Source organism: Hylobates moloch, unplaced genomic scaffold, assembly GCF_009828535.3.
Source record: "Hylobates moloch isolate HMO894 unplaced genomic scaffold, HMol_V3 SCAFFOLD_2, whole genome shotgun sequence".
In the NCBI taxonomy this organism is placed as follows: domain Eukaryota; kingdom Metazoa; phylum Chordata; class Mammalia; order Primates; family Hylobatidae; genus Hylobates; species Hylobates moloch.
In genome coordinates this window covers 130,615,623-130,687,711 of record NW_026652277.1, presented here as the reverse complement: position 1 = coordinate 130,687,711, position 72,089 = coordinate 130,615,623, and positions in this window count along the sequence as shown.

The window sequence follows — 72,089 nt, the reverse complement described above, 5'->3', positions numbered from 1 at the left end:
TAAATAATATTAAGAGCTGCCAGTTTACTGCTTTGACGATAAAAACGAGTCACAAAATAGATTTCTAAAACAGTCTAGAAACATTTTCTGAATGCCTACCATATTCATGCAGTATGCTAAATATATCCAAAAGCATATAAATATACCATGAATCCAGGAGAATCTAGACAGCCCAGGTCTTCCTCCAGATTATTTTGACTCAGAATCCATTGTTGGTGGCATAGACAATCAGTACCTTTTCTCATTCCCAATAATCCATCATACTTGAAGATGGTAATCCAGTGTACATATGTATTTGCAAATTTATGTAAATAAGCCCAGATCATATTGACAAATGGAGACCCCTGCCTATCCTTTACATAGAGTCTTTCTTGGAATCTAATTGAGAACCCCGACGAATCTACTGCCACCATTAGCATCACTACTACACCTGCAGGCCTTCAAAGATTCACCTCAGCTCCAAGCAGAGTAAAAGAGGCTGGCTCACAGGAAAGAGAAATCAATGGAGGAGGCGGGAGAGTGAGGAAAGGAAAACACCTACCATTTCTATATGATAAGCAGAGGATATAAGGAGGTAATTTTTTTAAATGACTTATTTTTTTATCAGAAACAAAAAATAATTTCTTACTTTTTTTTTTTTTTTTGATACAGGGTCTCACTCTGTGGTGCAGGAGGGAGTGCAGTGGTGTGATCACAGCTCACTGCAGCCTTGACTTCCCTGCCCCAAGTGATCCTCCTACCTCAGCCTCCTGAGTAGCTGGGACCACAAGTGAGCCCGACCGTGCCTGACTAAATTTTTTTTTTTTTGGTAGAGGTCTCACTATGTTGCCCAAGCTGGTCTCAAACTCCTGGGCTCAAGTGATCCTCCTGCCTCTGCCCCTCAAATTGCTAGGATTACGGGCATGAACCACCCTGCTGAGCCCCAAATTTTTCACTTTTCTTGAGAGCATCAGTTAAGCAACTTATAAAGTTTTGCATATCTGTATTAAAAGATATAATATCAGTACAAGCAATGATGTCTATTGTGTCTCTATTTTAAACAAAATGGGCTATGAGAGTTACACAGAGCAAGGAGAGGATTTCTACCTAAAATTAATTAAATCATAAAAAGAAAGAGTTTAGAACTAACTACTACCATTTGTATACTCAGCAAATATTTTAGGCCTATTGGCAAAGCTATTTGTAAAACAGAATTTGATGAAACATGAATTATATTTATCTTAAATTTAGAATCTAAAATATTACTAATAAGAATGATTAAGCTGTCTAATATATATTCTGTTTAATAAAAATTAAATTAAAAAATACATATATTAGAAAACCATTTTATTTCCATATGGACCTGAGACTTAATTAACAGAACATCAAAATAGTACTGAGAAATACTTTATCAAGTGCTCTGATCTCAAGTGGATATAGTAATTACCTTTAAAAAATTAAGTACAGTATCAGAACAAGTGGGATTTTAAAGAGGTAAAAATATCTAGGAACTATTATAAGTTTAGAAATTGAATTGAGAATACTTGAGATACAATATGGTGGTTCCTCCATGCAAAATTAAGCAATGTTTGTTACTCATAAAGGGTTATTTCTTGTTTGTCTGCTTGTTTTTTTTCTTCAAAGCCTATAGAATAGGATCTGGCTTTATAATGGATTTAATAGAGAAACAACACATAGTTCGAGGCCTTCCAAAGTTGGGTGTTGGTTTGCTCATTCTAATTATTTTAGTACTGCAGTAGGTCAAAATGGAAGTATGTTGAGTAAGGCTCTGGGAAGTCAGAGTGGAGTGGGCAGAGGACAATCTTCTTGCTGAAGGACATAGCACTTAAAATCAATATATGCCTTAGAAGGGCTAAACCTAGGTATTCACCTTTGACAATGATCTCTCTTAATCAAATAAAAAGATACCTTCCTTCCAGAAAAATCAGAAGCTAAAGTTATTAATCATACTGAGGTGCAGAGAGGGTAATGAGAAAGGAGTGATGGCAGTGCCATATGTAGTTACTTTGCCCCTGGCTAGCTGTGTGACCATGGAAAACTTCTTGTCCTTGTCTAAGTCACAGTCTCCTGTCTGTAATATGATGATTATGAGAGCACTAATTTTGGAACAGTCATGAGGATCAAAGGACAAGCTGAAGAAAACATGTAGCACAGTGCTAGGAGAAGCAGCAGACTCTTTATAAAGGGTAATTGTAATATTTTATGAGTCCCAAGTCAAGGTAGAGGTTACAGAGAATAGAATTACTCTGCTCTAGAAAATAGGAAGAATTTAGCTTTCTATTCCTGAAAAAGAAGAGGCAAAGAAATGCCAAATGCCAAATGAGAAAAAGTGTGTGTGTGTGTGTGTGTGAGAGAGAGACAGAGAGAGAGAGAGAGAGAGAGAACGAGAGCGAGAGAGAGAGGGAGAAGCTGCTCAATGCAAAAACTAAAAACACTGACAAATTTAAAAAATAGACAAATGCAAATAATGAAATGTGCTCTGAGGAAAATATACAATGCTAGAAAGAGCTGGAGGGTGGAGACTTTATCATGGGTAGCCAGGGAAGTTGTGAAAAACCCTCATGGCAAGATGAAACTAATAATTTAAAGATATGGGGGAAGAGCGGTTCAAGCAAAGGGAAGAGAGCTTGTATAAAATGTGCTCAGCATTTCAAAGCAAAAAGAAATCTGTAATTCTGGAAACCAGAAAATGAAGACTGGTAATAGCTGAGACCAGAGTCAGATCACAGTAAGGCTTTAGATTTTATTTTGTAAGATACAGAGAAAAATCATTGAACCTTTTAGTAGAGCTTGATATAATCTATATTATAAAGCAAATATTTTAGCAGTTCTTGGCATGTAGTCTTAAAAGCAACAGTAGAACAGGTCCATTTTAATGGTTTCAGGAATCCATGAAACAGCTCACGGTTGTTTGGTCTAGGATTGAGATGTAGAAATCACGAAAGATTGTCACTTCAGATTCAGAATAGATGTTAAATGTGGGGCTGACAGGATATGAAGAAGAGGAAAAGTGAGAAGTCAACCATGACTGCCAGATTTTTTATCTGAAAAACAGAATAAATAAAAGTTGGGGAGTATTTAGAAATAAACAGGTTGAGGAAGAATGGATTAATGTAGGCAAACTGGTAAATAATTGTTTTTAGACATATTACATTTGAAAGGCTAATTCATCATCTAAGCAAAGATATTGACTGGGAAACTGGATTAAGGAGACTGGAGCTCAGGGGAGAGGTTCAATTTGAAAATACAAATTTGGGAGTTTTCAACCTGTATTCAATTTAATGCCATGGGAACTGATCTGATTCCTCAGGAAGAGAGTAAGTGAATGGTAATACTAAGAGTGGGTCTGAGGTACCAGCATATTCAGATCTCTGGAAGAGGAGAAGGAGTCAGCAGAAGAGACTTGAGAATGTGTGAGGTTCTGGAACCCAAAGACAGAAGCCAAGTTTAAAGTCAAGCTGGGAAGAAGGAGGGAGGGTTTGTCTGTGTCAAATGATGTTAAAAGAGGAAGTTGTGATGAGGACAGAAATTGAATGTTGGCTTTTCCAAGATGGAGTTGATGATCATTACATGAATGAATTCAGTGGTGCAAGGACTATGACAGCCTGTATGGAGCGGATTAAGGGGAAAGTGGGTGGTGAAGATGTGTAGACAGGGATTTTAATAGCCTTGTTTATTTAAACAAAAATGTATGCAGTTCCTCCAAACATAAAATGAATAAAAATAAGTTGCTTTTAGTGGCGATATGTGGGTGGCGGCAGAGAAAAAGCCTCTCTCTTTTTTCATCACACTTGCAGTCATCCTGAGACACCTTCATGCAATAGTTTGTCTCCAGGAATATACTTTGGAAATCGCCAGTCTCTAAGACACTTTCCAAATCTTCATGGAAGAACAGTGATTCCATGGTTCTGTAATAATGCGTGTTCTTTTAATGATGCTGAGGCTTAATGGCAACACACCAGACTCTCCCTATCCTTGAATTTTTCACAAGTTTAGTGAAATCAGATTAAGAAATAATAATGTGGTTTTTGTTTCATAGTGAATAAGGCTGGAAATAGCAACCAAAACATTTAAATTACTGAAGAAAACTAACTCAAACAAAAAAAAAACTTTTTCCCAAAATGATATAAATATTTGATATGGATTTTTGACCATAGGTTCTCAGGCACACTCAGATCTCTATGGCCAAGTCAAATGACTCTGGACAGTCACGCAAAGTAAAACTGATTCAAACAACTCTATATAGTGTGTATCTGTCTCCACCCAAATCTCATGTTGAAATGTAATCCCCAATGATGGAGGTGGGGCCTGGTGGTAAGTGTTTGGCTCATGGGGGCAGATCCCTCACAAATGGCTTGGGCCATCCCCTTGGTGATAAGTGAGCTCTTGCTCTGAGTTCACTTATTTAAAAAAGATCTGGTTATTTAAAAGTGTGTGGGCTGGGCGCGGTGGTTCACGCCTGTAATCCCAGCACTTTGGGAGGCCGAGGAGGGTGGATCACAAGGTCAGGAGTTCAAGACCAGCCCGGCCAAGATGGTGAAACCTCGTCTCTACTAAAAACACAAAAAATTAGCTAGGCATGGTGGCGGGTGCATGTAGTCCCAGTGACTTGGAAGAGGCTGAGGCAGAGAATTGCTTGAATCCAGGAGGTGGAAGTTGCAGTGAGCTGAGATCGCACCACTGCACTCCAGCCTGGGCGACAGAGCAAGACTCCATCTCAAAAAAAAAAAAAAAAAAAAAAGTGTGTGGCACCTCCCCCACAACTCTCTCTCTCTCTTGCTCCTGTTCTCACCATGCAATGTGCCTTCTCCCCCTTTGCCTTCCACCATAATTGGATGCTTCCTGAGGCTTCCCCAGGAGCAAATGACACTGTGCTTCCTGTGCAGCCTGCAGAACTGTAAGCCAATTAAACCTCTTTTCTTACAAATTACCCGGTCCCAGGAATTTCCTTATAGGAGTGCAAGAATAGCCTAACACTATTAGAATTAGAGATAACCAAGAAGAGCCTATCTTTAATTCTGTTCAGTATTAGAACCCATTCTGGACAAAGCTGCTCTTTAATGGCTCCTTTTGAACCATTCCCAGATGTGCTCCTTACACCATGGCTAACATAATGATACCTATTAAATAGCAAAAATATTCTTCTATACATGGGTTTAACTCATCCAAAAAAACTGGGAATCCTTTAGTAATTTCTCCTGTGTATTTTTTCCATATCTAGTTTTAAATGACTAGGACCCACTGCAGTTAGTCTCACCTTTCATTCAATCTTGACATACAGGAAGGTAAGAGTATATTTACTGAAGTGCGATGATGTGGCAGTGCACCACACAATTCAGGGTCTGCAATGACAGATATCCTGGGCTTTAAGAATTTCACATAATTCTTTCATAGTGTTAGGCCGTGGTTGATGGCACTATGCAACGGGTTCCCAAACAAGGCTAATGATCGTAAGAGATAATTAAAGAGGGTAGTTGTGGAACTTCTTTTTCTTCCACTTCTTTTCATTTTTCCAGCACTGGTTGTTTGATGTAAAGATTTCTTCTTTGCTAAAGTATAGATATAGATAGACCTATAATTTAGAAAAGGGGGCCTAAAATTAAAACTTTTGTTACCATTGTAACTATTAAAAATATGTTTATCTGCCTCTTTGTCTGTCTCTGAGAGAGAGAGACAGAGACAGAGAGCAAATATGTGCATCTAAAGAAGAAAAATGAAAAGTTTGGGCTAATTGGACTGATAATATTCCTTTAAGGGAAAGCAGTGTCCTATGTTTTGGAAAACTCTTTGACTTGTCATTTGCCTGTGAAAGATTAGGGCCTCCTGACCTCAATCTAGAGGGATACTATTTCGTAAACATAATTACTTAAATGGCAAAACAGAAAAAAGCAGCAGTACTTTTGGCATTGTTTCTGTCAATTAGAGAAGCTGAATAGACTAGGAAGAGAAAACACAACAGTCTATTTGACTCTAGAATCAAGGGGTTCCTTGTTAGAACTATATTTAAATATAATTGGCTTCCTTTGGAATTCTGTGTATTATTCATTCAAAACTTTATTCTGAGAAAACATTCATGAGCTTCATCAGGCCATCAAAGACATTTAAAAAATTTTTTAGACATACTACTCCAAGGAAAGATGATTCTAAATGGCAGTGCTGAAGAATGGAGTGGTAGAGAAACCCAACAGGAAAGAGATTGCACAGTAAATTTCTAGGAATCACAGAGCAGTTATATTTGAAATAGTTTGTTTCCTGAGCTCTAATTACCTTCCATCACTACCAAATCTCTGATTAAAAAGACTAAAAATTATGAAAATCCCAATATTGATGCTCTTCAGTGGAGAGAAAGAAAGGGTGGTGGTTCTTTTTATTATTATTATTATTATTATTATTATATTTTAAGTTCTAGGGTACATGTGCACAACATGCAGGTTTGATACATAGGTATACATGTGTCATGTTGGTTTGCTGCACCCATCAACTCGTCATTTACATGAGGTATTTCTCCTAATGTTATCCCTCCCCCAACCCCCAACTCCAGACTGGCACTGGTGTGTGATGTTCCCCACCTTGTGTCCACATGTTCTCATTGTTCAACTCCCACTTATGAGTGAAAACATGGGGCGTTTGGTTTTCTGTCCTTGCGATACTTTGTTTAGAATGATGGTGGTTCCAAGGCAACTGGCAGCAAACACAGAGGAGCCTGAGGGATCCCACAAAGACGTCGGGGAAGAGGGCAGCACTGAATGATTTAGGCACAATCGTGTGGCAAATATCTTCATCCAAAATGTGCTAGAGGAAGGGCACCCGCAGGAAGGGTAAGGAGGAAAGGAACTACATCTTGCTGTTGTGGGGCAACATGATCTCAAGAGAAAGACAACTCCAAAAAGACAGAGAACTTGGGGATGACCAGGGAAGAGAGAGTTTACCAATCAAACTTTCTGTTATCTACTTATGTAAAAGAGACCATATAACATATTGTAACTTGCTTTCTCATATTGGAGGACTTCTCATTTTTAATAAATATGTTTCTGTATCATCCTCAATCTTAATGACTGTTGCCTCCATATGTGAATACACTCTAATTTTCCTTATCCTATAACTTATTTTTACACATGTAGGCTGCTTCCTTTCTTTCTTTTAATGTTTATAAATGATAAGTGTCCAATGCCTCATGTATTTGTTGAATAAATACACTGAATGCTACAATTAAGATTCTTTAAATTTTGGACATTTGTTCAATTATCTTATAATAAGTTATTAGAGGTGAAATGTTTAGTCAAACAGTTTGTGTACTTCTTAATTGCAGCAATTACAACAAATGAAAGCCCCTTTATCAATTTGTTCTAAGTTTCCATTTGCATATGGCCATATGGCAATTGAGGTGAGTAGACTAATTAGGAGATAATGAAACATTCATAACATTTGGGATAAGCTCAGTAAATCTGCCTGTTGGAGTTTTGCTTAAAAATTTCATCTGGGCTATGTGTTTAAAGTAAAATATCAGTTGTTATTCTTATTTTATACAGTTACGAATACGGGCGTGAAGTAGATTCATTTTTGTTCATATTTTTGTATGTGGAATATAGGCATAATACCTCCTACATTGAACAGATTAAAAGCTAAATTCATCTGCATAGAAGTGTTAATAGATCTTGCTTCAATGTGGACAAGCTATTCTAGACCTACTGACCAACTGCCATGTTAAGGGGTCCTTTCACTGAAACTTTGAGTTTGTCCTACTTTTTCTTATATCCCATATTTTGCCTGGATATGTCCTTAGTAACAGCTTCAGGAACAATGAATATCAAGTAAAGTTCCTGAGTGCCTGTGTATCTGAAAACATTTTTATCTGGCCCTTTAACTTAATTGTCATTTAGCCTGATACGTAATTGAGAGTTCAAAATAACTTTCTCTTAATACTTTAAGATGTTGCTTTATTATCTTCTACTGTTAAGACACTGTTAATGAGAAGTCCAGTTCCATTCTGATAGTTCTTCCTGTGCAGATAATCTATTTTTTCCCAGCTAGAAACTTTAAAAATATTGTCCTTATATTTAGTGAATTTCTTAAGAATCCATCCAGCTAGGAATCTGTCCTCATTAATCCTACTGATACTTAGCAGCATGAATCTGAAGATTTTCTTAAGTTTTGCTAACTATTCACCCATTCCTTTTTGGTTTGATGTTTTATTCCCTTTATTTCTTTTATTCTGAATTTCCTATTTGTTGAATATTGTGCCTCTTATGTTGATCTTTGATGTCTCGTTTTTTTTGTTGTTGTTGTTGTTAATTATTTCCCTTTCTTTTAAACTATTTGTCTGAGTTGGCTCCTCAGTTTTCTCTTCCTGCCCTTTGAATGTTTTATGCCAACTGCCACAATTTCCATTCTAAAAACTCTTGGAATGATGGATTTATACAGAGCTTCATTTATAGTTGTATGACCAAAATATCTTCTCACTTATTTCTGTGACTGTTAATTAGATTTTTTAAAAATTCTGAATTATGTCTCTAATAGAAATCTACTGAACATCACTGGAACTCTACGTGTGTGGCTCAACTAGAGCAAGTCAGCAAGCTGCCTTTCTTCCTGAGAGAATGAATGAAGAGGGCTTTTGGGTTTGAAGCACTAGTATCAGTAACATCAACAATTGAAATCCACCCATTCTAAAGAGCAGCTTTCCAATTGGATGCACCCAAGATGACACGGTTGTTAAATCAAAGCCATAATTATATCACAGTGATCTCGATTCTAAGACTGGTGCTCTTGCCTTTATACTTTTGGCTGAGTGATTTAACAGACATGATCATGGCCAATTCGATTTTTTATCATAAAATTTTAAGTATTTCACATAAGGCATCAGCCCTTTATAGGTTACCATAGTATATGTAATATAAGTTATATAAAATTGTATCATTTTTGAGGGTATAAGTCATTTACGATAATACATTTGTACACATTTATAGAAGTTTTCATGTGTGCAAATAGTTTATTTAAGACATCTTAGTTTGAGTAAGCTCTACTGTGCCAAGAAGGCTGAGTTTTCCTTGAAATGTCAATGCTTTAAAGTCTAAGGAAAATATTCCACAGCTCCATGGCAGCTGTTTTCAGGGAAAATTATAGTTAGTAGTTTATGGTTGCTGTAGCATCCCAGTTAATACCATAGCAATGAGGTTTAAATTCTGTCAGAAACAAAAAGTCACTGTATTTGTATGGGCATTTCTACTTTGAAAGTTAAGGCTGAGTCAGAGTTTTCAGCTAGTGAGACTCAGATTTCCTACCTTTCAAAATTACTCTCCAGTGGGGTGAGGGGTGTATCACCTGACCTGCCCACAGGGGCACCTAACATAAATGTGCCAGGCAACAGGGGAGTCGGAGGGATACCTGTCATATGGAATCCTTGGCAAGTTTCATGCAGGGCCTTCCTGAATAGCCAAAGGGCTTTAGGGAGAAATCTGAAAAAATGAATTTCTAGTGTAAGTAGCACAAAAAAGAACTAAATTAATACACATTATCTTTGCAGCAGTTGACTTTCTCAGTACAGGCAATTACAGAGAAGGCTTACCCCATACTTTAGCCACACCGCTGTTTCTTCATGAGGACATCTGAGTTTCCCCTAAGAACAACCAAATGCCCACTTCCTCAGAGAAAGAAGTTCATAGTGCCACTGAGAAATTTCGCCTCTAAAGACTTGTCAAACATATTCTGTGGAGGCTGTCAATTCTTGCCATCAGTTGGCAAAGCAGAAAAGCCAACAGCAATAGGGATTTACAGTGCCATAGAATTCTAACTTGTCTTGAGGTCACTGAAGTTTTAGCCTCACTTCTTTTCAGTTAGCTGTTAGTTTATTTGGAAGATTGTATTTTGAAGGAGTAGAGAATACATTTTAATAAACACAGGGTAGTAGACTGGATGATATATTTATGTGGAATGCCTCAGTGGAGTAAGAAATATAAAATTAAGAGCAAGAATGCAGACATCTTTAGAAGAAAAGCGGATAAGAGAATACAGCACAGGAAACATGTTTTAAATAACTCAACAACTTAAGCACAGTCTGAAAAACATTCAATAAGTATATGGTTGTTCAGGGAGGATATTAAAAGACCAAAAGTGTTGATCTGTGATTGGACAATATCAGCATAACTATATTGACCACCCTGGAGGTAGAAATGTTTTCTGATTGGCCATTGTGAATATCCTTTAACATGTGTGTGGATGACAGATGTGTTTAGATGAGTCTCATCAAGAGGGCAATGTTTTCACTGATGCACTGGATTTGTTCCAGCAACAATGCAGGCACACCCATGAATAAAAAGACAGAGGCTTGGGTAGTGACGTAACTTCAAAATAAAAGGAAAGGTTGGGTGACATCAGTTTCTGAAACTTCCAATTAGAAGGAATAAGTGCATCCTTCTGTGCTTTCTATAATGCCATGTGTTGTGATGTGCTGTTGCTCAGTTAAGTTCGATAATACTTTTCCAAGAGTGATGCGGTGACTAGCTTCAGGAGAATTTTAATTCAAATGCAATGACCAATATTGTACAGTGTCTCAAGAGATCAAATTCCATTTGGCAGTTTGGCAGATAGAATAAAAACATCTTGGTCTACTTTAAGACAAAAGTAACATTTTACTAAGTGGCAAAGACTGTAAATATTAATAGCTTAATAATAATAACTAATAATATTTGGAAAGGCAATTTTAAATTGATTTACCAAAAGATATTTAGGGCTGAAGAACTTAATTCTGCATTTGTATACATACTTAACTCCATGATTTATGTATTAATAATCAAAAAATGTATTTAGCCAGGTCAGTTACACAGCCAATATAATTTAAATTTTGCAGCCTTAGATCACTCTTAAAGTATGTTTATTATTTTATTATTAAAATAATCCCTAATCCTATTTCTATGTTATCAGTAAGGACATTCTATAGCAGAATTCTAAGCAAATTCTGATGGCACAGATTTCTTTCTTTCTTTTTTTTTTTTTGAGATGGAGCTTATACCTTACATAGAAAAACAGGAAACAAATTCAAATTTAAGAAATAATAATTTTTAAAAGTTCTGAGAACAATCTCTGCCTCTTGTTTAGCCTAAAGTATGTCAATTGGCAAGTGCTTTTTGGATTACCAATACAAGTGAAAAAATACTAGTCAGCAAGATGCCGCCTGTGAGTCACACCCTGGTCCTTGGCCACCCCGGTGCAGCCACAGGACCTTTATGGATCACTAGAGGCCTTCACTTCCGGAGGAGCCCGAGTCCTCTCCATGGAAACACAGGAGCTGACTCAACCTCCTCGCTGTGCATTTTTTTCATCCTCCACCCTACTCCCCCAACTATTTTTTTGTTTGGCTTGTTCCATACTGAGTAATCTTTTCTATCTTTTGGTTACACTCTTTAAGTCCTGTTCAGAGAGTTAAATGCAAATGCTAGACTCCTAAAAAGCCTATTTTCTAAAGTGAGTAAAAATTATGGGCAAAAATGAACAATATGAAGTAACCTTTTCAGGGGAACCTTGAAAGACATGTTGATATTTTAAAGAGCAAATTTTGCCTTATCAAGCCCTGAATGCCTAAAGGAAAAAAAAAAAATTAGAAAGAAACAAGCTCTATGTCCTTTCCAAACTTTCACCTTCCCCTGACAAATAGACTCTTGCTGTTACCCTTTGTATGAGTTTTCTAGGGCTGCCAAAGCAAAATGCTACAGACTGGATGGTTTAAACAACAGAAGAATTTTCTCACAATTTTGGAGGCTGGGAGTCTGAGTTCAAGGGGTTGGCAGGTTTTGTTTCTTCTGAGGCCTCTCTCCTTGGCTCCCAGGTGGTCGCCTTTTTGCTGTGTCCTCACATGGTCATACTCTTTGTTGCCTGTGTCCTAATCTCCTCTTTTTATAAGGGCACAGTAGTATTGAGTCAGAACCCACCCTAAAACCACATTTTAAGTACCTCTTTTAAGGTTCTATTTCCAAATGCAGTTGATGGCAACAGCTGCTGCCATCACCCCGGCTGCAGCAGGGAGGAGGGCTGAGGCTGCACACTCTCTGTGGAGTCAGTGGGAGCCCCACTCCTGATTTGGGGCAGAAACTTCCCGGGTGCCACTGCAGCCGCCCAAACCTCAAACCTCGGCAGCAGATCCAGGCCCCCTGCTTTACGTAACAGGCAGGAGCCCCACCCTCCTGCAATACGTAGCACGCAGAAGCCCCGCCTAGGAGGGCGGGGCTACATCAGCCCAAACTGCAGCTGTGGATCCGAGCCTCCCTGTGCTCTTGGAAGGGGCTGGGAACAGGCAGGATCTGCCCTCCCTGGTGCAGTTGCAGCCACCCAACCCGCTGCTGCGGACCTGGCCCTCTCGCTCCACGAATAGGCATGAGCCAGGGACAAGCAGGAGCCCCGCCCCTTCCGAGTTGATGGGGCTGGAGCTCCCTGGGTGCAGCTGCAGCGGCCAGACCCATGCATCTCTGCTGCCTGCACCCTGGCGGCTGGGAAGGCCCCCATGTCTCTGCAGGCTCCGGGGTATCTGATCCCGCTGCCTGGTCTCTCTCCTCTCCTGGCACCCACTGGGATCTCAAAGCCGGGTTGGGGCCCAGCCCTTGGGCCATGCATGGCTGCAGGAGGCAGAAAGATTCCTGTGCTGAAGGGGGTTGGTCCCTGGTAAGGCCCCTCCTTCAGGAGCTGCCCCCTGCGGGTCTCCTCTAAGCTGTTAGAACACTCAATAAAGCTTCTATTCATCTTGCTCCCCTCCCACTTGTCTCCATACCTCATTCTTCCTGGATGCAGGACAAGAACTCAGGCAAAGGCACCACCTGCCACAGAGGTTTCCGGCCAGGAAAGTCACACCCTAAATATCCTGTAACGCAGTCACATTCTAAAGTACTGGGGGCCAATACTTCAACATATGAATTTGGTGTGTGGGGAGGGGCACAATCCAGTTAGTAATACCCTTCAACAATATCTTAATGTTTATTATATTTGATGATAATTTTTTATAATTGTGTCATGGTACATAATTGTTGCTACTGTACTGTTTAAAATAAAGCATTGCAAATTTTTAAGACAAAATACCTTTTGTTTTGTTAGTGGACATTTTGCTAAAGAAACATTAGCGATGTCTTTTTGTGTCTACATTATAATTTAGTTCAGATCCTTGATCAATGTCCCTTTAAAAACATAGTATAAGTCTAAACTTTAAATCTTAAGATGTTACCTGTATTATCTAGTATTTTCAAACTGACTGACTTCTTTATTCTGTAGAATACCTTCCAAGATTTTTGTTGTTTATTTTTTATGTGATATATGTAGTTACAATATTAAAGGATATAGAATTTCATAAGAAAGCATAAAAGGGAAAGAAAGGACATGGTAGTTTCTAAAGTGGGAGTAAGAGGAGAAAAAATGAAGAATATAGCCAGAAATGACAAACAAGTCACTGTCAGATGGAGCACTAAACTGTCTAAAGCTTGTGGGAGGCAGTGGAATGGCAGGTATCAAGGTCAGATGCCCACAATCCTATATGACACACGGGCCGTTGCTAACTTTAAATAGATTAATGATTGTGACCTTTCAACATGAGACAGTGAGCTTAATTTTTTTAAATCTATGGCAGGTTACATATTCATTTCATCTAAGGTGGTTTTCTGTTGGTGCGGCCATTTTTAAAAACTGTAGTTCCGTATTATTTTGCTCATGTCCATAGTACAGATATCTAAAAATTAAAAACATATCCAATCTTAACACAAAGTGTGTTTTTCTTTCTTTTCTAAGCAAAAATCAAGAAGATAGTAGTACTTTGATGGTGAATGTTGCCCAGGGCTTAGCCAGAAAAAAACAAGTCTTGTGGCACTAGTTGGAGTTACAGCTCGAAGAACGGAATATGCAGGAGGTGAAAGATATTTCCAGGGGACTGTTTATTAGCCTTGCAATGATGAACATCTTTTTTGAATGGTATTCTAATGTTGCTAGTGTCTAAAAGGTATGTGACCTTTATCCACATTGCTTTGGACTTTCAACATGTGTTATTTTGCTTGGTAAGAATGCTAGAGTTAAAACAAAGAAACAAAATGTGCTAAAGCACAAAAATTTGTTCACAAAGGCATCTATACCTCAACACAGAAGTCTATCCATTCTATCCATAAATGCATCCATGAAGTTCGTTTCTGTGTATGTGAGTGGGTATTTTGTCTTAGCAATAGTATTTGCAATAAAAGACACATAAAATCACAGAATTGCATGTCTTTCTCTTCATGTAATTTTACAAATTTACTTTTAAAATGGTCCCTACATTTTCTGTAAGCTAAGGTGATCTTTGTGAGGTTGATGAATAGTCACCAAATGTATTCACTGGCATCTGTTCCCAGAGTGTGTAAGTGCTTGTGTAAGACATTTGTATAAGACATTTAATTTGACCCACAAAACAATATATGTTACTTTAAAATTGTGTAGGTGTCTTGATTACAAATAGCTCAAGTATAGCTTTCATTTCTGATTTTATCTACATATTATCCTACCAAAGGAAATTACCTCTTGAGGTTTCAGAGGGATATCCATTTATTGCTAAGTTTTCTCTAGAGTTGTCTAATTCCATAGTGCCACCAATAGGTTTCTCATGGTACATTTACTGTACTGGCGGCATTTACATTTGAGATTAGAAATGAGGGTGAATTTCTGATTCTTTTCTACAGTGATTAAATCTATAGTGATTTAAATTTAAATATTGTTGCTCTAAGCAAGACTGAACAAAGTAAAACAAAACAAAATTTACAATTGCTTATTTATACTCCATTTTGCCGAAAGCACTATGAGTGACACAGAGCTATGTAACACAGGACCTCTGAACCCAAGGAAATTCCTCTTAGGCCTGTCGTTCTCAGGAATGTTCTTCCTGGAGACTGTTCAAGAATGCTTTTTTTTTTTTTTTTTTTTTAGATTCCAAGCTCTTAGGAGGAAGCTGGTTGGTGACTACCTTACTGAAGGGAGTACTATTCTCAACTCTCTTCAGTGTTCTCATTTTGGCCCATAAAGCAGGGAAATGCGTCATTTAGAAAAGGAAAGTGAGCATCCATGGCTTGTCTTAACTCTCTCCCAGAAAAAGAAGTAACTTACCTGACTCATGGAGCTAGGCGAAGGAAATGAGCCTGCTCTGCTCTACCCTGAGAGTTCTCTTTTTTCCTGACAGCAAAGTGGTTCTCTGCCCCAGGTGAGCCTTCACAAGACAGATCTGAAAGCCAGCTCACTCTATCCAGCTACCATGGTCTGCTGTGTGAGGCAGGTATTTTCTGAGAGTGTGTGTGCTCTGCAGACACAAATCCTTCCTCAAGTGGGTTAGTCCTCAATCTAGATGAGATGTAGAGGATAAGGTGGGTCACAGGGCCATAAAAGGCAGATTGTATTTCCACATCTAAGCCAGATTCTCCAAGCCAGCCTTGTCAAGAATAAAGCCAATAAATCTGATTACTGCCTCTAATTTTAAAATTTTGTTTGGAATTTAAAGAGTAGAGATAGATAATACGTGTGAATCCTCAAACACTCATGCAACTAAACATCCAGCAATGGAAACTTAGAGTTCTCTACATAATCTACAACTTTTGACAAAGATACATGAACCTGGTAGTTTTTTGTTAATAATAAATTTACACTGGCTTCTCAATGAATAAATATGTCAGAAAACCATGAATTGGTATTCTGAAAGTGCTGAAGAAATAAAATCACTAAGCAAGAACTCTGTCCTGTGAGAACATTCTTCTAAAACAAAGCTGTAGTTAAGGCATTTTAAAACAAAAATATATAAGTTCAGAAAAACTTTATCTCTGGCACATTTTCACTAACAGATATACCTCAGTCTAAAAAATAATAATAATGTCAGAGCAAATGTGGAGATAGCGGAAAGAATAAAGAACAAGTAAAATGGTAAATATATGGGTAGACATAAATAAATATTGACTACACAAGTATAAAACAATATTAACTGCAAATGTTTCTTTTTAGATACATAACTTTCATAATAAGTTGACTCAGAGACACAATTTAGGATGTTTTAGCACATAGAAATAATTCGATAATACTTTTGGAAAAGCAAGGGAAGAAACAAGGATTGGGAAAAGGGAGAAATTAAGCTAGGATCTAGGCCCTACTACAGTCTTGGCAGATCTCACAGAGAGCTTTGCAGCTAGCCTAATGCACATTGAAACAAAATGTCCAAGATTTTGTACTTTTGCATGTCGTTTGCTGTGAACAACCTTAGAAAAGACTAGAACCTTGGTGAGAGGAGCTCTTTCCAGCTGAATCAATTCCTAAAGTGGCTGACACATCTGAAGGCTATGTGCCAACAGCACTCTCAGGGGCTGGGACAAATATCATTAAAGAAAAATCTGGGCAGCATGTCACAGTGTCCACCACTGTCCACCCATTCTGCCACTCATACCCACTTCTTCACATATGTTCTGGAACAGCTCCACCAGGATACAGACATCAAAATGTAAAATGTAGCTGGACATGGTGGTACATACCTGTAGTTCCAGCTACTCGGGAGGCTGAGGTTGGAGGATGGCTTGAGCCCAGGAGGCAGAGGTTGCAGTGAGCCAAGATCACACCACTGCACTCCAGCCTGAGTGACAGACACAGACTCTGCTTCAACTGTCAGGGCTCACCAAGTCATAAGGTCAAACAAATCTAGTAAACATAAAAGAGGTTAAATATAATAGATGAAGGATAGTGAGGAAAAAGAATTATCCTCATCACTTCAGCATGTCAGGGCCATAGTTGAAATTCATCCTATCACTATCCATACTAGACCCCTCACCTTCAGCCAGGATGCCTTCTGGACTCAGGAGTTTATCTGGTGGCATGAACAAGACTGTTAGCACTGACAGTTCTCTTCCCCTGTCTGGGAACTGGGATATCTAAATTAGTAATGCCCAGAGCTGTATGTACAAATTATCTCAGGTGGATCACTTTTGCTTCTAATTGTTGGTTCCCATTCTTATGTATTTTTGGTCGAAACACAATACCATGGTCAAATTGCATGTACAGTACCAAATCAAATTACATACTGTATCCTGGAGGTTGGGGCTCATTCATTTGAAATAGTACCAACAAACTGGCACTTCAGCTACATCTTTAAGTAGTTCAATCTAATCAACTTTCCAGCTACTCTTCAGTTGATCTCTGGAAGAGATGGTGCCATATCAGAGTCTAAGCACTGCACAACTCTGAGAGTGCCTCTTCCCACTTTGCATCTCAGGTGCTTCTCGTTTCACCTGAATCTCAACCTTACTCAAGAATCTAAATATATTTTGACTTCAGACTTTCTCTGTTCCCACAAAGCAGACAGTCAGATGAATTAACCGAAGTTCTGACTACTGGGAGGATATTTCTTCACCACTGTCTTTCAAAGCCACTCTTGAAGGGTGCTGTAATACATCTGCCATCCATTTTCAGCTTGCACCCGCATATTGGGAAAAGCCATCCATAAACTGAGCTCAGGCTTATTCTTTTTCTGCCAGCACCTTGTGAAAGAGCCTTCACACAATACAGGTGCGAGCTGAAAGAGAAGTACTCATGTAACGTAGTGGATCGCAGAAGAGTCTGATTAATTACGACATAACTGGCTTCTGCTTTCTACTCCTGCTCATTCTCAATCCCAGATGTACCATTTCCATCTTATAATGGATCATTGCCAGCTGTATTTTACCTTATGACTTGGTAAATTTGAGAGAAACCAGCTTATGGTAAAAAGTTGTGATCACGTGGTCTTTTGGTGTCCCAAATAAGAAATTATATATATTTACAATAGTCAGGAGTAGCATGCCAGCAGTAGTTTTCCAAAGAGTATATAATTGTTAGGCAGATGGTATGGCTTTGCCCTGAAACCTAGGAGTTTGCATCCACAGAGCACCTTCTTTCACCATTGATACTTCCAATATAATAAAATGTTAGATCTTATTGCCCAACTAGCAGGGCTGTTTTTATGACAGCCAAGACCTGTTTCAGATCGAGCACAAAACTAACAGGATGTTGTGTCACCAAATATATGGGACACAGCTGTAATCCCAAGTAGGAAATATACTACCTCTAGAGCTCGAAGATGCCTACTAAACATTGGGCTTTCTTCTTCATGCTGAACACAGTCATCATCATTTACTAGGGATAACACATTCTGACATGTATCTAATTATTATTTGACTGCAATGGAGATAAGTTAAAATTTTGAAGAGGGAAGTGATTGTATGTTTAAATATTAAAAACATATTTTTAATAACCTAGGGATTAAAAAGAAGTTATAAAGCACATTAGAAAACTAAAGAAATTGAGAGAATTACATGAGTTTTCTTAAATGATGAAAATCCATGATTTAAACATCAACACAGAAAGTAAAATAACTAAAGCTAAAGAGAATGGAAAGAGAAAAGGGCAAAGAACAGAATTTAATGGCATAGTTATTTTATTAAAGTTTCCTCTTCTCTTTGCATTTGCCTACATCTTCATCCACTACATCCATCTCTTCCTATAAATCATTTAACATATGAAATAGTTACTTTTAAATTGTTGGAGTGTCAGAGTTTTCTGTGGGTCTGCTTCTATTGTCTACTTTTCCTCTTGATGTCACATTGTCATGTTTTTTACCATTCTCATTTTTAAATTATATTCCAAAAAGTGTCTATAAAAAAGAGGACAGAGAACCCTAAAACATTTTGTTAAGATTTTCTTTAATTTTCCAAGATAATGCCAGCAAATCCTTTTCTCTGTCTGGTGGTTAGGATGGAGACTTGTCATTCAGATTGTTCCCAAAGTCAAGTTGAGGTGAAGTTGAGCTATAGCTGTGATTACATTGAGTTGTTGAGTTCATCTCTGATTAGCACCACCCTTGCCACACCATTAACGTTGAAAAGCAGTAGTTTTTTTTTTTTTTTTTAATCTTCTTGGTATTTACGCTGGGTGGGTATTAAGCCAAAGGTTCAGGTAGGTTTTTTCCAATCTCAGAGGAATTCCTAGATGTAAGTATCATTAAAATGGGAGACTCAGATGGGCACAGTGACTCACACCTATAATCCCATCATTTTAGGAGGCCTGAGGAGGGCTAATTGCTTTAAGTTCACAAGTTTGAGACCAGCCTGGGCAACGTGGCAAAACCCTATCTCTACAAAAAAAGAAAAGAAGAAAAAAAGAAATAACCAGGCATGTTGGAGTGCACCTGTGGTCTCAGCTACTCAAGAGGCTGAGATAGGAGGATGGCTTGAGCCTGGAAGGAGGAGGCTGCTGTGAGCTGAGATTGTGCCACTGCACTCCAGCCTGGGTGACAGGGCCAGAACCCATAAAAAAAAAAAAAAAAAAAAAAAACAGGGATCTCTCAGCTTTCTCCACTGGTGCTTTCTCAGAAAAACACATGACGGTTTAAGGGAAAAAATAATTTGTGAACTGAAAAACATGCTTCTACATGTGTGGCTCCTCCAAATTCCAATCCATTCTATTAGCTCATCACATTCTCATTTGATGTCTTCTGTTCTTTCAGTCTTTCTACTGACAGCAAATATGTTCCTCTGATAACCTGCATTGATATGAGGTGCTCGGCCCTAGGCATGAAAGCTGCTGCTGCAATTTGCTCACCTGAGAGAGGTGTTTTTCCCAGGAATTCAGACCCATGCTGCAGTTTGACAGCCCCACAGAAAGCTGTGATTTTTGTTATTCTTTTCTTATTGAACCATAGGAGTAAATGTCTCACATTTTATATTTCCTAATCAAAGGTTAAAAGTTATCTGAGCAATTGTTCTATTAAAAATTTATTTAAAAAGAATGCCAGTTTTATAAAACCATTTTTACAAATAAATGAAGATGCTAGAAGACAGAATTGCCACATTAAGAATAGACTTAGCAAATTTCAACAATTTAATAAACCTGCATCACTGTAATAAAGTAAAACTTTGTATAATTCCAAAAAATTCAAAGTGGTCTTTGACAGATTTTGTTAGGGTGAAAAGTGTTCGTTAACTCTGAATTAATATCTATTATATTATCATGTAAGAACCACAGAAAATTTAAAAAGAGGTAGACTTCACTGCAACAACTATATTAGTTTTTATTTCTTTCATTTTGTAGTATTCAACTTACGTATAAACTCATAGTAAAATAACCTATTCAAAAGATTGAGTGCCTTACTTTTCTTCTTTAGTATCTCAATCTAACAGAATCATAAGATAATTGTACAATAATAAAAGAAGTAAGAACTAGATTAAGGGTTTGCTGCTTAAAAAGAATACTTAAAGCACCTAAATATAAAACATACAGAAAACTACAAAAACACCGAGAATGTCCTTTTAGCCACTCCCTTTCTAGGGTTGTTTTTTTTCTTTTTTCTTTTTCTTTTTTTTTTTTTTTTTTTTTTTTTTTTTTGAGACGGAGTTTTGCTCTTGTTGCCCAGCCTGGAGCGCAATGGCATGATCTCGGCTCATTGCAACCTCTGCCTCCATGTTCAAAGTGATTTTCTTGCCTCAGCCTCCAGAGTAGCTGGGATTACAGGTGCCCACCACCACACCTGGCTAATTTTTGTATTTTTACCAGGGTCTGCTGTATGAGGCAGGTATTTTCTGAGGGTGTGTCAGATGGATAGGTTGCAAAAGTTTTCTCTGGTAGCTTTGTGGGCCAAATGACAACACTGAAGAGAGTGGTTCTCTGCCCCAGGCAAGCCTTCACAAGACAGATCTGAAAGCCATCTCACTCTATCCAGCTACCAGGTTTTCTCCCATTCTGTAGGTTGCCTGTTCACTATGATGCTAGTTGCTTTTGCTGAGCAGAAGCTCTTTAGTTTAATTAGATCCCATTTGTCAATTTTGGCTTTTGTTGCAATTGCTTTTATTGTTTTAGTCATGAAGTCTTTGCCCATGCCTATGTCCTGAATAGTACTCCCTAGGTTTCCTTCTAGGGTTTTTATGGTTTTAGATTTAAGTCTTTAATCCATCTTGAGTTAATTTTTGTATAAAACATAAGGAAGGGGTTGAGTGTCTGTTTTCTGCATATGGCTAGCTAGTTTTCCCAGCACCATTTATTAAATAGGGAAATCTTTCCCCATTGCTTGTTTTTGTCAGAGTTGTCAAAGATCAGAAGGTTGTAGATGTGTGATGTTATTTCTGAGGCCTCTGTTCTGTTCCATTGGTTTATATATCTGTTTTGGTACCAGTACCATGCTGTTTTGGTTACTGTAGCCTTGTAGTGTAGTTTGAAGTCAGGTAGCATGATACCTCCAGCTTTGTTCTTTTTGCTTAGGATTGTTTGGCTATACAGGCTCTTTTTTGGTTCCATATGAAATTTAAAGTAGTTTTCTTTCTAGTTCTGTGAAGAAAGTCAATGGTAACTTGATGGGAATAGCATTGAATCTATAAATTACTTTGGGCAGTATGGCCATTTTCATGATATTGATTCTTCCTATCCATGAGCATGGAATTTTTTTCCATTTGTTGGTGTCCTCCCTTATTTCTTGGAGCAGTGGTTTGTAGTTCTCCTTGAAGAGGTCCTTCACATTCATTGTAAATTGTATTCCTAGGTATTTTATTTTCTTTGTGGCAACTGTGAATGGAAGTTCACTCATGATTTGGCTCTCTCCTTGTCTATTATTGGTGTATAGGAATGCTTGTGATTTTCACACATTGATTTTATATCCTGAGATTTTGCTGAAGTTGCTTATCAGCTTAGGGAGTTTTTGGGCTGAGACAATGGGGTTTTCTAAATATACAATCATGTCGTTTGCAAACAGAGACAATTTGACTTCCTTTCTTCCCATGTGAATACCCTTTATTTCTTTCTCTTTCCTGATTGCCCTGGCCAGAACTTCCAAAACTATGTTGAATAGGAGGGTGAGAGAGGGCACCCTTGTCTTATGTTGGTTTTCAAAGGGAATGCTTCCAGCTTTTACCCATCCAGTATGATATTGGCTATGGGTTTGTCATAAATAGCTCTTATTATTTTCAGATATGTTCCATCAATACCTAGTTTATTGAGAGTTTTTTATTGAGAGTTAAAGGGGTGTTGAATTTTATCGAAGGCCTTTTCTGTATCTATTGAGATAATCATGTGGTTTTTGTCATTGATTCTGTTTACGTGATGGGTTACATTTATTGATTTGCATATGTTGAACCAGCCTTGCTTCCCAGGGATGAAGCTGACTTGATCATGATAGATAAGCTTTTTGATGTGCTGCTGGATTCGGTTTGTCAGTATTTTATTGAGGACTTTTGCATCGATGTTCATTAGGGATATTGGCCTGAAATTTTCTTTTTTTGTTGTGTCTCTGCCAGGTTTTGTAATCAGGATGATGCTGGCCTCATAAAAAGAGTTAGGGAGGAGTCCCTCTTTTTCTATTGTTTGAAATAGTTTCAGAAGGAATGGTTTCAGCTCCTCTTTGTACCTCTGATAGAATTCAGCTGTGACTCCATCTGGTCCTGGCCTTTTTTTGGTTGGTAGGCTATTAATTACTGCCTCAATTTCAGAACTTGTTATTGGTCTATTCAGGGATTCGACTTCTTCCTGGTTTAGTCTTGGGAAGGCGTATGTGTCCAAGAATTTATCCACTTCTTCTAGATTTTCTAGTTTATTTGAGTAGAGGTATTTGTAGTATTCTCTGATGGAAGTTTGTATTTCTTTGGGATAAGTTGTGATATCCCCTTTATCATTTTTTATTGTGTCTATTCAATTCTTTTTTCTTTTTTTCTTTATTAGTCTGGCTAACGGTCTATCTATATTTTTAATGTTTTCAAAACAACCATCTCCTGGATTTATTGATTTTTTGAAGAGGTTTTCATGTCTCTATCTCCTTCAGTTCTGCTCTGGTCTTAGTTATTTGTCTTCTGCTAGCTTTTGAATTTGTTTGCTCTTGATTCTCTAGTTCTTTTAATTGTGATGTTAGGGTGTCAATTTTAGTTCTTTCCCGCTTTCTGATGTGGGCATTTAGTGCTATAAATTTCCCTCTTAACACTACTTTAGCTGTGTCCCAGAGATTCTGGTACATTGTCTCTTTGTTCTCATTGGTTTCAAATAACTTATTTATTTCTGCCTTAATTTCATTATTTACCTAGTAGTCGTTCAGGAGCACGTTGTTCAGTTTCCATGTAGTTGTGCAGTTTTGAGTGAGTTTCTTAATCCTTAGTTCTAATTTGATTTCACCAAGGTCTGAGAGACTGTTATGCTTTCTGTTCTTTTGTATTTGCTGAGGAGTGTTTTACTTCCAATTATGTGGTCAATTTTAGAATAAATGCTACGTAGTGCTGAGAAGAATGTATGTTCTGTTGCTTTGAGGTGGAGAGTTCTGTATATGTCTATTAGGTCCACTTGTCCAGAGCTGAGTTCAAGTCCTGAATATCCTCGTTAATTTTCTGTCTTGTTGATCTGTCTAATAATGACAGTGGGGTGTTAAAGTCTCCCACTATGATTGTGTAGGAGTCTAAGTCTCTTTGTATGTATCTGAGAACTTGTTGTATGAATAGGGGTGCTTCTGTATCAAGTGCATATATATTTAGGATAGTTAGCTCTTCTTGTTGCATTGATCCCTTTATCATTATGTAATGCCCTTCTTTATCTTTTTTGATCTTTTTTGGTTTAAAGTCTGTTTTATCAGAGACTAGGATTGCAAGCCCTGCTTTTTTGCTTTCCATTTGCTTGGTAAATCTTCCTCCATCCCTTTATTTTGAGCCCATGTGCGTCTTTGCACATGAGATAGGTCTCCTGAATACAGCACACCAATGAGTCTTGACTCTTTATCCAGTTTGCCAGCCTGTGTCTTTTCATTGAGGATTCAAAAAATATTTTTTATAGGATGACACATACATCAGATAAGTTGCTTCTATTTTTAGAACATTTAACTAGTTTAATTAAAGTGCTACACTTTTAGATTTTTTTCTATTTTTTCCACTTCAAAATAGCTATAACATTCTCTAAATAAAAAGATAAGTTTTATTAAATGATTCAGCCTGCAAATTAAGATATTCCAAGAAATTACAGATTTCCAAATAAATCTTCTGAAGAGCTCCAGTTGTTTAATTTGTTTGGCTGTCTCTTTTGTTTTTTTGTTTTTTTTTTTTTTTTGAGACATTACATTTGAAAACATTACTTAAAATTTCAAAAGCTAGCCCTTTGTCAGATGACTAGGTTGTGAAAATTTTCTCCCATTTTGCAGGTTGCCTGTTCACTCTGATGGTAGTTTCTTTTGCTATGCAGAAGCTCTTTAGTTTCATTAGATCCCATTTGTCAATTTTGGCTTTTGTTGCCATTGCTTTTGGTGTTTTAGACATGAAGTCCTTGCCCATGCCTATGTCCTGAATGGTAATGCCTAGGTTTTCTTCTAGGGTTTTTATGGTTTTAGGCCTAACATTTAAGTCTTTAATCCATCTTGAATTAATTTTTGTATAAGGTGTAAGGAAGGGATCCAGTTTCAGCTTTCTATATATGGCTAGCCAGTTTTCCCAGCACCATTTATTAAATAGGGAATCCTTTCCCCATTGCTTGTTTTTGCCAGGTTTGTCAAAGATCAGATAGTCATAGATATGCGGCATTATTTCTGAGGGCTCTGTTCTGTTCCATTGATCTATATCTCTGTTGGTACCAGTACCATGCTGTTTTGGTTGCTGTAGCCTTGTAGTATAGTTTGAGGTCAGGTAGCATGATGCCTCCAGCTTTGTTCTTTTGGCTTAGGATTGACTTGGCGATGTGGGCTCTTTTTTGGTTCCATATGAACTTTAAAGTAGTTTTTTCCAATTCTGTGAAGAAAGTCATTGGTAGCTTGATGGGGATGGCATTGAATCTATAAATTACCTTGGGCAGTATGGCCATTTTCATGATACTGATTCTTCCAACCCATGAGCATGGAATGTTCTTCCATTTGTTTGTATCCTCTTTTATTTCACTGAGCAGCGGTTTGTAGTTCTCCTTGAAGAGGTCCTTCATGTCCCTTGTAAGTTGGATTCCTAGGTATTTTATTCTCTTTGAAGCAGTTGTGAATGGGAGTTCACTCATGATTTGGCTGTCTGTTGTTGGTGTATAAGAATGCTTGTGATTTTTGCATATTGATTTTGTATCCTGAGACTTTGCTGAAGTTGCTTATCAGCTTAAGGAGATTTTGGGCTGAGACAATGGGGTTTTCTAGATATACAATCATGTCATCTGCAAACAGGGACAATTTGACTTCCTCTTTTCCTAACTGAATACCCTTTATTTCCTTCTCCTGCCTAATTGCCCTGGCCAGAACTTCCAACACTACGTTGAATAGAAGTGGTGAGAGAGGGCATCCCTGTCTTGTACCAGTTTTCAAAGGGAATGCTTCCAGTTTTTGCCCATTCAGTATGATATTGGCTGTGGGCTTGTCATAGATGGCTCTTATTATTTTGAGATATGTCCCATCAATATCTAATTTATTGAGAGTTTTTAGCATGAAGGGTTGTTGAATTTTGTCAAAGGCCTTTTCTGCATCTATTGAGATAATCATGTGGTTTTTGTCTTTGGTTCTGTTTATATGCTGGATTACATTTATTGATTTGCGTATGTTGAACCAGCCTTGCATCCCAGGGATGAAGCCCACTTGATCATGGTGGATAAGCTTTTTGATGTGCTGCTGGATTCGGTTTGCCAGTATTTTATTGAGGATTTTTGCAAAAGGGCTAATATCCAGAATCTACAATGAACTCAAACAAATTTACAAGAAAAAAACAAACAACCCCATCAAAAAGTGGGTGAAGGACATGAACAGACACTTCTCAAAAGAAGACATTTATGCAGCCAAAAAACACATGAAAAAATGCTCATCATCACTGGCCATCAGAGAAATGCAAATCAAAACCACAATGAGATACCATCTCACACCAGTTAGAATGGCCATCATTAAAAAGTCAGGAAACAACAGGTGCTGGAGAGGATGTGGAGAAATAGGAACACTTTTACACTGTTGGTGGGACTGTAAACTAGTTCAACCATGGTGGAAGTCAGTGTGGCGATTCTTCAGGGATCTAGAACTAGAAATACCATTTGACCCAGCCATCCCATTACTGGGTATATACCCAAAGGACTATAAATCATGCTGCTATAAAGATACATGCACACGTATGTTTATTGCGGCACTATTCACAATAGCAAAGACTTGGAATCAACTCAAATGTCCAAGAACGATAGACTGGATTAAGAAAATGTGGCACATATACACCATGAAATACTATGCAGCCATAAAAAATGATGAGTTCATGTCCTTTGTAGGGACATGGATGAAACTGGAAATCATCATTCTCAGTAAACTATCACAAGGACAAAAAACCAAACACCACATGTTCTCACTTATAGGTGGGAATTGAACAATGAGAACACATGGACACAGGAAGGGGAACATCACACTCTGGGGACTGTTGTGAGGTGGGGGGAGGGGGGAGGGATAGCATTAGAAGATATACCTAATGCTAAATGATGAGTTAATGGGTGCAGCACACCAACATGGCACATGTATACATATGTAACAAAACTGCACATTGTGCACATGTACCCTAAAACTTAGAGTATAATAATAATAAAATAAAAATAAAAAAATAAAAATAAAAATAAAATTTCAAAAGCTAAAAAGTTTTGGTACCCCATTTATCAAATACTTTGATTAAAAATTCTCAGTTGACCTTGAAAAAAGCAACAAAAATCTTCAATGTTATTGCAGGATACTTAGATTGATTTATAAAGTAGTCCTTCAAAGGCTCAAACATTTCTAAAATTCAAATGCTGATAAGTAACAAAGACAAAAGTCATACAATGCCATGTTAAAGTTTTTGTTGTTGTTGAGTCAAACTTTTTAATTTTGAGAATGCATGGTTTAGTTACTCTATATTTTAAAATATTTGTATCTTTGTACATTGCCAACTCCCACTTATTTTGTTAAAATATTAAAACTTGCTTAGATGGAATGAGTACATTGCAATTATGTATGCGCCATAACCAAATATTACTTTACTCCATAAGTTTTCTAATTTAATAAGTAATTTGTTATCATACTTTACCAAAATTTGCATTTGTACTATTATGATGAAGCTAATAAATTTAAGTTCAATGTTGGACTTTTTGCTGGCTTTGGAAATTTAATTCATATCAACTATTTATCACAGTAGAATAAACTTCCCAAACTTCTCTTTAATGATACAAATTTAATGAAAAATATAAAATTACTATTAAATGAATTTAGTCAACTTTGTATTTGAAACATCTGATGGTATCGATAGAAACCTGTTCTTTAACTGCTTACAAATTTATTTATCTGATAATAAAGTCTATGTGATGACACTATGGCATTACTTTTTTATGACTCCAAGAAAATTTAGATTCGAATACAAATATAAATTCAAAAGTAAAATTAATTTAGAACATTTTTAATGTAGTCATTGTCTTCAGGTGCAGTTATTAAAAAAAAACCATCAACTTTTAAAAAAGATGTTGACACTTCATTAATTTGTGTCTTTTGGTCACATGGTCAATAATATCATTATCACCTCCATGTGCACTTTGTGATGAAATATATTTTGTGGAAATTTGAGATCTTACATACTTTCTTGAGAAATATTAGATTTAATATTTAATTTTTCACTAAAATGCATTATTTTTTACTTCCTTGGTGCCGGAAAGTGTATTGCAAAATAAAAACAAAAATGTCCTACAAACAACTAAATAGAAAAAGAAATAAACAGCTGTAGGTTTGCATTACATAATAAGTTACAAAACCATTCCACCAGGAGCCTCCAGTTGACTGTAATCTCTGCAACCAAACTCCAGAGGCACTCATTTCTACCAATATTTCACCAGTATCTAACCTGTAATTCCCCACATTTCCCACCAGTTCGAATAGTTTGCAGCATCATGGCTTCACACATCACACAGGTTACTCGATAGGCTATGGGGCGGGTCTTGGCACCACTGGCTAGTAAATTAATCACTGTCAAAAGCAGTAATGCCTCGTACTTGTATTACTAGCAACTTACTCAATGATAGTTACTTGTTCCTAGCTCTTTCATGTTAGTTACTTTGTTTTATTAACAAGTAGTTGTATACAAAACTTGGAAGAGAGGCATTACCTTTTATCCAGAAAGAGGCAAGAAAAGAGAGATAGATTATCACTGGTCATCTTTTAAATTTAACCTGGTGTTACATTGAGAACTCTGTTCCTTGCACATGGTCCTCACTACTAGGTGAGATCATAGCAGGTACTTTGGGATACAAAGTGGAGGAATAACAAATACACCCTGGATTGTTTTAATGTACATCATAATAATACTTCATTAAATATGAATATTTTATATAAAGTGTTAGATGTTAGAACTGCCAGGCACACAGTAAGTGCCCTATAAATGTTAGCTCTTATTGTTATTACTGCAATATACATCACAAAATAAGTGTAATACTCTTCTAGCCTACTCTTTTTGAAATTTTTCTGTTTAATTTATTTTTCTCTATAAATAGTGTGGAGATTATCACGTCATCATAAGTTAATGCATCTGTGTATTTAGTAGGGTATGTAAAAGAAAAATTTAGAAAAAAGACAAGAAAAAGAAGACTTTCTTAGCTTAATGAGACTTAAAAACCAAAACATTCTCTTGTCTCAGCAGGACTTGTCTATACTCTCACATTACATTGTGAGATTTGCCTTAGAATCTGCGCAAACAAGTTGCATTTGTAGAGGTGAGAATGAAAAGAAGATTATTCTCCAAACTTGGATCGGGAAGAGGGTAGTTTATTTCTGAGCAGTAAGAATATAATCAATACCAAAAAAGTAATTTCGTGTAGATATAAAAACTAACACAACCTGCTTGGAGATCTATTATTTTTATCATCTTAACTGTGATCCCTTGCATTCCTTCTCTGAGAATGAATTTATAATAATTGAAAGAAACAAACGAATTGTTGCAATGCAAGTAAAAGAGCCACCTGACCTTCACATTCCCTACAGAAGGCAGATGAAAAATGGTGCGACAAATGAAAGAAGCGAGGATGAAACTTTAATTTTCCTAAAAAATGCATTTTTTTACTTCACTGCTACCAGAAAATGTATTGCAAAATAAATAATGCCCTAAAAACAACTAAACAGAAAAAGAAATATGTAGTGGTAGGTTTATATCACACCATAGACACCAAAACTATTCCACAAAGGGCCCTCAGGTGACTATATTCTCTAAAACTGAATTCCAGAGGCAGTGTTAGACATGATAAAGCTTTCGATCCATATAATACTCCAAATTACTCTACTGTAGTTTATCCATCAGCTAAATAAAAGCAACAAGGTTTATATGATTATGTAATCTTCAGAGGAGAAACATAATAGAGCATATAACCTACATTATTTACCTTGAACTTTCATGACTAAAGGAATGCATAACTATGTAATAGACACATACGTATGTAAAAAAGTTTACATGTATGATCTACATAATAAATAAAACTAGCACATTCTATCCTTCTGCATCTCCAATTTTGTTAAATGTGAATGAACAAAAACCATCTAATATCTGTCATCTTTTCTACTAAGAAAGAACACAGTGGACTCTAGAAACATTACAAAATTGGCATCAAGCAAATATGGAGGTAGGAGGCAGGCAGGCGGGATTCTACTCTGGACCAGACTGAAGACTGGCTGAAACTAAAAAGAGGCACCAAAAGCACCCCTCCATAAGATACCCACCAGTGTTATGACAGTTTACTATTGCCATGACAACACCCAGAAGTTACCGCCCACTTTCTAGCTATTTCTGAATAATCTGCCCCTTAATTAGCATGTCATTAAAAGTGGGTATAAATACAACTGCAAAACTTCCCCTAGGCTGCTACTCTGGGCACGCTGCCTATGGAGTAGCTCTGCTCTGCAGGAGCAGTCACAGAGCTGTAAACATTGCCACTGCTTCAATAAAGCTGTTTTCTTCTACCACCAGCTTGCTCTTGAATTTCTTTCCGAGTGAAGCCAAGAACCTGTCCTGCATCAAACAGATTAAACATTTAAGTTTTATCATTATTACTATTTCATGAATTAGCTCAGTCATTAATTGGGTAAAGTAATCTCCATGTACATGAAGTCTAGGATATCACACATGAATTGCTGACACAGAACTTGCTAGACCTTTTGTCACCCTTTTCTCATTCCAGAAGCTATTCTGGAAACGTAAGGGATAAAGGAGCACCTTACTTAAAGCAACATGAGTGATTCATGGCCCCTAAAAAATTGTGACTATGACAAAGCATGTCTTACACACATCCTTCTTCACCTACCCCAGGGTCTTGTGGCCACCCAGGAGCCTCACGCCCTTTCTGCGTCCCTTTATAGCTTTGCTTCCCAGAAAGACCCTTTCAGAATTCAAGCACTGCCCACGCCTTCTCTAATTTGGGATATATAATAAAGTAAATAAATAAGTGACAACATAAGGTTATTTTAAACATTGATTTAGGTGTTACAAGTTAATAGTTTAAAGGCAACAACCCACAGCTGAATTAAAGGCCCTTCTGGTTATCCCAGTGAGGCTGTCCCCAGTTAAGCAGCAATCTCCCAGTAAAGCCAAACTTTCCCTTGCCTCAGAGGAATTTCAACCTAATAGAGCTTAGAACCTTAGACTAAAGTAAAGAAGATTTATCCAATTAGAATTTAAACCAACAGCCAGAGTGGAGAGAGAAAAGAATTAGGACCTTGTTGAAATGTTACCACACAGGCAGCTACTTATCTAACTTCTGATTAAATACAGAGCTAAATGAAATCCCTCTAGTTTTTTGTAATAAAGGAAACCACAAATTTAAAAAGGATTATGAGTGGGATTCTATTCTTAGGTATAATGAACCATTCTTTCATTCACTCTTTTAAAAATTATTTAACAATTTCAATAATATTTCCAGTCCCAGTTTAGGGGAATAAATCATGAAAACAGATTCTGCCCTTGCCCTTGTGGAGTTTATAGTTCAAATGGTAAGAGGCAGACATTAATTAAGTGATCATACCACTATTACATGACAGTACAATTTTGATAAGTGCCATGAAGGAAAAGTGCAGGCACTATAGTGGAATACAATAAAAGAATTTGATGTTGTCAAAAAGATCAGGAAGAACTTTGAGTAAATGATAATTGGGTTCAGATATGAGGAAGGAATAGTAACAATCTAGAGAAAAATGGTAGGAGAATGTATTCTAGGCAGCAGCCCTGTGGTAGGAGCAGCTGCATAATGTACACAAAAATAAAAGTAGTATAGAATGGTTGGAACATAGATATTAAGAACCTTCATGAGATCAAGAGTTGGAAATATAGGTAGGGCCCTATGGCAGAACTTTTGCTAAGATTGTTTTCTTTAATTATAGAAGGCAATGGATAGTCTGAAATATTTAAACTGGATGTGGTGATCTATTCAAATTTTCATTTCAAAAATATCACTCTGGCTGCAGTAATATTTCTATTCTGTATTTAAAACAACTGCTGATGACTTTTTTGGAAAAAATAAGATCATTGTAGACATAGAGACCTACAAACTTTATAAGAAAAAATCTTCAGAAAAGGTTTAACTTCAAGTGCTCTACTTGTGTTTTGTCTGTTGGACTAAGGGGTTCTTACAAATCTATTAATCAAATCATCCCTGGCAAGTATTTGAATATTTGATATGACACCCCTGACGAACTGTCTCAAAATCTATATGACTCTTCCAAGAGCAAGAGACTTAGAAAATCAACAAGTAGCTTAATAGTTTATCTTTGGACAGATGTCACCATGAGAAATATCTTCTTTAATATTAATCTCACATCTTTTTTACCTATTAGTCCCTATTATATTATGATCAACTCATAATGATCAAAAAGTTGCGTAGGGGAAATTTACATGCAGGCCATGATGGAAGTTTGCTCAGGGCATCATAAAGACCTCTGGAGAAGAAACCAGGGCTCTGGGCATGGTGATCTGTGGGAGGTGGAGGCCTAGAACCACCAAGAAATGAATTACAGTAGTCTTCCCTTATCTGCGGTTTTGCTTTTTGTGATTTCAGTTACCTGTGGACAATCATGGTCCAAAAATATTAAATGGAAAGTTCCAGAAATAACTCATCAGTTTTAAATTGCAAGCCATTCTGAGTAGTGTGATGAAATGTCACACCATCCTGTGCTGTCCCTCTCCTTCCCACCAGGCATGTGACTCATCCCTTTGTCCGGTATATCCACACTGTAGATGCTGCCTGTTAGTTAGCTGGTAGCCATCTTGGTTATCTGATCCACTCTCTTGGTATCACAGTCTTGTGCTCACATAGCCCTTATTTCATTCAATAATGGGCCCAAAGTGCAAGAGTAATGATCCTGGCAATTTGGATGTGCTAAAGAGAAGCCACAAAGTGCCTCCTTTAAGTGAAAAGGTGAAAGCTCTCGACTTAATAAAGAAAAACAAATCAAATACTTAATGCTGTTAAGATCTACAGTAAGAATGAATCTTCTCTCCATGAAATTGTGAAGAAGTACAAAGAAATTCATGCTAGCTTATCTCCTGCCTCAAACTTTAAAAATTACGGCCACAGGACGTGGTCAATGCTTAGGAAGGAAAAGGAATTAAACGTGGAAAATCTGAACAGAAATTAGTTCTGACTGATGGCCATCGGGTTTGGTATTATACTATATGAGATGTCAGTTATCCCCTGGGGGTCTCGGACCATATACCCCGGAATAAGCAGGGATCAGGGGAGGAATACTGTAACTGACTGTAATGGTTTATATACCACTAGTCTTTTATGTTGTTCAAAAGTGTATAAATTGTGTCTTCAGCTCCTTCAGTACAAAAATAAAATACATATTTTCTGCGATTCTGGCTTTTAGTGTTAATACGGTATATTTTTCCATGTGTTCACTTTTAATCTATCTTCATTTTTATATTTCAAGCAATTTTCTTGTAGACAACATATACTTGAGCTTCTCAAATTTATATATTATTGTGATAAGAACATTTAATGTCAGAGTATGTCTTTTAATGGGAGTATTTGGATCACTCACATTTGAAGTGGTTAATAATATAGATGGATTAATATCTACCATATTCCCAACCATTTTCTATTTGTTATCTCTGTTCTTTGTAACATTTTTGTCTTCCACCCCTTTTCTTCCTTCTCTAGTCTTAATTGAACATTTTATATAATTGCATTTTGTCTTTTCTCTTAGCATATCAGTTATACATTTAAAAAATTATTCGGTAACTTAGAATTTACCATATCCACTTCCAACAAATCTAAGTTCACTTTCAAAGAACAGTTTATGGGTGACGCAGGTACTTTAAAACAGAGCACTTCAATTCATCTCTCTTTCCCTCATAACATTGTTGTCATTTTTTTCACTTATCCAGAAGCAATAACCACTCAGTACACATTTTTTAATGATTTTATTTTACCTTTGTTTATTCCTTCTCTAACATTATTCCTTTCTTTATGCAGATACAAGTTTCTGATCCATATCACTTTCTCCTCTCTGAAGAGCATCTTTAAACATTTCTTTCTGGCAACAAAATTCCTAAATTTTTATTTGACGAAGAAAGTATTTGCCCTTTACTTTTAAAGAATAATTTCACTAGGTAAAGAATTCTAGGTTAGTGGCCTTTTTTTTTCTTTTTTTGTTTCAACTGTTAAATATTTCTCTCTGCTTTCTTCTTAATTGTATGGTTTCTGAAGGCAAATTCCTTTAGAGGTAAGGTTTTCCTTTTCTCCGGCTTCTTTCAAGATTTTCTCTTTGATTTTCTTATTTTTTTATTTTTTAAATTATATTGTTTTATTTATTTTATTTTATTTTTTTGAGACGGAGTCTTGCTCTGTCACCCAGGCTGGAGTGCAGTGGCACAATCTCACCTCACTGCAAGCTCTGCCTCCCAGGTTCACACCATTCTCCTGCCTCAGCCTCCCCAGCAGTTGGGACTACAGGCGCCCGCCACCACGCTCGGCTAATTTTTTGTATTTTTAGTAGAGACGGGGTTTCACCGTGTTAGCCAGGATGGTCTCAATCTCCTGACCTCATGATCCGCCCACATCGGCCTCCCAAAGTGCTGGGATTACAGGCGTGAGCCACCACGCCTGGCCCTTGTCTTTGATTTATTATTATTATTATTATTATTATTATTATTATTATTATTATACTTTAGGTTTTAGGGTACATGTGCACAATGTGCAGGTTTGTTACATATGTATATGTATCCATGTGCCATGTTGGTGTGCTGCACCCATTAACTCGTCATTTAGCATTAGGTATATCTCCTAATGCTGTCCCTCCCCCCTCCCCCTACCCCACAACAGTCCCCGGAGTGTGATGTTCCCCTTCCTGTGTCCATGAGTTCTCATTGTTCAGTTCCCACCTATGAGTGAGAACATGTGGTGTTTGGTTTTTTGTCCTTGCGATAGTTTACTGAGAATGACCATCATTCTCAGTCTTTGATTTTCTAACGACAGGCCTAGGTGTAGATTTTTTGGTATTTACCTCTCTCAGTGTTCTCTGAGCTCCTTGTTTCTGTGGTTTGATATCTGTTATTAATTTCAGAAATTCACAGCCATTATTACCTCAAATATTCTGCTTCTTTCTCTGTTTTATCTTCGTGTATTCTCTTTTGTAATTATCCCACAGTTCTTGGATATTCTATTCCATTTTTTTTTTTCATTTTTTTCTTTGCTTTTCAATTTGAGAAGTTTCCATCATCGTATCTTCAGGCTCACTGATTCTTTCATCAGCTGTGTCCAGACTACTGATGACTCCCTCAAAACAACTCTTATTTTCTGTTTCAGTGTTTTTGTTTACCATTTGTTTTGTTTTGTTTCCTTTTGCTCCTTTTGGTTTTCAGTGTTTAGCATTTCATTTCTGTACTTTCTTAGAATTTTTAATTCTCTGTTCATATCATTCATCTGCTCCTGCATTTTGTCTACTTTTTCCATTAGAGTCCTTAGCATATTAGTTATATTTATTTAACATTTCCAGTCTGATAATTCCCAAATCTCTGCTATTTCTGAATCTGGCTCTGATGCTCGCTCTGTCTCTTCAAAGTATGTGTCTTTTGTGTTTCAGCATGTGTTGTTATTTTTTTTGAAATTTGAACATGATGAATTGGGTGAAAGAAACTGAGTTAAATAGACCTAAGTGTGAGAATTTAGGTTTATCTGGCTAGGAGTTAGGCTACATTTATTACTTGCCTGTAGCTGCAGATACTAGAAGCTAACATTTCCTTGAGTGTTCCTGTTTTTGTCTTTTCTATTGTCTTTGAGTTTCTCTAGAAATTCTAATTCTGGCAGTTAAATTTAAAAAAAAAATAATTAAATAATAGTTTCTGACATAGGAAAATACAACATGTATCCCCTCTATAACTAAAGGGAAACAAGTCCCATACTTTACTACACATTATGCCTTTGCTTTTATGGTGCCGACTCTTAAGCACTTGCATGAAAAACTTAGGAAGAGACATTTTAAAAAGAACTCCATAGATCTTTTATGATTGATATTTTATGTGTCCCTCTTTTCTCTTTCTATGTGTTAAAATTTGTGGCGTTATTTCTTCTCTCTCTCTCTCTTTCCCTTTCTGCCTCTCTCTCTCTCTTTCCTTTCTCTCATTAAGATATAAATAAATGGGTTGCCAGAGTTTCCTACTTTAACCATTTTCAAAATTTATGCTGCTAAGAGTACCTGGTAAAAAATTCTCAACAGCAATAAGATAAATTGTTTTACTCTAATTAGGTCTCAAATTACAACCTAAGTAATTCGCATTCTAGGTGAATATAAGTTAATGGACACTACAAGAAAATGAAACTCTATTTAAAATTTAGTACAGCAGAATATAACTCTCTTTTCATCTCTCACTTATTAAACCGTCAATTAATATCCCTTAACGCTCAGGACTCAGCATGGCCAAGACTGTGTAATTTCAGGCAAACCTAGAGAGTAGAAAGATAATCACTTCCCACTGAGGGCTTTAAATGTTCACCAGGGCCCTGCTGTGTTTAATGCAGACCCAGTGCCCTGACCAGAGGATGGCTTTTTTCTTCCCATATTATGTTTTAAATCACTCATCTATACAGTTTTTAGTACTATGAACAAAATGAAATTTTCACCTATGAATTCAGCTCTTCTGGAATTTGTGCAAATATGCAATTACAAAAAAAGAAAAGTCATTTTTTTCCTATCAACTTGGAATTATTGGCAAAGGATTTTCTAAATCTTTATCAAATGTATTTCTAACTAGAAGTCAGCTAACTTGACTCACCTTAAACAGCTCCAGCAACGATCAAACTTTCTTTCTCACCAAGCAGCACATTTCCTGTGGACAAATTTTATAAAGATTGATCCAGTTTGTTTCATTTTAACTTCCATTCATTACCCTTCTTTTCTTTTGTTTCTATCTTCTAGTATCTCATATGACAGCCTTTTAGAAAATAATATTTGTCATAGTCAACACCCATTAGCACAATGAATCTATTTTTCAGATAAGTAACCCAGTTCTCTTCATGGTACCTCATATGACATGCTTGTTTTATTCCGTCTTGTTCCCTCCTGAAGTGAAGTGTGGCACTCAGAAACGGACCCAGGAATCTGTGAAATCAATGGACAAATTTGAGATTACATACACTACATTCTGCTGCTTCTTTGTATTTGAAACCTACTCAAAGACTGATCACCTCCTTGGCTAAATAATACCCAGTGGCAGAGAGTCAGGAAAATTACAACAGGAAGATGAGACCATGTTTGACATCTTATCTCTCTAAATCTTCCTTTTTCGTGTCCCTCTGGATGCTTCTAGCCCATTAAAATTTTCTTTTCTGTGTCCTATTGCAGCAGAAACCCAATCTTCTCTGTAGAATGTGGGTTAGTGTTGAGATAATTAGAAAAGTTAATCTCTCAGGCTTAGCTGGCAATGTTTCTCTGTCAGCATCAACCATAGAGCTGTGCACAAATTAGATGCTGTATACATTGCTTTAAATAAATGTCTTAACTTATGTAAAGTGCACATGTACTCAGAAAGCACTTAACGGATGGCTAAAGAGGGAATATTCCAATTTGAAAAACACAGAGTTCCAAGCCACCTCTAGGACTGATATGTAGAAAGGACAGACATTTTCTAAACCAGTGCTATTCAAAATGTGGTCGCCTAACAGATATAGCAGCAGCATCTAGAAATTTAGTAGAAATGAAGACCCAAGGCCCCTCTCCAGACGTGAATCACAATCTCAAAGGACGGGACCCAGAATTTTGTACAGAAAATTTTTATGCAAGATACAATTTGAGAAGATGCTTCTCAACCACGGTCCAGTCTCTTTCTCTGTCCCCTTCATGAGGCTCTAGCTTCCTATTGACTTGGCATCGAACATGATAACCTGAAAGAAGTGCGTGTTATTTTTAGCATTGTGTGTCTATAGTATTCACCATCTTCAATGTTAGCCTTAACTTCCACTTTCTTCTAAAGAACCTTCTCCCCGTTTACTGTTTGTGGACACATCCCACAATTAATTACCTTCACACACACATTTGCAACGTTATTCAAACTTGAAAGCCAATTGTATCCTTCTTCATCTGTCAGGAATATATTTATATTTTAAAATAAACCCTAAAAACCCACCTTCTCCTTGACTTTCCTGACATACCTAGAAACCACACCGAGAAACAAATCTATTTTTGTATACCCTCATATCACATCATTCACAAATCTCTTGTGATCACTGCCACATTTTGCCATGTGTAATAAGTGTTCCTAGAAAACAGAGACGGGGGCAAAATTGTGTATGCTAATAGTTAACTAGATGGGATAATCATAAAGAAGCAGAGGTAAGGAGAAAAGGGAGGAAGATATAGGGAAAGAGAAGAAATTAAACTCAAGAGAGTGAATTCCTGACATGGGTACTGCTTGTTATCAAGTACAACTAATTGGTTTTTCTTGAGGAATCCTCCTCATAGAGCCCATATAAATGGCTGCATCTCAGGACTCTCTGTCCAGAGTGTAAAACAGAGAAATAATTATATACTGGCTCCTGTCTTCCACTGGTCAAAAGTTTGTTCTATGATGTGCTAATGCCCTCTTTCTTCTCAATTGCATTTGAGCGATTCTCTCTGCAGCTTGAACTGTAGCACTAACAGGAAAGCTCAGGGATGGGAGGTGAAAGGGGGCAGTGAGGACAGTACCCAACCACTGTCAGGTTCTGTCCATAAGAGATTAGTCTGAGCCCATTCAAAGCTGGCCGACTTCATCGCAATTGGCAATCAAAGGTGGATGAAGGTCCCAGAAAGAGGTCATGCTGAGAGGATGTAAAGTGGTACTTAAAGATGTCTGATAGAAATTGTATGTATCTCTGGCTTATCTGTCCATGGAGACCATTCTTGAGGTTAGACTTGGCATTTCATATTTTCACAGCTTCTAGTGTTTATTTTAAACATCAAAGGTCCTCCCTGAATGTGCTGCAGAAACGCAAGATTACCAGTGGCTTAAAAATGTTTGCTTAATTAATTGCACTGTAATTAATCAATTCTCTCTACATCAGGTATTTACAGCATAGAAACTTACTCTATAAGGCAAGATTCTTTGCCTGTATTTTTTCACTGTGTTTCCCAAGGATCTAGAACAATACTTGGTACATAATGGGCATTCAAAAAAATTTGTTGAATGAATGAATCTCATCAAATTCCAAAGAAGAGAAGCACATGGTCTTGAACATACTTATAATTTGAAGAAGCCATTAATATCAATCATTAGAAAAGGTGAAAGGGGCATCTGTGACCTTGTCAGTTTTCCCCAGCTGTAAAATAGGAATAATTATAGGGCAGTGGAATTCACTATTACACAAAATTGGAAGCTGCTAGTTTAATTGTGCAGGACACTTGACCATAATAAACCTTAGTCTCCTCATAGCCCTTATCTGTTAACTAGATTATACCGTAGACTAGTTTTTGGTTTTTTTTTTAACAGAAGTCAACATGAGACTCCAGAACAGTACTGGCCATCAACATCCAGCTGTCAGATGTGAGAAGAAAGAGAGTACATGATAACAGGGAGGCTTTACGGGATATATACCATGTCTGCTATATTTCTCTGGCCAAAACTCGGCCACATGACCACACTTAATAGCAAGGGAGGTTGGCAAATATAGTTTCACTATTTGTCTGGACTGAAAGAAAAAATGCTTAGTGAATAAATAGCTAATTTAAGCCACCAGAATTAAATAGTAGATTTCACATTGGCTTCTTCCTGTCTGTGAAGTTTGTGGGATACATTTTTGCAAAGACATTCCATGTGTTTCATGTAATTTCTGATATAAGGTAATCTACTTGGAGGCAGGTGATAAGGAAGCTCAGAGTAAGTTTTCATTGCATAGGTGTATGTGTCAAGCTATAATATTTAAAGTATATGGAGGTCTTTTTCAGATTTGGACAGAGGTGGGGGAGCACAAAGGAAGTATGGTTATTCTAGGATCCACTATCAGACTTTCTTTGCAATAAAAAACTCCATATGCATGACAGCTATTTTCATTTTGTGGGCAGTTGGGAGATGACTGCAGTGTCCTGGTACTGGGGCGAACAACCTGAATCCACAAAAGTTAGGGTGATCAATTGATCTGCAGTGCCAGCTTTGGCATATCTCCAGTAACCACTTTCTTATAGTATTTTATTTTACTAGTATTGTTAATAATAACAATGGTTCTCACTTAGTACATTAACTGGTAGTGCAACCTAGATTTAATGACAAAATGGCAAATTAATTCATATTACATTCCGTTAAGGAATATGAGATAAATCCATGAATGAAGTGAAATTAAGCTTTTCTGGCTCATCATATTTAATTTTAGAAAGTCATAACTTTATTTTATTCTAGGTGAAATGATTCATAAGTAATTGTTTTTCTGACATACAAAATTTAGATTCAAAAGTACCACATTTTCATTTATTATGTTGTAATTATTTTGTATTAGAAACATCTTTAAATAATTATAGAGGCATTCATAAATCAATGAATGTTATGTACAGAGGGATTGCAAATGTATTATCGCTACAGCATCTTACTAACAAAATGCAAATTAAATTAATAATTAAGAGTTTAGTTTTCATATTTAGACTCCCTCAGGCAAATATTCTTCTAGTGTTTTGAAATTTTTAGATTATGAATGATGTGTAGAGTAAGTTTTACAATACCCATTTTCTTAAAGGTAGGTCTCTTGCTTTTTCTATAAAACCCTTCCAAACCTGCCTTGGAAACTCCACTTTTTATATAGTTCACAGATGATTCCTATGATTTATAACTCAGTAACATAAATATCTTTAGCAGCATTGCTCATATGGATGCATATTTTAAACTCTAACCTTATGTTCCTTTCTATGTTTTCTTTTAGAAAGCAGAAGAGGAAAAATTTCAAACAAACATTTTAATAACAATACATTTTTAGGAACCACTCATCTTCTGCTTTTAGGGATTTATTTTTTTCCTCTTCCACAGACCCCTCCCACCATAACATCTGCTCCCTCCACCTCCCCACTCCAATCAGCTCAACCAGTTGTATTAAAATAAAAAGAAATTTATCACTAGATTTCTCTAGGTAGAAGCGAGGTCCCTGCTCCTCTGAGAAATGGAGCACTCTACTCATCTTCATTCTTTGGCCACCAAGAATTCCATTGTCTTTTGTGTCAGATGCAAAACACAATCATGGTGATGGGGATCATCTAACGTATGAAAACTTTAACATAATATATTAAAAATTAAACTATTCTGCCCTCATATCCTCGTCTCATTTACTTCACGTATTTAGTATTACACTTCAATTTTCTAAGTTGCAAAATAAGTACCCAGAGTATGGATGTGTCATATACTTTTCTTTTTTTAAAAAAATTGAGTATTTAATAAGTGTGCAGTCAGCAGTAGTTGAATTGAACAGTTGTTAAATTGAGTAAATTTTTTCATGATTGTTTCAGTTTCTATAAACTCTTTGGTAGCAATTTTTTTTCCTATTGCAAAACAATACTCTGTATAGACTAAAAGTACTTTAGGGTATATATTCTTATACTATTCACATGATGATAAGCTTGACAGATCAGCTGCTATTGATTTGTTATAAAGTATTGAAAGAAATTTTCTTCTGTTTAAAAATTAATAAGGTGGTGTACTGGAAATATTTCCTCCAATATTAAAACACTGTTGTAGGCAGCATGAGGAGATGAGTTCTTTGTGGCCCTGAATACTTTTACTTTAGAAAAGATGACTGTGCTATGAAGAATCATCCTTTCAGCACTGCCTGTTGATTCCAATCTCACAGAATTAACATCAAGTACAGATTCTGTTTATATTTCTCCATAGGATTTTATGTGATTGTAAGAAGAAAGATAAATTATTTTGCAAAGCGTGTTTTATTTCAAGTTCTGGATGAAAGTAAATCCAATAATTTTAATTACAAATATTTTCAAATAAATTTGAAATAGAAAACATTCTAATATTCCTCCATATAGGTACACACAAAAAAGTGTCATGAACTTAGTGTAATAGCTGGAGGTCTTCACTAGAGGAAAGAAATATTAATTTAAAATAAACTACTTTAATTCGTCTATTATTCACAACTGTTTATAAAACTATCATTGTGTCCCAGGCACTATACTAGACATAGGAATTATAAAATTTAAAGAGCTAGTCCAACTTTTAAGATTAAGGTGTAAGTAGGAAAAGAAGACACATAAGAAAACAAATTATAGCCCAGTATAACTGCAGGAGTAAAGATATGTCCAGAGCACTTGGAGACAGCATGGAGGACAAGCATATAAGCCTGCCTTGGAGTCAAAGTTTTAAGACTGGAGAAGTGATTATAACTTTCAGAAGGTCTCCAAGTGGACTGTCCATGCAGAGGTTAGAAGGAATATTCTAAGCAAATGGAGCAGCCAGTGTAAAGGTAGGAGGGAGCAAGATATGTTTAAGCAAATAAAGTTAGCTCAACTTTGCTGGGGGCAAAGGGTGGTGGTGGTATGCATTGAGGCTGGAAATGATGTTTGAAGAGCCTTGCATTTCAAACGACTGCTTCCCATGGGTACAAGTAATTCTTGCAGAGCTGTGAACATAGATATCTTATAATCAATGTGTGCAAGTGGGTATGCGTGCTTTAAAAATATCAGCTGGGACGCAGTGCAGAGAATGGGTTGGGGAGTTGTAGGAGTGGAAAGATTATGCACAGGGTGAGTTACATTGAGGCCATTATAGTTATCAAGAGCAGGAGAATAGAGATGTTTAGAAGGTTGAATTGAAAGAGCTTGTTGATTGCACAGATGTGAATAGAATAGAAAAGCGAGTATGAAATGACTCCTAGGTTCATACATGAGGTAACGGGGTACGTGGTGGTGCTATTACAGAAAGAAATAATGCAGATCTAGAAGCATGTGTATGTCTGTACCTTTGTTGGAGGGTATGGATACAATATATGACTAAATCTTACAACATGGTTAAATGGTTTTCAGGATTTCAACTTTTTTTCTACAATGTATATGGTTTTGATGGTTTTTAAGCTCCAAATTAAACACATCCCCTTCATTCCCATACCAGGAAGAGTTCCGTCATTATTTCATCCTGTATCTAGGAGAGCCTATATGCCTAGCAATTCAGAACCATCTGTGTATGATAAAGTTATCGCTTCCAATCCTGCACATCTCTCGTTTCACCTAACCCTTTCTTGTCAACCATTTTCATCACTGTCATTGCTGTCTTGTCTCTAATCTCTAACTCTTTAAAAGAACACGGCTTCAAATTCCTCTTTCCAAATTTCTCCTGGTTCTCCTTTCATGATAGTCAAATAATATCAGTTAAAAGAACAGAAATATTTTCCCAACTTAGGGCATTTATGCTTTCAGCTGATGAAACACTAATGGGCATCTCTTTTTTTTATCTAAAGCTTTACAGGTTTCCTACTTTCCCTCCTTCCCCTTTTTCTGGTATGAACATATTTCAGGGTTTTATCTTTCCTCTCTGTTCCTCTATCTCTTTTCACAGAAAAATTTATGAAGTGAAGAACTGAATTTAAACTTCTTAATTCAAATTCAGCCTCTGCTGAGCCTAAATTTTGTTCAAACATTTATCCTGCAAGGCATAATGTTTAATACTTCAGACCCAAGTTTTCTGCTGTATTTAAAAGGGGATAACATATTCGTAGAGTGTTGAGAGAATTAAACGAAACACTGCATATATAAAGCACTTAGCATAGTTCCTGACAAGTGGTAAGTAGGACATATATGTTAGTTTTATTACAACTATTGTTATAAATAGTACCAGACACTTCAAGTCAAATAATTAGGAAATTTTTTGGTTGCTACACTTAGGTATAGTTTAGACTGATAATCTTAAGAGAGAGAGCTTTTTCATTTTTCATTTTAAGATTAACATTTGTTTGAGTTTGCTCAAAATAAGTGATATATTTCTTTAAATAGTGAAAACACTTGTAAAAACAAAACTGTAATAGGTTAATTTGAACCAGTTTTCTAATTCCCATGACTATTTTTATTATGTTTTCATTTCTCATAATCATATGGTCATAGAAAGAACAATCTGAGTGTTAACCAAATTAATAGTACCCATAAAAATTGTTAATTTGGTGATGTGCTGATTTTATTATTAATAGTTTTTAATAAAATACTCTCCAATGGATAGTAACACATTGCCTATAATTTTATGAAAATAATGTAATGCTCAGAAAACACACTGGCATTTTCTTTTGATTACAAATCAACGGGGTACCCTATAACTCAATAAAAAAGTTTTGTGGAATTCATGTTTTTTATGTTTGGATGTGCAACAAATACAATATTGATTTGTTGCCTACAGCGAATCATAATAACAAATACCAAAGGAAAAATGAAACTACGTGTCTCATTTTTCTTTCACTTCTTATATAAAGAAAAATAGCATTTGCATTAAAAAATAGAAAATAAGCATTAGTAATGTGGAATGGAAGACCTTAAAGATAAGAATATTATACAGTACAGGCTGTTGGGCTAAAATGTAATCTCTGACTAGAACAAATGGTGTCATGGAAAATTACTGTGGTCTCAAGGAGATTCACATATGAGATAGCTGAACCACTGCCAAGAATATCTAAAGAACATACAGAACAGGAAAATCACCATAAAAATAATGGACAAATAGAAATTTTCACCATAAAATTGAAATAAACACTATTTTTTTTCTACAAAGTTGTATTCAAAGAATGGTTGTTTAGTTCTTAGAAGAGAAAACTGCATAAATTTACTAATGTCAGATCATTGTCTACTAGTCTTTTATAAAAAAAAAAAATAAGGCAAAATCTGGTCATTCAGGGAAATTCTATCAATATAGTTACATACAATCTCTAAATTTTACCATGGAATTTATGAAAACTCTTGCTGTAGCCTTATAAATAATAAATATTATATTCTTTGCAATAATTAGATTTTAATAATATAGTAATCAAAACTGATAATTAATGAGTCAATCAATTTAGTAAATGGAGGGTCTGTCTACAAATTTGTTTTATTCAATAGTTTATTCTTTAAAATTGTCATCAAAGTAATATGCAAATATTTAAGTTCTCATAGTACAAAGTAGTTTATGCTTACAAGCAGTAGATCCTACCCCATCTCTCTCCACTGCAAACACACTCCCTGGAAGCAATAATCTGTGATTTCAGTGTTTAAATTAATTGCTTCAATTTTCTCTAAATGATTGTTCATAGTACCACTTTTTGATGTTTTAACTTTAGCCATCATTTATTGCTTATTATGCTGTGGCTGTAAAGATTTAGCTTACTTAAAAATCTGCTTTATCTTCACCTCTTTTTAATAAAGTTACAGCACTACTTTACTTTTTATGTCTTTAAAGAATATTCTTTAAACCAAGGATTGACAAACTATGGCCTATAGGCCAAATCCAGCTTGCTTTTTGTAAATAGAGTTTTATTGAAACACAGCCATATCCATCCGTTTAGGGTTCTCTATGGATAATTTCATACCACAGTGCCTGGCCTGAGTAGTTGCAACAGAAACCGTATCACTTACGAAGCCTACAGTATTTACTATCTGGCCCTGTAAAGGAAAAATTTTGCTAACCTCTCATTTAAACTTCTGTTTAAGTTTTTGTTTTTCAATTTTAGACAGTATATACCATCCCTTTATTGCTAGATAAGTATATTAATACCTATAATCATTTCTTTACCTCTCATACTTCTTCCACCAACCAACTTGTATGAACCATACTTTGACTTTTATATTGTCAAGATTGATGACATTCTACTCCATTATTATGACAAAGCTTCATAATTCATCTGTGAATTGAACCTAAACGTTAAAAACCAATACTTTTTTATATTATTATTGTGTGCATAATGCCCCGTACATACTTAAGTAGATATATACTTCAATATCTACTTCAATGAGATTTCCACTCTGCCACTCAAGAAAGCATATGCAAATAGATTCTCCTTTGTGACATTCCAACAGCTGGTCAAAGGTGTGCCATTTACTTTAAGTATAATCCATGATTGTGGTAGATATTATTCTAAGATGACCCCCAAGATCCTCAGGTCCTGGTGTACAGACTTTGAATAATCCCCAGGACAATGAGGGTGATGGCTGTCAGTTCTGTGATTAGACTATGTTATATGGCACAATTGACATTAAGAAAGGGAAATTATCTGGGTGGACTTGGCTTCATCATGGGACCCTTACATCTAGATTTTGATTTCAGATACAGAAGAAGCAGAGCAAGAAGTCAGAGACACATGTTCCTGCTGACCTAGGAAAAAGCAAACAGCTACATTGTGAAGGGCCAGTGAGGAGGGGCATCCTCTAGGAGCTGAGAGCTATCCCCTGCTGACAGCTGACAGCCAATAAGAAAACAGGGACCTCAGTCTTAAAAGCACAAATAAACAAATCTAGCTTGAAAAAAACAAACAAATAACAAAACAAACAAACAAAAAATTTAAATGAGTTTGGAAGGGGATTCTCCCTTATGGCCTTCAAACAAAAATTTAGTTCTACCGACACCTTGATTTTAGCCTTGTGATATCCTGAGCAAAGAACCTACCCTGTTCCAGATGCCCCACCCACAGAACTGTGAGATAATAAATGAATAGTATTTTAAGAAGCAGAGGTTGTGATAATTTGTTACATAGCAATAGATAATTATTCCAACATTCATGAACTGAGTTTGGAGAGTTGAAGAATCCCTGAAGATAGTCAGGATATTTTTCTCTATCCTTTTGAGGTGGTCTTAAGACATGACCACAAACACTTTGATACTCATCCTACAAAGGTTGGGTTTAATTTCTCTCCACTTGAATATGGGCTGATGTTCGTGACTTGCTCCTAATGAATTTAATGTAACCTAAGTGATGCTGTGTGACTTTAAAGGCTAGGTTTAAAAAGTGATAGATGTCAAAAAACAGAAATAGCCAAAATGTCTTTCAGCAGGATAATGGACAAAAAGTACAGATTTATACTTTGGAATGTTGTTTCATGATCAAATCAAATAAGCTATTAATTAATCCATACAACAACATGGATGAATCTTAAGTACATATTCCCAAGTGAAAAAAAAAAATCAGTCCTGTGAGACTGCATACAATATGATTGCATTGAAATGATATTCTGGAAAAGGGAAAACCATAGAGATGAAAATCTATCAATGGCACCAGGGCCATTGGGAAGGGAGAAAGTTGACTAAGATGAGTTGAAGAAGTGAAGATGTTTTTATGATTAAGGAATGATTCAAAATGATACTGTTTGGCCTCTCATTTTCTCAAAATCCACAGGACTTCAAGGACAAAGAATAAAGCTTAATAGATGAATTTAAAAAAAATCAACCAGGAATGCAGGAGATCCCAGGATAGAATGCAGACTGTGACAAAATAATCTAACTGTATTACAAATGTGTGATATAATCTCAGTGAAAAGGGTGGAGAAAATAAATATTCAGCTAAATAACTTTGGAAATGACTGAAAACTGGAAGAATAAAGACGAGGAAACTATACATAAGCATTGGATTGTTCCTGCTAAAGTTGTTTGTCATGGGAGTACAGGTTAAGAATTCTGAAATTCTGCACATACATACTAGAATTGAACAATAAGTAAATAGATGGCAGGTGTAAGAAGTCAGGTTTTCTCTGTTGGAGTGAGCAGTTACAGAGAAGCAAGGAGAAAAGGCTGGAATGAAGCATAAGGTACCAGACTAGAATCAGAGATATTTGTAGGGACTTGTGTCTAGCTTAATATAGATATTGATAGATATATAAAAGCAAAATTATATATATATGTGTGTATATATACATATGTATATATAATACACGTGTTAGTATGCATACATATATTTCCTTGCTCCATTTGCTGAGAAAGCCTAAAAGCAATGAGTACTCCAGTGTTCAGACAGTTTCTAACTCCATTCTCCATTAAAAGTAAGCAGGGCTCCTTTGAGAAATGTTTGGTTCTAGAGCTGGGAGAGAAAGTGTACAAGATGAATCTGGAGTATGTTGATGTGTTAAAATTTAGGGTATTGCTCAAAAAAACAAAACAATGGTGGTAATTCAAAGGAACCCTTTCTAACTGAAAAAATGCTTAATGGTCAAAGCTGAAACAATGTGAGCAACAAAATGAATAAGATATTGAATTACAACCCAAAGTATAAAATAAATATCTGTGAGTCTGTACTACTATGACTGAAAACTAAATGAGAGAGAAGACAGAAATCTTCCATAGAGAAAAATGTCAAATAATTTAGGTAGATACTGCACCCTCAAGGAAGCAGAGCATGACTTCTCCTTCCTCACATATGGGCTGTGCTTAGTGACTTGTGTCCACATAATGTAGTATAGGAAGGAGAGAAATAAAATAACTTTACAATAGAGAAATCTGAAAAACAATACTTTAGCCAGGTGAACGAGGTTAATATCATCAGTGAGAAGATAAGTTCTCTTGCTATATTATATTGGGAACGGCACTTCACCTCTGTGGTCTTCCTCTCTACACCAACATAACCCTAGTCTTACCATGAGAAAAATATCAGATAAACTCAAGTTGAAGGACATTCTGCAAAATACTACCAGTAATCCTCAAAAGATGTTAGAGAAAAAGGAATACAATCTAAATAAATGATGTCGTTTCTTTAATAATAATATATCAATATTGGTTGAGGAGTTACGATGAATATAATGGATTAATTTAAGATGTTAGGAACGGGGTAAATGAATGCAGGGTATGTAGGGACTCCGTACTATCTTTCTAACTTTTCTGTTAATCTTAATTCTAAGATAAAATATTTATTAGAAAAGAAAAATGGTAGAGTCTCTCTCTCTCTCTCTCTCTCTCGATATGTACCTTAGGAGGCCTGAGCTAACATGTAAGATGTCTAACTATCCCGAAGCCACTACGCTGGAAGGTTCACAGAGACCACATAGAGATACAGAGATGCCTGAGGAAACCCAACTGTTCAGCACAGATTTTTTTTTCGTTTTCCCATTGCCCAGGCATGCAAGTGAGTGAGCTTTCCAAGGACTTTAACCCCAGCCTTTGAGCTGCCAGAGCTGACATGAAGTAGAACAGAGATGAGCTGAGCTTTGCCCCACCTGCAGATTTGTGAGCAAAATTAATGTCACTGTTGTTTGAAGCCATGTTTTTTAAAATTTAGCTTTTTCATTGACAAACAAAAATTGTATCTATTAGTGCACAACATGATGCACACATGATGTTTTGATATATGTATACATTGTGGAATGGCTACATCAAGCTGTTTCACATATTAATGAAGTCTCAAAATTTTGAAGTGGTCTGCCACACAGCACTAGATAAATGGAATGCCCCTGTTTTCTAAGATTTTACAATGATACATCTAGAAAGCATTTTTAAAGTATTATTCATTTGGTTCAATATTTGTTCAATATTTCAAAGTATTCAATTTTTTAAAGTATTACTCATTTTGTTCAACATTTGTCAAGCTCTTTTAGTTTAAGCATATCTACCATAGCTCTGGAAATATTCTTGTATTTTTTTAAAAATAATTTTATCTCCATTTTGTGTATGCTCCCTTCTCAGAACACTAATTCAGTGCTGAGTGTCTTCAATGAATACCTTCTCATTGTTATCTTTTTCCTATGATTATGTGTTTTAATATATATTTGAGGAATTCCTTTGACTTCACCTTCTAACAATTTTTCAATTACTAATTTTGTAATTAGTAATTATTTCTTTTCCCTTGATCCTTAATTTGGTGAGTAATGCTACTCTTTTATTTTATGAATTATATATATGTATATATATACACATATATATACAGATATATATATACACATATATATACAGATATATATATACACACACATACACATATAAATCTTTATAAGAATAAATTTCCCTTCTACTTCTTATATTACTTTTGTTTTCTTTCATATTTTAAAATGATACAATAAAATATTTGATTGATACCATTCCGCTCATAAATGGGTTTTATTGACAGGTTGCTTTTGCCAAGCAGGATGCAGGGCTGAGTGTCAGTCACTGTGCCTAAGATTTTCTAAATACTAGAATACACTAGTTGCCCCATTTCTCACTAGGCAACTAAATTTATTCTGAGACTGATTTTCCTTTGGCTGTTTACTTTGTTGTATATATTTGCTTTGGTAGGTAATACTTGGCTTCTGGATTAGAGATGGAGAATTATTACCAACATAGGAACTTAATTATTCTTTCTCTTTCGGACCCACTTTTCACTCCAATCATCTGAGGTCACTTGCGTTATTGCCAGGGGCAGCCTAGTTTCCTCTTTACCTGCAGCCCACTCTGGATTCCATCAACTCATCTGTTTTTCATCTTTCAGAGATATTTTAAGCATCTGCTGATGTCTCACTTTCTATTATGCTTATGGTTGTAGGATTATATCATTTTCATTCATTTAACATCATTATAATGGCTATCAATGGATAGGAAATAAAAGTGTTCACTCTTGAATTAGAAGTTGACAACTTTATTAATGACCCAGGAAAGGATATTAATAAGATAAGATGTAAATGTTTATAGTGCATGAAATTGAAAAGGAAAGCTGAAGAATAAAAGCCAATTGTAAAGGCTAAATTCATTGCCAGGTATTATTATTATTATTACTGCTATTTTTGTTGCAATTGCTCTCATCATCATCGTCATTATTCCAGATACATATTTATTTGCTATAACACAACCTAACTACTTTTCACTGTGTCCTCTGTTGCCATCCTAGGCTAAGTCACCATTATTTCTCACCTGGATTACTCCAAATGCCTAGTAAATGCTTCCATGCTTTTCCTATTATCCAGTGAAAACATGGTTATCAGAGTAATCTTTTAAAAATAAAAATCAGATCATAAAATGTTCCAATTGGTTTGCCAGTCTCTTAGAATAGAACCAAAATCTTGTAATGAGCTATAAGCCTATATAACATACATCCTGCCTACATTTTGACTTCATCTCATATTTCTCCTCCTTCTTATATCCTATGCTCCAGACATTTTATCATTTGCTTTAATCACACTAGTTTTGGTTTAATTCCTTGAACTTGCCAAAGCACCCTTTACATGGATGGCTTTTGCTCATCATTTGTTTCACATCCAACCCCTTCCCATATCTAAGAGGCCTTCTTGATTACTGTACCTTATTAGAGCCTCCCTCCCAGTTAATCTGTGTAAATCTTGATCATTTTTTTAGTCTATATCTCTACGGACATTTTATATTTATATATTTGATTACATGTTTAGCATTCATCTCCCTCAGAAGAATGTAGGTTACCTGAGGAAAGGAATCTTTATTTTCACTGTACAGAACCATGGTCCTGATACCTAATAGGGACTCAGCATAACCGGTTGAATGATAGGTATTGCATCTCTTCTTATGAAAAGTATACAGACTTTGAAAGTTTAAATAATACCCAAGTTCACACATCTGGTTAATGATAGAACTAAAGTCAATCAAAGTATTACCTAGGATTTGGAAAGTCCACAATTTTTTTTACAGCATAATGGCTCAATATAAAATACATCTATGTTCAGCTCATTTAACTAAGGCAGGTATTGGTCTCTAAGAGGTGGCCCTCCTCAAAATGCAAGTCAGAGACCCAGGTCCTTTCCATTTGTGGCTCTCCATTCTCATTGCTGTATCTAGCCAACAAAATGGAAAAAAGAGCATGGGATATTTTTATGAATCAAGTGCGGAAGTGTTACATACACTCACATTCCACTAGCTAGAACTCAGTAATATAATTTATATAACTACATGTAACTGCAGGAAAGTTTGGGTAGTATGGTATTATGAGTTAAATTGTGCCTTGCAGGCAAAGATTTCATGAAGAAAATGCCGAAAGCAATTGCAACAAAAGCAAACATTGACAAATGGGATCTAATTAAACTAAAAAGCTTCTGCACAGCAAAAGAAACTATCATCACAGTGAACAGACAACCTACAGAATGGGAAAAAACTTTTGCAATCTATCCATGTGACAAAGATCTAATATCCATAGTCTAAAAAACTTAAACAAATTTACAAGAAAAAAACAACCCCATTAAAAACTGGACATAAGACATGAACAGACACTTCTCAAAAGAAGATATTTATGTGGCCAACAAACATGAAAAAAAGCTCTACATCACTGATCATTAGAGAAATGCAAATCAAAATCACAATGAGATACCATCTCCCACCAGTCAGAAGGGCTATTATTAAAAAGTCAAGAAACAACAGTTCTTGGAGAACTGGAGAAGCCACGGAGAAGCCACGGAGAAAAAGTAATGCTTTTACACATTTGATGGGAATTTAAATTAGTTCAAGCATTGTGGAAGACAGTGTGGTGATTCCTGAAAGATCTAGAAACAGAAACACCATTAGATCCAGCAATCCCATTACTGGGTGTATGTATACCCAAAGGAATATAAATCATTCTATTATAGAGACACATGCACATGTATGTTCACTGCAGCATTACGCACAATAGCAAAGGCATGGAATCAATCCAAATGCCCATCAATGACAGACTGGATAAAGAAACTGTGGTATATATACACCATGGAATACTATGCAGCCATAAAAAGGAACTAGATCATGTCCTTTGCAGGGACATGGATGGAACTGGAAGCTGTTATCCTCAGCAAACTAACACAGGAACAGAAAAGCAAACACTGCACGTTCTCACTTACAAGTGGGAGCTGAATGGCAAGAACACTAGGCAGAGGGAAAGCATCAGAAAAATTAGCTAATGGATGCTGGGCTTAATACCTAGGTGATGAGTTGACCTGTGCAGCAAACCACCATGGCACATGTTTACCTATGTAAGAAATCTGCACATCCAACAAATGTACCCCAGAACTTAAATAAAAGTTGAAGAAAAACTAATACATAATAAATAAAAAAATAAATAAAAAATAAATTGTGCCTTGCAAAAAATAACATTGAAATCCTAACATTCAACACTTTAAAACGTGACCTTATTTGGACATAAGGTTATTGCAGATATTATATTATAGTTATGTTAGGGTGAGGTCATACAACAGGAGGAAGGTTGGTCCCTAGTCCAGTATGACTGGTATCCTTAGAAGAAGATGGCCATGTAAACACACAAACAGAATGTGACATGATCATGGAGGCAGAGATTGGAGAGATGCACCTATAAGCTAAGAAATGCCAAAGACTGCTGCCAACCACCAGAAGCTAGGAGAGAGGCATGGAACAGCTTATCCCTCATAGCCCTCAGAATGAACCAAACCTGCCAATACCTTGATTGCAGACTTCTAACCTCCAGAACTGTGAAAGAATAAATTTCTGTTTCAAACCACCTAATGTATGCTTCTTTGTACAGCAGCTCTAGGAAACATCCATGTGACCTATATGTGTGCCCAGGAAGAAGAGGAAATGGATTTTGTTGAATGTTGAGCAGTTGTTTCCATACCAAATATGACTTCAAAATGTATGCTCTATGATGTTGCTAAAAAAGATGAATTTTAATAAATGAAAATTGATTTAAGTTCAAAATAAACATGCTAGCAGAAGAGTCAGCGGAAAACATGACTTTACAGCAGGACATGAGGGAACCAGCAGGAACCCGTGCTTGCCATGAGCTGTGTGTGAGTGACGCATGACATGAGAGGGATGAGATGATAGAAAACAGAAACAGATACCAGTGTGTCCAGAAAAGGCTTTGCTCTTTTTTTTTTCAATATAACCATACCAGAAATATTGTGCTTACAGCTGGAAACCTTAAAATAGGAGCTATGTAGATTCAGCAAAGCCTATACAGAGGAAACTATCTGAGGTGGAGAAGGAACTGAAAACTTTCCTCTATTAGGACTGGGTGTATGGACGGGCAATATTTTGCTCAGAGACCAAGCCATTCGATGAGTGATAGTTTTTTGCAAGTATTTTTTAAAAGAGAAACAGAGATAATCTTTGTTTTATTTAAGCCCAAAAGGTGGAGCTAGGACAAATAAATTGCGATTAGAAAGACAGAATTTGACTCAAGAATGCACTTTGTAGCAATCAAAGTTTTCCCAAGGTGCACTATGTTAGCATCCAAAGTAACTAAGCTTCAATATTAGAGAAATGTTCAGAAAAGGCTCAAAAAGAGGAAGGACATCACGGTGTGAAGCAAGCATTGAAGGGCAAAGTGTATTAGCTCACTTCTATGCAGTCTTCTGCAGCCATTAACTTATTTTGGTAAGATTTTAGTGGAGTTCCTCAGTTTCACAGTTTCGTAGGTCAAGGTATGTTTACATGAAGGCCAAATTCTAGGATACAATGTGGTGAAGTATGAGAAACTCTGAGTTTGGAGCCCTGAAAACCTGGTTTTAAATCAGACTTTAGTGTTTCCTATGTGTAGGTCATTACCTGTAAGTAAAGGTTTACTAATAATGCAAAAATGTGTGGTTGAATCAGGGCTACAGCGAATTTGAGAATAGTTCTAGAGCCAAAATAGTAAATGTAAGGCTGCAGAAAAACTAATAGATGTGAATAGAGGCAGTTATCAAACCTCTCTGAGCCTCAGTTCCTATCTGTACAATGGAGCTACAGATACATACTCTACCTCCTCAGAAATATGTCAATAAAGTTAAATAAAAATGCATCCTTTCTAAAATATTAAACGTCAGTTATGAGTAATTACATCGCTAATTAGAAGAGTTTTTGGTAAGTGTGTTAGTAGCTTGATTTTTGGCAAGCCTGCTGCAATAGTTGAATTGTTCATGTCTGTATTTTCCTTAGAGCAGATATTCATGGCACTTACAGCTTAGCAGAGAGATAGAAGTTCAATAAATTACCCAAATCATATCACAGTCATGAGCTGTCTCCTGATTTATTCTCTGCATCGATTTAGCTGGGAATCCTCTGCAGAATATTTTCGCAATTTCAACAGAATAGTAACTTTTCTTTTTTTTTTTTTTTTTTTTTTTTTTGAGACAGAGTCTCGCTCTGTCGCCCAGGCTGGAGTGCAGTGGCGCTACTTCTGCTTACTGCAAGCTTCACCCACCGGGTTCACACCATTCTCCTGCCTCAGCCTCCCTAGTAGCTGGGACTACAGGCGCCCGCCACCACATCCGGCTAATATTTTTGTATTTTTAGTAGAGATGGGGTTTCACCGTTTTAGCCGGGATGGTTTCAATCTCCTGACCTCACGATCCGCCCGCCTCAGTCTCCCAAAGTGCAGGAACTTTTCTATATAAAAGAATAAAATCGCCGGGCGCGGTGGCTCACGCTTGTGATCCCAGCACTTTGGGAGGCTGAGGCGGGCGGATCACAAGGTCAGGAGATCGAGACCACGGTGAAACCCCATCTCTTCTAAAAATACAAAAAATTAGCCGGGCGTGGTGGCGGGCGCCTGTAGTCCCAGCTACTCCGAGAGGCTGAGGCAGGAGAATGGCGTGAACCAGGAAGGCGGAGCTTGCAGTGAGCCGAGATCGCGCCACTGCACTCCAGCCTGGGCGACAGAGCAAGACTCCGTCTCAAAAAATAAATAAATAAATAAATAAATAAATAAAAATAAAAATAAATAAAATGGTTAGTTGTTAGGTCAACAATTCAAAGGATTAGAAGGCTGAAAATGTTAAAGTGGCACAATTATACAGATTTAAGTAGAATGGGCCAATAAGATACATCCTTATTAATGTCCATTCAAGGAGATATAGAAGACACTCAAGGCATACGAGTTCGGAATTCCTGCATGTAGTGCCTTCATCACTCCAACTTTCCTCCTTCCTGAGAATATGACAGTTAAACTTGTCCTTTTTTTTTAATTTTAATTTTTATTTTTTTTTGGTTTGTGCAACATTCCAGGGAAAAAGGGGCTCTTTGGATTTCATTAGGCCATTGTATGACATTGATCCTTGAGGATGTGGGAGAAAGTGCCTTCCAGATTGCACACAAACAGGCTTATTCTAGTTTATAAGTATATACACAGTAACTTATGCAGTTGAACTTTCAATACAATGTTTTGTAGCTAAATCAGAGGAGCAGAATTATTTAATGGGGCCATGATTGTGGCTTGAGGCCATGTGCTCACATTTTAAAACTACATTTTCCCATTTTCATCTTACTAAGCTGGTACAAGTACAAAAAATTAATTTTAATGACAAAAATTGTTAACTATTTGGAATATTTTAGAGTTACTTGTTTAAAAGTGGTATATTCTCTATTTAACAACTGGGCAAGTAATGATAATTGGTGTTGCAGTCTGCATCCAGCCAGGAAAATAGAAACTATTTAAAACTAAGAGAATCTAATGTAGCAAATTGATGATGGAAGAACTATTAATTCTGAGTGTGGTGAGGCAACCTCAAGATTAGCAATAAAAACATGCCTCCACTCCTAGTCTTAGGCTGGAAGAGATTTTACTGTAGTTCAGCAGCTGGAGTGACTCAATAGCAGTTGAAATAGTGGTACATTTTTTTTTATTCCTAATAGGAGCTGGAGCCATAGAAAAGATAAAGCTGCTGGAGATGCTTCCCGTGGGAGGAAGGCACAAAAATAAATACCCTGGCCTCTCCTTTTCTTCCATCCTCCAATCTCCTGCCAGTAACTTCTGTTGGGCAAACACAAGAAAAGCCAGCTAATTCAGGAGGCTAAGAATGCAATAGCTAGAATTCAGTCTCTGTGACACAGAGCTTAGCAGAAGAAAGCAGGGAATGGATCTGAGGGCAAGTCAGCCCAGTAGTGGCATGGATAGGTCTTCACGTGGATCCAACAGTCAAGTGTATTTGCTCAAAATTTAATTATCTATACTGATGTGGGCAGGATCTTATTAAGAATTGTATTTTTAAAGATCTTTGGTAAATGAGAATGAAAAAAATGAAATCTTAGAAGAAAAATATAACATTTTAGCTTTGCTGTGAGAAAAAAATATCAAAGGCAAGCAAACCATTGAATTTATGAACTTCTTCATCTTTACCTGGGTCCTTAGGGTAATCTATTTGTCTCAACTAATGTGGAACCAGGTGTTAAAAACCTGATATTTATAGAGCTCCTGCACAGTAGTGATCTTTGTTTTTGCTAGTTGGTAGCTTCATTGTTTCTCCATGGACACCACCATGAAATGCACACTCTTTGCCATAGACAGCACTAGGATAGAGCAATATCAACTAATCCCAAGTTTATGGAAAACTTTATGGCATATATTCAGAGCACACGGCATCTTCATATTGAACAACAAAACAAACAAAAATTTAGGATTATGCCAGACCAAAACCATTATGACCACTAGAGACAAATTAAAAAGGAAACCCCTATTAGATATTCCCTGTATATTGCTGCCTAATCTCAAAGCTTCTTGATGAAAATATATGGATGTTTTGCCTCCATGATGACAAATATCCAGATGTCTGGGAATAACCATAAGTTCCTTTAAATACTTTTTAACTTCCATCACTCTGTTTGGAGTGACAGCAACATAGCTAACATATGGAAATTACAGCTTGAATGACATAATGTAGCTAAGAACAAATACAACTGTTTTTTTTTGTTGTTCTATTTTCATAGTTTTCTGTTTTTGTACTTAGGGGCTGTACTGTATTTAGACAGATAATTTTTAAAATGTAGAAGAACAAAAGAATAAACTTCAATACCATTGTAGTCAACTTTGAAAAACAATACCACGAAGCTCATCTCTTGACCCTCAAACCTTGGACTTTCATTTCTTTTTCCCTGGCCTCCTAGTGAGATCCCCTTTTCATTCTCTTGTTAGTTGATCAATGCATTATAGCTTTAATGCATTGAATACTACTTATTGAAAATTAAATACTATTGAGTTCTGTGCTAAGTATTTTACATATGTTTACTCTGTGGTAAGTGCTTGGAATCATGATATAGTGACCATTTTAGACGTAGGTGATATACCGTGAAAAATTATTCCCATTTTATGGAAGAGGAAACTGAGATTTAAGAAGTTCAGAGAAGTTATCCAAGATCATCAAATCTAGTAAATGTTTTCCTAGGTTCCAGATAGGAAGTCAGGCTTTACTGTCGATAATCTGAACAAGTATATGGCTCTGAGTCTCCAGCCTTTATGCTCTTTGTTTCTCTCTTTCTCAAGAAAGATTTTAATTAATTTATTTTCACTGAGGTACAGCTGTCTAATTAGCATCAATATGTAGTGAACTGTGGGTATTAATTTTCTTGCCTATCAAGCATTCTTATTCATTTTCCCTGGTTATAGACCTATCCTTTGGTCACTTGGAATAGAAATAAAACCTATGCCTGGCCAGTATGGTCACTCATGGTAAACTATAATCCAAGTAATAATTATTGGTCCATGCAGAGTACATGTGACACAAAGTAAATTAGATTACTGCTATAGGATTAATATATGAATAATAGAATAAAGGGAATGTTTCTTTGTCTCTCTCTCTCTGTCTCTGTCTATCTCTCTTTCATGATTATCAATAGGATGAGGTTGCTGGACATAGGAAAAACCCATTTACAGAAGAGAATGGAACATATATGCAAAGAGAATGAAAAATAAATGGATAGAGAGAAGAGAGGGGGGAAAAAAGAGAAAGGCAAAAGAGAAAATCTCCCGACGGCACTAAATCTCCAATTTCAATCCCTAAGGCTGGTTCCAGCAGATATTCCTTTTTTGTTGTTATTGTTCTTATTGCTTATGGGAATTTTAGTTCTATCTTTGATAATGCATGGAATTATGACAAATTATCCCTTGATATATAACTTATATTTATAAAAGATGTAAAGCCTTAAGCACATAATTCTCTAACGTGGTAACTCTCGGTGTTGATAAGACAACACTAAAGGCATGCCTTTGTGCTGGAGGGCTTACCTCTCACCACATATGCTTGCTGACTTCTACGCCTAATTGCCTGGGGCTCTTTTACTCCACTGAGCTCAATTCTCTGGACCAGTAGCCTCACATTGTGGATTCTGGGCTATTTTATTTGGTTGACATAGTATGTAGGACTGGAATGCTTTTAGGTGGCATAGGGACTCTATTTATCCACAGTTCCTTACAAGCATTTTTTGAACACCTTGCCTGCATGACTTGTCCTGACCTTTAAGGCATTTAGTTTTATAATTCCTGTACTAGAAATTTTCTTGTCATCCAGCTTCTCCTTCAAAACATACCCATTTTACTCCCCAGTGCATCAAGACTTGACTCTCCTTTCCAAGGTGAAAACTTTTTTTTTTTCTGGTACATTAATCCATCTGAATATGTCAGCTGGTAATAATGTATGTTTTGTGGTTCCTTCCAGATAAGAGATATACAAATTAGAAGGTAAGAATATGAATGAACTGGAAACATCATGCCTGGATTCCATAGAGAGAATAAAACTTAAATTTCATCATAAAAATCAGCAAACCTGATTATCCAAAATAAATTAAATATAAAATTATTTCAGTTGGTACTCATTTTATAATTGTCAAGCGTGCAGCTGATAAGGTTAAGCAGCCTGCTACTAATGCTATGGATGGCAATCCCAAGCTCTAATCATTTTCTTCATAGATCAAACTTATTTGACAACCACTGTATGAGATCATTTTGAAATTAATTGAGTATTGAAAATATAAATCTTAAAAGTCAATAGTGTATTTGTGATGGGGACAGTGGAATGGGAATTGACTTTTTTAGTTTAACAAAATGGTGTTTAGGTGGTTCAAGGAGATGTAATGGAAATGAGTACTTGGACTTATCCAGTCTTCATTCAGATGAAAGCAATGAAAAGGCCAAGGGAAATAGCAGATCAGGATATTGGCAAAGGTATAATTGAAATCATAAATCATGGATTCTAAACTGGATTATGAGTGAAGTTAAATAAAACTAAGGTTAATTAGTTGAGAAAAGTAGAATACATAAATAAAGAGATGGACTAATGAATAGATAGTAGGTTGGAAAGAAGGATGGGTAGATGAATGGAATAATTATCATCTAGAACAAATTCAGGCATTTGTCAATTGACATTATATGTGTCATTTTAAAAAACTGAAACAAAACTGAGATTTTTGTAGCAGAACTTTGAGAGAAAGCAAAGAATATTCTACATTTTTGACTGCCAAGGAGTTCTTTCTGTCAAGGCTCTAAACATTCAATATCAATTTCTACCGAAGAATATTTCCATCACTTTCTGTGGAAAAACCCTTGGCAAATTATACTGAACACTTTAGCATGCTATATGGTATTTAATTATGGAACTTAATTTCAAATCACCTGCTTCTAGTCAGTTTTAAATGGGAACACTTCCTAAATGTGCTACATTTAATGCAATATCTACTAAGTTTCATATGGTGGTTTTCTCATTTCAGATAGACACAAAGCTGACATTGATGGAATCTGAATGGAGTTGGTTTTCTTTAATGAGATTATCTACATTCTTATACAAATGACATCTATTAAGTCTATAACTTGCTAGGTTGTATGGTAGATATTGGGAATAGAAATTTTAATAGGAAATTGTCTCAGATCTTTAGAGTCCAGGAGAAGAGACAAGCCTATGCCTTAATGAATAGCTGTAAGCAGACTGCACTGGATTTCAAAATTCAGACCTGACTACCTACTGCAATAGAGAAGGTTCTTAAAGTAGGCAACATTTGTGCTAGGTCATGATGGATATGCCAACAAGGAATAATGTGTGAGATATACACTGTGTTGATCAGAAAATATTGTGATCTACTTCTTTTGTCTTTTGGTAGAACATATCTACCACTTACCTATCTCTTCTCCTTTGGGTAGAACATATTTCTCCACTACATTGATATTGGGCTTGACTATGTGTCTTGCTTTAGTCAATGGAAGGGAGCAGTCATGATGCAAGCAGAGCCCATAAATGTGCTAGCATGTGGCCCCTTGCATTCGGTAATCTGCCAGAAAGAGAATATAGTCTGAATAGCTGCTGGTCCAGGAAGAATGAGGAGGCACACAAAGCTGACCTAATTCCAGCCTACCACCTGGAGCCAAGCCCAGCAGATCCCAGCTGAGCCCAGCCTGAATCAAAGCTGCCCCACACAACGCTTAAGTGAAAAACCAAAAATGTGTGTTGCCTTAAGACACTGCCCTGGGTTTTGAGGCAGATTTTTATGCCTTATTATGCCACATAGCTAAATAATACACGGGGAAAGCCTTGCTGCATAGAAAGACGAATACCATGTGAAGGAACGTAGCTATTACTTTGCTATGGTTACACTATGATTACACATTGAGTGACTATAAAAGAAAAGCAGGAGCTGGAAGACACAGTTTGAGCGCCAATTATGAAACTGAAGAGTTGGACCGAATCTCATAGGTGACGAGATGTGATCAAAGTAATTCTTTTTCACAGAAGGAGTGACATAAGCATTCTCCACTGAGTTAATCTTGCAGCTTTATCTGGGAGGATATCTACAAGCAAACTCACTCATTCAATAAATATTAATGAGCATCAACTATGTGTCAGATATTTTTGATACATTAGTGAATGAAAATAGATCTCTGCTCTGACCTCTTGGTGGAGGGAAATGGACAATAAACAATAGATATAATAAATGATGTACATAATATATTAAAAAGTGATTAAGTGCCAAGGGAAAAAATAACAAATAGCAGAGCATTGAAAAGAGGGTTGCAATTTTTAAAAGGTTAGTTGGGGTAGGTCTCAATGAGAAGGCAACATTATCTTGGAATCTGCAGTCAAATATTTTTCAAGACTGGCAGCTAACACAAAAAAATACAAAAATTAGCTGGGAGTGGTGGCACACAACTGTAATCCCAGCTATTTGGGAGGCTGAGGCACAAGATTTGCTTGAACCCAGGAGGCGGAGGTTGCAGTAGTGAGTGGAGATCACATCACTGTACTCTGGCCTGGGTGATAGAGCGAGACTCTGTCAAAAAAAAAAAAAAAAAAAAAAAAAAAAAAAGACTGGCAGCTAACGTGGCTATAAACATCTAGCCAAAAAATTTATGTAAATAACTCTATAATTAAAAGTGTAAATTATTTCTTAGAAAAAGCTGGTGATTCATATAACCGGTAAAGCATCAGATACAGAGAAGTTGTAGGACGTCATGACTCCCACAATAACAGCAAAGATGTCTTTGTCAATATGTATGTGGTTCTATTCTGTGATAAAATGGTTCATGAATAGGCAGTGACTGCTGCTGCTGGGCCACCTGTCATCTTGTGATGAAACATATTTTCAGCACCATAATCTGAGTCTTCACTGGTGAGAAATGTTGGTTTATGTTCATCAAGGCGTGAAGCAGAACCTTGGCAATCCACTCCTACTCGGCCTTCTGGAAGGTATCTTCATGCTAGAGAATTCAAACACTGTGCCAGGCCCTTCTCCAGGAAACAGCTGAACCAACTCTGTTATGGTTTCAAGTTACATTTCATGTTAGGAAAGATGGCATAAAATTATTTGAATATTTCCTAAAGGATGAAAATTCTTATTTTGCTTTACAGTGGACACAGCATGGATCACAATTATCTTCTTTTGCTTTATTTTAAGTAGAATTATACTGGTGGTCACTGTACGATACAGATGTTGTGGTGTAATCTTTCCCTTTTTAAAATCTCTTGGCCTTTGCTCCATGAAAACCAAACCATGAAATTGAGCCATGTAAGGCATATTGTCCCCAGGCAGGGCCAGTCCTGACAAGTATAGGGGCTTGATGAGTACTGGAGGATTCAAGTTGGCATGCATCCCTGAGAAAGGAATCCTGTAATCTCTGTTCCATTTCTGAAATGAGTTTGAGGGAAGAAAAACTGATAGAAACTCCAGATAAATGTTGATTGCTTTCCAAATACAAACTGTATCCTCTTAACAACAATAATAATTTCTAAATAAAAACTATATCCCCAAACAAGCTTGGAAGTATTAATAATAGTCTCAAGTAATTGTCTCTACTGCCTTGGTAGGGTTAGAGAGAAGACATAGATCATGAAGACATGTCTGGGGCAGAGAGGGCCTGAGGAAGAACCACCAAGTTGCCATGACCCTAGAGTGCTACGGGAAAGCAAACATGGAGGGGCTTTCTGGTCGAGCTGTGCAAGATGAAGATGCAGTTATTTTGAAGTACACCCATTAGGAACACCAGCCTCTTGGCAGACACTAAAATAAAGATCACAAATGCCAAATAGGACAAGGTAAAGCTTAGTGAAGGCCACTTTGATGGGGCATGGGAGCCACCAAGCAGATGTCTGCCCCATGTCATGATGGCATATAGGTGCTTGAAATGTTCCAAGCTGGGGAGAAGACACAGGGAAAGGGAAATCTGGAATTGAGTAAATTTAAACCTGAAATGAGTAATGATACCCTACAATGTATACATCTACTTAAAGTTAAAAACATTTAAATTTTCTGCTACCAAATATAATAACTCAAAGTAAAGATCCAATTAAACTAAGGAAAAAGGCAAAGATAGTTACATTTTTGTACACCTGAGTTTGTGGTTTGAAAATTTATATCTATTCCATTAGGAAATGCATAGTTGCAATCAGCACTTCAAAAATTTTATATCCCAGTTATCTATCAAAGGAGATGGCATCTGTTCCACTAAAACAGATAAAAGGCATAAATTTTATCTATTGCACTAATTCTTCCTAGAAGGGCAACCTGTGCCTTAATAAAAATATTTTCCTGAAAAAAAATACATTGTTTCTTCTAATATCTGTCTTCAAGCATGATGGAAAGGGGCAAACATTTACTTATCAAAGACAGATATTCATATTTGTAATGCTACAGCACATATTCTAAGGACAACTCCCTACATAATTCGGAAAAACAAACTATAGTCTTGTTGTATACATGGCATTCTCCCTGGTCACTATAAAGAGTGAATCTGATTCTTACATTTTCTCACTTCCTCTAACTTGGAGGTTACCCATGGGCTGGAATGGCAGCCCTATACATTCCTTGTTCTTCTGTCCCCCTGCTCTGCCTTTCTACAGGTACCTGTTGGGAGATTGACATTGCACATAATTAAGGCCTGAGATCTGGACAGCATCCATTCTAGCATAGCTCCCCAGAGTCCCAACTTTGACCAACAACAGAATTCCTCGGCTTCCACTTGGGAAGTTGTTCTCTGTCTCTGTCTTGGCACTTGTTCCCTATTTTTAAGTAAGAGATTATTCTTCACAAATCATCCTATGGATCACATTGATTCCCCAGGCCCATTCTATGCCAGCAGCTTCTTCACAGCTACAGTTCCTATAGAATACACACACACACACATACATATATGACTCTACAGATTGGATGTTTGGGGTTAGTGTGGAGTTAGGTCAGTTTTCACAGCAGTTATTATTTGCTTCGTTGTATTTCCTGGCTTTGTAATCAAACATAATACGAATGTTAATTCCTTCTTAAAAAATGATTGCTGTAGAAAAAAATTCAGTAAGCTTTCTAAATTCGCCCTACATTTGGCTAACAGCAAATGAAAATTCTCAAAGTCTCATTTCTCTTATTCATAAGCATAAATCAGTAGTCAACATTTCCACCCAAGAATGAAAAAAAAAAAAAAAAACTGGTTCTTAGACCGTTTTTCATTATTTTTAGAGTACCTAGGCATTTAACCAAAACAATACATGTTGGCTCAATTGCTATTTCTGTGTAGGTTTTAGTGAATCCTACATGTTTAAGAGTTCAGTTAAAACTGGTTTGGGGTTGTTTTAGAGGTAATAAACAATGGTTAGGGAGTTCATCTCAATCAACTTAAATAATTAATGCAATAAGCAGTTTTCAAAATCTATCCCTTGATTTGGAAACCCATATACTAAGAATGCTACGTGATACTCCAATCCTCTAGATGAATTATGACTCTTTTCCTCAAAAATCTGCAGAAATTGTGTTGTTGCAAATACTATAGTTCCCCCCTATGTGCAGTTTTGCTTTAGGCAGTTTTAGTTACCTGAGGTCAACTGTGGGCTAAAAATATTAAACAGAAAATTCCAGAAATAAACAATTTATAATTTTTTAACTGTGTGCTATTCTGAGTAGCATGATAAAATATCACACTGTCCTGCTCTGTTCCTCCCAGGATGTGAATCATCCCTTTGTCCAGCGTTTCCATGCTGTCTACTCTACCTGACCCTTAGTTACTTAAGTTACCTCAGTTATCAGATCAACTATTTCAGTATCACACGGCTTGTATTCAAGTCACCCTTATTTAATAATGGCCCCAAAGCACAAGAGTAGTAATGCAAGCAACTTCGATATGCCAAAAAGAAGCCAAACATATGTCAAAAGTAAGTTTTTAATCTCCTACTGCGCCTAATTTATAAATTAAATTTGGTATATTTATCATAGGTCAATTATCATAGGTATGTATGTATAGGAAAAAACATAGTATATACAGAATTAGGTGCTATCTGCAGTTTCAGGCCTCCAGTGGAGGTCTTGAAATGTATCCCCCCTGGATAAAGGGGGACTATGGTAATATTTTGAGAAAAAGCCTGGGACTATTTTTTATTCTTCTTTTAAAAACCTTATTCTCTCTCTCTCCATATAAAGTTGTGTATACAGATATATACAAATCTATATACACACACGCATATATTTTATATATACTGTGTGTGTATATATTTTTTTTCCTTGAGAAGGTAAAATAAGATTTTCTTATGTTTTCCTTGGAAAAAAGTATTTCAAACTATGATCTTTAGTGTTTTTCTTAGGCTATATTTTCTTTATTTCTGGTGCTCAATCTGGATGTCATTCCACGTTCTAGATTTTCAACTGGCTTCAAAATAATGTGGCTAAATTCTGCTTGAGAACTCCTTCTATGTATCTAGGCAATGTTTGATTTCTTCCTTTGTAACTTGAGCAGGAAGACTTGATGTCAATATTATCTATTTAGCCATTCAGGTGCTTGAGGAGGAAGTAAAGAATGTTAAGGCCACGAGCATCTGCCATTTGAAAAGTCTCCGCAGATTTTTCCCTGGAATTCTTGCAGTCCCTTTTTCAAGGGCCAGTTCTGCTGAAGAGGGAGTGTGTCATTTCTCACTTGTAAGTGTGGCCCTCAGGTATGCTACCTTACCAGGCACTCTGTAGGAAAGTCAACGAGAGAAGCAGCTTTTTATTTAATTTGGCTATTATAGCTTCTGATAAAATTAGTTGCAAGAAATTGTTCCTCAATCTTTTCTCTTTCCCTTCCTCCCTCCTTTCTTTCCTTCCTTCCTTTCTGTCTCTCTCCCTGGCCTTCTCTTTTTCTTTCATCTTTCTTTTTTTCCTCAGCTACTTGTGCCCAACTTCTCCAGATCAGGAGTTTCTTTCAACAGTAGAAGTAAGTTGAGCCACTATGAGAAACCGAAGTTTAATATAAAAGAAATGATGAGACGTAAATTCCCGCTTTCCTTCCAGCCCCCTTGCTGAGGCTTTGGAGTACTGACAAGCAGCAGTGGAAAGGTTCTGAATGGAGCATTTCCAGCGTCTCCAGTATGTGTCCATCCTTTCACTCCCATGTTAAGCTACATTAGTGCTCACTCTCAGGTTTTCATTATATAATTATGCCTTCAAGGAAAACAATTGTCTCAAATCTAAGACTCTTCCCAGTTTACCAAAACTGCATCAAAACTGCAAGACTATCGACCAAGTTTCTTGTATGAGGCTGCATTGTACCCTGGTCTCAACAAGTGGGGATATTGTCCCCAAAAGGTTAGTTTTTTGTTTTGTGTGTATACACAAACAGGAATGTATAAAATTATACATAGGTATTATATATACCTATGTATAAAATTATACATAGGTATTATATATACCTATGTATAAAATTAAATTTGGGGGAAACTGTTTGCAAGCTTGCACCTTTTCCAACTTCCCTGAATATAAATTCAGATTTTTTTAATTTTAAAAATTGTATGTTCAACTCCTATTTTAAAATAATGATCCTTTTAGAAGGTACTTGAAATGAGATAGAACTGAATTTAAATCCCATTTGAGCCACTTGTATCAAATGGCAATGAGCAAGTTCTCAATTTAATGAGCCTAAATTTTCCCATATATAAAATAGAGGTAATATTATACATCTGGAAAAGTTGTTGTGAAGATTAAATATAACATATATAAAGCATCAGGGCTGAGTCTGATAAATAAAAGGTACATAATGAATAAATAATACATTTATTTGAAGCTAGTTGTTTAAATTAGTTAAAATTTTAAGTTCTACTTTAAGTGATTATTTGAATCATGATTCCTAAAATAGAATACTCTATTTATAAATGGTTGTTTGATACATGTCCTCAATAACTATACTGAATGGTGTTATTTAAGTAAAGTGGGAACCAATTCTCTAAAGTCAAAGGAGACCAAACTTCCTTCTTCTTAAAAGAAAGCCTCTGTGAACACTGATCACAATGGCATTCTCAACCATTTCTCATGCTTTTCCTTTTCTCCTTCACAAACCTGCGGCAAATTAAAGAAAAAGTTCTGTGGTAATCTCCATGATTGTTCTCTCGCTTTTGTGTTGTAAATAATCATTCTGTATACTCAGCAATTAAAGTGGCCACAGATAATTGCAGGTACTGTAGAAATAAATCACTTTTTTAAGGAAAGGATTTTTGAAATAGCGTCATCCCTTTAATCCTGTAACTTGAGATTTATCAACTATAAAACTTGAGATTTATAATCTATTATTTTGTTATTAGTTTATAACTAATGTATAACTAAGTTATAAAATATATTTAAGTTATAAATATATAATAGTATTATAGTTTATAATGAGATTATTATTTTATTATTCCTTGGTGGTATGCACTGGATGCGTCTCTATTGGATATGCATGCTAGGTATCACCAAGGAATAATAAAATAATATTGTAGTAAAACTTTTTCTAACACAAGGTTTAAATTTCTTTTTATTACTATTTTAATGAAAATAGAAAAGCCTAGATCTTTTTCAGGATGCTATGAGGTAAACAATTCTTCATGTTCATGCTTTGCAGTAAACTTTTGAACAGTTTCTTTTAAATCAACCAAGAAAGGACTAACCCACCAACACAAAGGAGTTTATCGGATAATATACATTCTTTTCTTTAAAAAAGGCTTGTTTTCTGGGTTGATATTACTTTTGACTAACGTCAATCAAGAAAAAATGGTTACTTTTTTCATAAAGTAGCCAGACTAAATGGCCACTTTATTCATACATTTTCTGCTGTCTCTGTGCAAAGAGAGATTACTTTGCCATTTCCTCTGCTGATCTGTAATTTGGTTTTACTGTGAAATAGCCTGAGAAATGGCACTGTCCCAGGAGCTGACTGAGCTGGTCCCTGCCTAGGACAGGAAGTCATCGTCTAAGTCTAGAAGGAACTGAAAGAAGACAAAGAGTTGTGCTGACTCTTGTATCAACCTACAAATGCCAATTAAAGTAAGATGACCTTATTTAGCACTTTTTGCTGTTGGCCACAGCTTCACAGGTCTTATTTTCAACCCATAGCATGAAATAAGGTAGGGATCTTTTGTGAACATGTAATTCTTTGCTTGCTTGCTTTCACAAGTCAGGGAACATGGGTAAAGGAGAATAAGGAGGAATATTGAGCTTCAACAACCAGCTGGACTAGCTCTATTGTTACATCATTTCTATTTCTTTTTTGGCCTAATAAGCAAATCTCTATAATATATCGTAAAATGTTCAAGCTAAACTTTGTGTTTAGCATGAATCTCCCCCTTTCACCACCCTAGCCACTCATCCCTCCCACCACCTGTTCTACCCTCCTCACCACCACCATCCTCACCACTCCCTTCACTATCTACTTACTTATTTACTTTTTTTAATAAGAGGGCATTTCAGAGAGTAGTGGTTCAATTACATGTGTAACTTCTTTCCTGTCAAGCACATATCTCATTGGCACCTTATTATCTGTGCATGCTATCCTCTTCCAAGTGGTTCCGCTACTTTTTCTAATTATCTTGGATGGATCTTCATGAGCAGCAAGGAGATGTACAAAGGTCATAGTTGTCATGGATGAAAAACCATAATTATTAGGCTGGTAAATTTTTGCTATGATTCAATAGCAAACACTTTGCTAAATTTTTCAATTTAGCAACATTCACATGTTTTCTGCAGAGATGTTTACTCATGTAGCACCATTCAATATGGTTATTGAGGAAAAATATCAACTAACCACTGATAAATAGAATATTCTATTTTAAGAATCATGGCACCAAATACTCAGTGACTTAAAATGAAACTTAAATTTATAACTAATTTAAACAAGTAGCTTCAAATTAATTATTTATTTATTCATTATGTACCATTATATGTCAAACATTGCTCTACATGCTTATATATGTTATGCCTAGTCTTCACAACTTTTCCAGATGTATATCACCTCTACTTTATATGTGGGGAAACTTAGGTTCATTAAGTCCAGAGCTCCTCATCGCCTTTTGATACAAGTGGCTTAAATATGATTTAAACTTAAATCTATCTCATTTAAAGCACCTTCTAGAAAGGATTATTATTTAAAAATACGAGTTTAGCATACAATTTTTAAAAATCTGAATTCACACCTTAAGGAAGTTGGGAGAAGAAAACTAATAATTTATGATGGAGAGTTAGATGGAGTTTGTTTGAAGTATCACAGAAATTTCCAAATGGAATAGTCTAGGTGGCCTTGGGGACTATAGGAGTGAAGCTTGAGTAGACTCAGGTAGATTTGAGAATCATCTGTTTAGTTATAATTTTTTTGAAAGCTGGAGAATAGGTGGATAATGCCAGTGGAGAGGATGTAGAGAGTAGAGAAAGACAGACCAAGAGAGGAGCTGTGATGCCCTCATTTGGGGTGGGAAGAGGAAAAGTGGGCCAAGGCCTCAAATGAGAAGCCATAGTGGCAGGAGGACCATCTGGGCAATGTTACGTTCAGACAGGCAAGAAGGTGAGGTTATCAGAAAATAAGCCATTGGTATTGCTATGTCCTACAGGGAACCTGGGTAAGGTGAACTGTGAAAGGCAACAATCTTCAGTGAGCTGTGCTTCTCCAGGTAATACAGTAAAGGAAAAGGAGCAGGGGAGGTCAGGACGCTGAAAACTTGTCTCCTATGTATATTTCCCAAGGCGTCCCAATGGTGAGATTTACCCATCCTAAAAGGGAGGACGCTTATTAAGTTCTGCCTCTTAGGGTCAATTCTACTCAACAATAGGCCTTGGGTAATTTATGTTTGGCAACTACCAATCTTTCTGTGTTTACGTCAGTTTTCTTTTCTCCTATGTGCATAGGAGTAGAACACTCTCCTCTTTGTTGCAGGCATAGAAATATACTATTATTTGCTTCTCCTTTTCCGTGATTAACAGTGATCCTCTTTAATCATACTAATTATCTGTGCAATATTATTTCACTTTTCAAATTAAAAAGAACTGTCACCTCTACTTTTTCGGGATTTAATTTTTCAAAAATTACTCCATATTAGGTAATATTATTCCTATTTTATGGATGAATAACTTTAAATGGAAACTGCATATTATGCATTCACTCTGTACCAGGAACTCTGCTAAGTATTGCATGCACTCAGTTTCATTTAGTTCTCATAAAATTAACAATAATAAATAAAAAAGGATAGTCAGTGTGGCAAAATCTCATTGTTGAATTTGAGTGATGGGAATACTGAGGTTCATTACACTGTTATTAACTTCATGAATATTTGAAATTTTTATGAAAAATTTGAAAATCCTGATAATTAGTGAATTTGAACACTTTTTCATGTATCTGTTGGCCATTTGTATGTCTTCTTTGGAGAAATAGCTATACAGGTCCTTTGGCCATTTTAAAATCAGATTGCTTTATTGCTATTCAATTGCATGAATTCCTTGTATAGTTTGAATATTAACCTTTTATCAGATTATGATTTGCAAATATTTTCTCCCATTTCATAGATTTCAATTTCATTTTGTTGATCATTCTCTTTGCTGTACAGAAGCTTATTAATTAGATGTAGTTCCATTTACTTATTTATTTTTCTTGTTGCTTGTGCTTTGGGGATCATATCCAAAAATATCATTGCCAAGATCAGTGTTATGGAGAATTTTCTCAATGTTTCCTTCAAAGAGGTTCATGGTTTTGAGGCTTACATTTCAAGTTAACTTTTTTGAGTGGTGTAAAATAGGGGTTCAATTTTATTCTTTTGCATGTGGATATCCAGTTTTCCCAACACTGTTTATCAAACAGACCTCACACCTGGGATGGCTGTTATCAAAAAGACAAGTGATAACAAGTGGCAGAAAGAAGTAAACAAAAGGGAACTCTTGTGCACTGTTGGCAGGAATGAAAATCAGTAAAGCTGCTATGGAAGACAGTATGGAGGTTCCTCAAAAAATTGAAAATGCAATTATCATAAGATTCAGCAATCTCACTTCAGGATATATATTTGAGGGAAACAAAATTAGTATCTCAAAGAGGTATCTGCACTCCAATGTTTATTATAGATTTTTTCTTTATTTATTTAGAGACAGGGCCTTGCTCTGTCACCAAGTGTGGAGTGCAGTTGCAGCTCACTGTAGCCTTGAACTCCTTGGCTCATGTGATCCTCCCATGTCAGCCAGCTGAGTAGCTGAGACCACAGCCACACAACATCATGCCCAACTAATTTAGATGAGGTCTTACTATTTTTCCCTGGCTAGTCTCAAGCAATCCTCTCACCTCAGCCTCCCAAAGTGCTAGGATTATAGAGGTGAGACACAGCACCTAACCTCATTGTAGCAGTATTTACAAAAGCCAAGACATAGAAGCAACTCAAGTGTCTGTAGATGGATGGATTAATAAAAATATTGTGGTATATTTATATAATGAAATATAATTCAGCCATAAAAAAGAAGAAAATCCTGTCACTTGTGACAGCATGGATGAACAATGAGGACATTATGCTAAGTGAAATAAGTCAGACAGAGAAAGACAAATATGTGAAGCAGAATCAAATGGTGGTTACCACGGTCTGGGTAGAGAGAGAAAATGGGGAGATGTTGGTCAAAGGGTTAAATTTTTCAGTTTTAAAATGAATACGGTCTGGGGATTCAATGCACATTATGATATCTATGGCTAGTACTACTGTACTGTATACTTGAAATTGATAAGAGAGTAGATCTTAAATATTCTCTGTGCACACACACAGAAAAGACATTTGTGTAAGGTTTCTAAGAGTGCTACTTCAACACTAAAAAAAAAAATCAGTTATGAAGCCTATGTTGTTTCATTTTATAAATGGAGAAACTGAGACTCCGGGAAGTTGAATTACTTGGCCCCAGGTATTTATACCACAGGTATATCCCGTGGCAGTGTAAAACTGGGGAAATATGAAAAGAGGTAAATGCAATGTAACGATTAACTGACTGATATCATGGTCATAGACATCTTACGGCTTTTGTCCACAACTTCTAACACTAACAAATAGCCACTTTGCAAGCACAGGAATAATCAGTGACAAGCCAGGTGAGAGCGCAACTTTGATTCAAAGACTGCTTTTAACCAGTATGCCACAGCGCCTGTGTGCCCGAGACACCATTACTTACCTCATTTATGGTTCTCACAGCAGCCCTATAGGAAGAGCATTAATATCCCAGTCATATAGATACAGTGCAAGGAGATCAACTTGCAGATTAGCCAGTTAAAAAGTGACAGTCTAGTTTATTTCTGATATCAACCTTCTGGTTCTAGGACCAGTTTTCTTTCTCACTGAAGAAAACTCAGCACTTAGAAAGTTTACTTCA